The following is a 72089-nucleotide window of genomic DNA, read 5'->3' on the forward strand; positions in this document are numbered from 1 at the left end:
GATGAAGGTCAAAATATACAGTGTCAACATTTGCAAAGTCAGATCCAACTGTCAAAGACATCAGAGGAGCAGACGAAAAGAGAGCTGCTGAAATGTCTTTGTATTTAGGATTTTCTTTGTAGAGAAGATTCAGTATAGTAACCAGTCGGATTTCATGCTTTATTCTCATTTTAGTCTCTGCTCACATTCCCCCCCCCCCCCACACACACACACACAAGTGTTTTGCATCGGCAGTATTATGTTGGAGGAGGTTCCATTTCTACATTTATCTTCAAACCCTGAGCAGCTCTTAGTATAAGTGAGGACCAGCACAACGTCCTCACATTTGAGGCTTGTCCTCATTTTATCTAACCTTGTGAAGGTGTCTGAGCTTTATAAGGACAGGGAGAGAGCCGCTCTAGTCCCCAAACTTTCCCTGCCTGCATCACATGGCACTACAATGACCAGACCAGTGGCCCAGTTGATATTTCAATTCTTAATAAACAAGCAGGCTACTGTATAGTGGGTCAACATGTTTCCATGCATGTAAATTATCTTTGTTGTTCTCCTTTAAAAAGTGGACAACAATAAGTAGTCTGCAATGCAGGCCAGAAAATGATTTTGAAACTCTGGTAAGTGAGGACAGGGAGTTCCTTTAGTTTGGGCCAATTCTGTAATCCAAAACACCGGAAGGATTAGAAAATCCCTGATTAAGGAACTGATAGCGTGTGTATGGTATTCATTTCTCCACTGTTTAGTCAGTGCATCGCAGCATGTCAGACCACTGAAAGTATCACAACAGGAAACAAGGGAAAAGAGAGACAAAGAAGGGACATGTCAACAAAGGTTCCCAGCTGGAATTGACCCCATGTCACGATCGTACCCCCAAAAAAGTATACAATTGATTGAGAGCATAGCAAATTAAGCCAATAAACAAATTTTTCTGAACACTATTTAAGTTAGGTTAGGTTAGGTAGTTACTCTATTAATCCCCGAGGGGAATTTTTTTTTTCGCTACAGCAGCATACAGAAGCAATAAGATAATAATAGAACAATAGAAAAGCAATAAAATAGCAGTAAATTTACCTACAATGGCAAAGCTGGCAAAAGGCACTCAAATCAAAATGTAAATAAAAAACAGTAACTGCATTGACTTTTTTGAGTAATTTATGACTAGCCTTGCAAAGTACCTATAGATTTCAGATGTCAGCTAGCAGCTATTCCAGACTTCGTTCTTTTGTTTTTGTGGTGCTATGGCCCCATTAAGCTTGCTTTAACTAAAGATTCTGTTTCTGCCCGCAATCAAGATCTACCTCAGAGATAGTTGCGTAAAAAAACCTCTTGGTCCTTGGTCACGTTTTATCCATTTCAGGACCTTGGACAGCAACCCTCCATGAGGCATCAATTCAGGAAATCCCTTCAACTTAATGTCACTGCACAGTGAAATGTCCAACCAAACTGATGGAGCAATCAGAGGAGACAACTGGGGAAATAACTAGAAGCTATTTTGTGGTTAATGTATGAATTGAGACTTAATTGTGCCAACATACACTAGCCAAAAAACATTTTGATGATAGATGTGAGGTCTCTTAATTGCCTACAATTCCAAAAGTGGTCTATGTTATGCCTGAATATGACATTCAACAAAATAAAATAGTTGTAAAGTAGGTTAAACATCACTGGTGAGAGCAGTGGAGCTGAGAATCTGTGGGTGTAAAAAAATGATCAAGTTTCAAGTGAGAAAGGGGGATTGCTCTCTCTCTCTCTCTCTCTCTCTCTCTCTCTCTCTCTCTCTCTCTTCTAGTGTGATTATATTTAATGAAATCTGCCACAGGACAGACAATGCTGCCTAAAAGTAGTTGTAGCTGTTGACACTCACCATATTAACTAAATATTATCTGAGGTTAGGGTGCATGTAGCAGGATAGTATCGTGATCAGTAGGACTTGGTACTTTTTTTTTTTTTATGTGTATACATATTTGGCTTTTTTTTTTTTTTAATGCTACGATTATTAAACAAATCAAGTTTCTTACACTGACCTGTCTTATCTCCCTCCTCACTTCCTGCCCTCGCTGTTTGCTCCTCTTTACTTTAACATGTACCATCGCCAGTTTGGGACGCAGACAACAATTATACTTCAGATTTCAGATGGGATGTCAATGGTTAACCATATTTTTGATCACTAAAGAACTATCGACGACAGAATGGGCTTCAATAATTCATTTCCGAATGCTTTTTTTTTTTTTTTTTTTTTTTTACCATGGAACACCCACATTTTTTTCTTGGTTGAATAAAATAGGTAACCAAAGGTATACGCGTAATGGTGGTGCATTTTTTTTTAGATTGTCCTGGAAAACGAGGCTCTAATATATTTAAGAGTAGCCTCCTTGAAAATGTCCTATCTGTGGGCAATGACCTTGTGTAAAAAGGAGACTGTTCATACTGGCCAAGTAAGTGTGTATGTGCCACAAGACGGGGAGAGGGGCAGAGGGAGGCGGGCACGCCCAACAATGGTGTTGAATGACGCCCGTCTGTTGCTTCCTCTGTATATCGGTGCGTCCTGCGATTGGCCGAGGACAGTGGAAGGTACCCAGCGCTGGCGCGCCGTGGGCGGGTGGAAGGCCTGTTTATAAACCCAGATCTTTCCCTGTGGGCGGGAACAGCAACAGTAGGGAGTGAACGTGAAGCGAAGGAATAGAGTGAGAGGAACGTGGAGGAGAAGAGGCTGTGGCGGCGGCTGTGGTTGACCGGGGTTCGCAGAAGGGGCGAGGCGGCCGCCCCTGTATGCCTCTTCAACCGCGCATGGACGACCATCTCAGCCTCCTGCAATCACCCCCGCCGAGCGTAACCAAAACCCGGGGCGACAACCTGGTGAACCACGGATACACCGAGACAGAGGCTGACGTGATGACGGTTGTGGCGTGTGACAACATGCTGGAAGAGTCGGCAGCTCTCCCCGGCCACCACTCTCTGGACCGATATGAACCGGATCACGAATGCTGTGAGAGGGTCGTCATCAACATCTCAGGGTTACGCTTCGAGACGCAACTCAAGACTCTCTCACAGTTTCCAGAGACACTGCTGGGGGACCCAAAGAAGAGAATGAGGTACTTTGATCCTCTCAGGAACGAATACTTTTTCGATCGGAACCGACCCAGCTTTGATGCCATCCTGTATTACTACCAGTCTGGCGGGCGCATCAGAAGACCCGTTAATGTGCCCATTGACATTTTCTCTGAGGAGATACGCTTCTATGAGTTGGGTGAGGAGGCTATGGAGAAGTTCAGGGAGGATGAGGGCTTCATAAAGGAGGAGGAGCGACCGTTGCCCGAGAATGAATTTCAAAGACAGGTGTGGCTGCTTTTTGAATACCCAGAGAGCTCCGGTCCCGCACGGGGAATAGCAATAGTGTCTGTCCTAGTCATTCTCATCTCCATTGTCATCTTCTGCTTAGAGACACTGCCAGAGTTCAGGGACGACAACAGGGATCCTATCACCATTACACCTGTGATAAATGGCACACTTCCATATTTCATCAGCCCCTTTTCAGACCCGTTCTTTGTGATTGAAACGTTGTGTATTATCTGGTTCTCCTTCGAGCTGCTGGTGCGCTTCTTTGCATGCCCGAGCAAAGCCACGTTCTCCAAAAATATCATGAACATTATTGACATTGTGGCCATCATTCCCTATTTCATCACCCTGGGCACGGAGCTGGCAGAGAGGCAAGGAAACGGTCAGCAGGCCATGTCATTAGCAATTCTGCGCGTAATTAGGCTTGTTCGGGTGTTTCGCATCTTCAAACTCTCACGTCACTCCAAGGGGCTTCAGATTTTAGGACAGACTTTAAAGGCCAGTATGCGTGAACTTGGCCTGCTCATCTTCTTCTTGTTCATCGGTGTCATACTCTTCTCCAGTGCCGTCTACTTTGCCGAGGCAGACGACCCAGATTCGGGATTCAACAGCATCCCGGACGCATTCTGGTGGGCTGTCGTCACCATGACTACCGTGGGCTATGGGGACATGCACCCCGTTACAATCGGAGGGAAGATTGTAGGGTCTTTGTGCGCAATCGCTGGTGTGCTGACTATTGCTCTGCCTGTACCTGTTATCGTCTCCAACTTCAACTACTTCTACCACAGAGAAACGGAGGGCGAGGAGCAGGCACAGTACCTGCACGTGGGCAGCTGTCAGCCTCTGGCCGACACAGAGGAGCTGAGGAAGACTCGCTCGTCTTCCTCACTCAGCAAGAGCGAATATATGGTGATAGAGGAACATGGGATTAACAGCGCGTTCAAACAGCAGCCCAACTTCCCCACCACCCTGCAAAACAACTCGCAGAATTGTGTGAATATAAACAAAAAGATTTTCACCGACGTGTAGCTAGATTTAGAGTCACGACCCTGAACACAGGACGTGGTGCTGTGTCAACACACAGCCGGTTCTGTCGTTGCGCACCAGCGTGTGGAGAGGGTAGATCAGTTAAAGAAAGAAAGGGACAAAGAAAGAGAGAGAAGGAGCAAACCCTGTCTGTACAGAGATGCTGCTTTGTGCTCCATTCAAAGAATCAGGATTTTTCATTTAGGTGATATGAATTCATAATTCTGTACGGTTCCATTCCCGCTTGCATGGAAAGAAAGAGCTCCTTAAAGTATTAAGCCCACTATTTCTCTCTAAGTGAGAGGATTGACCTGTTGTGCGTTGTGCAATAGCAAGTATATAATCACAACAGGTAGAAATAGAGTCTTTATAACTGTGAAAGATGAGTACAAATGTTTGCTATTCGAAGGACACTCACGTTGTATTAACATGCGTTATGTCGTGATCCGTCAGTCATAGCCTACGTATAATATTCTGAATCATTTAAATATGTGTGTGTGTTCAAACACATGTAATGTCTGGAAAACACAGTTCAGCATATATTATCTCAATTAGACCGTTTTGTGCTATGCCTTTCTTGTGCGTTAAAGTCTAGTCCAATGCTACTGTCTTTAAACCATAATTCCCTCCTTGATATGGGCTGTTGCGGCAGGGTATTTAATGCGTAAACGGCGCCATGTAAACACAGGGGCCAGCCGACTGTCAGTGTCTCATTATCGGTGCATCACGCACGTGAGAGAGGAGAAACGCCAAGCTCCTTCACGCACACAAACAGTGATCAAAGATGGAGTGTATATTTCTTTGGATGCCTCAAATATAGCCCGCTGTGATGCAGTCTCCATGGCGACGGTCGTTTCCTCGGTAACCCCAGTTACCGTTGCCATAGCACCCTTGTTTCCACAGTAACCTCCCAGATGGCTTGGAAGCTATATTGAAGATTATCATCTGTCTAAATAGCTTGTCTTCAGAGTCTAATAAGACTTTCTAGCCATCACGCCTTGCGTGCGTAAAATACAAACCCAAACATGCCCAGCGCCGCCACAGCCAATCAGCAAGCTCACTCAGTGACTTCATTATCGACACACAAAGAAATTGGAGTAAAGAGGTCTGTTCATGAATTGCCATCATGAACTGCCACACACAAACAAAAAAAAAAAAAAAAAACGGCACAACTCAGAAAGGTGCTAAACTGCGAGAAGCGAGAGGAGAGGCAGCGCGTGAGGAATTATGAATGGACTGGGAGCACATTGTCTGGCTGTCCTGAGTGCACTACTGTGGGCGCTCAGCAGAGGCTGCTGTTCTCCCACTGACCAAACTGGTAAGTTCAGAGCACTGTCATACACCTCTGTCTGCGTTTAAATGATTTCTCTGCATTTAGTTATAAGGCCAGTGTTTGAAATGTTTGTATAGTATTTTACGGTTAGATGTCAATTCAGGTAGGTCACTTCAGTCTACAGAATTATCATCATGATGAGGACACCTTATTGACATTACATGAGCTCCCCTCACAGGTTAAGTTCAAAACATTTGTTTGCAATTCTCACAATGTTTTATGGTAAATATCACAACATAATGTGAGAGGAGTATGGTATTTGTCTTTCATTTTAAACCACAGTCACCAGTTACAGGTGTGTACATGTTTTACATGTGCAGACCTCCATCGGTATGAGTGTGTTGAATTTCCTATTTCGTGAAAAGGGCGTGATCCTCATGCAGTGTGCCCAGGGTGTCTTTCACCTTCAGCTGACTTTGTCCCTGAAATGAATACGAGCAACAACAACATGCCCACCCAGCTTGTGTAAGTGCTGCCCCCTGGTGGCCATCATCTCCTAATAACAGAACAGGTGGCTCATACCTGCTACATGTGACATGTCTCCCTTCGCCATTGATATCAGAGGTCAAATACCCATGAGATACCAGACAGCAAAAGGAAAAAGAGAGTTGATTCTTTGACACCGGTATAAGTGAATAAAAGTTGTATGATACAAGGTGTTAATTCATTATATATATAAAATTAAACTCCTTTGATTATATTGTCCTTTTATATAAGTGTGTGAGTTGGGTTTAAAAGCCTATTGAAAAAGGTATTGCTTCTTGCACTTTTACCATATTCCTGTTTGAAACTGCTGCACTGCTATTCCTGCAGATTTATGTCGAGATTTATGTTCAGTGTGTACCCTCAATGTGGTTAAACTGAAACAGTGAGGAGAGCGAGAAGGAAACAACATTTTCAAAAAGCAGGATGGGAAATGTATCCATGCTCTGTGGCTGTGTGTGTGTGTGTGTGTGTGTGTGTGTGTGTGTGTGTGTGTGTGTGTGTGTGTGTGTGTGTGTGTGTGTGTGTGTGTGTGTGTGTGTGTGTGTGTGTGTGTGTGTGTGTGTGTGTGTGTGTGTGTGTGTGTGTGTGTGTGTGTGTGTGTGTGTGTGTGTGTGTGTGTGTGTGTGTGTGTGTGTGTGCCCTTGAAAATGTGATTGTGATCACATGTGAGTAATAATACACTTATTCCTCTCCAGTCAGGACTGGGTGATAATTAGGGCAGTCTCATTTGCTGGCATGCCCTAAAGGCAAAATGGGAGGTCCCGCAGAATGACCACTGATTGATTATTCCTTTCCAATTTGACCCCTGACACTGGCTTGATATTTCTTTCTATGAAAACCTCCATATCAGTCATCGGTTAAATGGTCTGCTCATTTCTCAGGTCTCCTAAAATCTCCAGTGAGGAGAAACACGGGTGTATTGATCAGTAAGTGAGATATATTATAGAGGAGATGGGAGCTGCTTGTTTATCATCTAACTAGATTGAGCAGTCTGGGAGACACTCTGCTGGGCACACGCAGGATGGATTGTTAGAGACAAAAACACAGACATCACACACTATTGTGAACTAATCTTTTTAATTCGTATTCAGTCCCCCTCTGCTGATGTGAATCCCAGTTGTTTATGTCAGAATGTAATTACCTCCCCTTAACTCTGCTTGTCTCTCTATAGGTTTGCCACATTGTAGATGGCTTAGTTGATGCTCTTACACAGGATAACTTACAGTAAGCCGGCAGTTCCCATGACCACCAGCTTCACTCTCAGGCAGCTTAACGGGAAATGCAGTTGTCAGTGGGAACAGAATATAGTAAATTTTGACCTTCTTGTTACAGGACAGTCTTTCTTGTCGCAAAGCTGCTCCTCTCCTCTATTCTTATTCTGAACTGACATTTAACAGTTAGATTTTTGCATTAGTGGTAATGAGGCAGCAGGGAGGAGAGGACCAGCCTTGTATTTCTAATAAGATCACCGATGGCCATGCTGTGTGGCTCTAACAATTCTGCTTTTTCTTTCCCCCCTCTCTCTCTCTCTCTTTCTCTTTCTCTTTCTCTCTCTCTCTCTCTCTCTCTCTCTCTCTCTCTCTCTCTCTCTCTCTCTCTCTCTCTCTCTCTCTCTCCCCCACCCCCGCCCCCTTCCTCTCTCTCTCAGGTGAACGTCGTTCCATTTTTTCTTCTCAAACCTCCTGGAACCCCGACAACCCCAATTAGACTGCCTCCCATTGAGGTAAATAGATTATATTTAATTAGGAGAGTGGATACGACATGGATGGCCTTCGAATAACACGCACCAATAATTACATGGAAAGGTTTTCTCAATTCAAGCCTTATAGATCAGCCATTAACCTGCACTGACCCTTTTTTCCTAATGCAGTGCAGTGACTCTGGTCTTCCTGTTGGGTCAGATTGGCCAAAGTTAGGGATTGATACAGATCTTCCTCTGGATCAATTCTTCTTCCCCAACCCTCTTGCTCTTGACTGGTACCCTCTAACCAGGACTAAAAAAATGCAACAAAATACAATCACAGCAGATGTATGAAATATTCCACATACAATTTTGTAGCTGCAGTTTTATGACTGCTTCTGTTCTGGACTTTAAGACACTGTGAATGGAACCATCATAGGATCAAAAGTGATTCAGACAGTGACAGAATTCAGCTGGAACTGTTACGGACCCTGACATGTCTCCACACTGCTTTCTGTGTAGAATTCAAAAAGACAGATTCAGGAAACAGCCAGCAATTTTGCAAAGCACATTTCACATTACTGGATTGTACAAGGATTTCTACATTCTGTATTCATATCTCTGGGAAGTGAGATTCATCATGGACAATAACTGACAAACAATTTCAAGTCAAAAGTGGCAAAAACTAAGACCGTTCATGATTTACTGATATTAAACTGTGATACAAATCAAAGACTGTTAGCCATATGCCTTTGTTAGCTCTGTGTGCTCTGTATTGCTAATATGTGAAACACACACATTATGTCTGTGTGCTGGTTGCTGCTATTCCCTTGACGAATACATGGAGAACAATACAGAGGCATTTACGCAAACACACACACATAAACATGCACACACATGTATACACACGCCTGGATGGATGGCTCTCTTCTATCCCAGAGTGCACTCTTAATTTTTTGGGGTAGGGCAGAATGTCGTCAGGGGAAGGCTGTGTATGTCAGTATTTGTTCTGTGTTATTTTGTGCTGTCTTAAACATGACCCACATAAAGAGATTATGAGTTGTACTGTCTTTATTTGAGAGGAGCTGCAGTCTGCTTTCACTCAATTACTGAGGGAATGGTACTCATTTATTTCTAGGAGAGTATCTAGGTCTAGTTTCAGGCCTTATTACACATTGGAGACATACTCTAGTTTTAATGTCGCTAAATTTATAACTGGATTTGTTACAGCAGAACACTAGAGATCCCTGTTCTGTTACAGCAGAACACTCGATCCAGTGATTACAGTGCCTTTTAAAAAAAATAAAAAATAAATTCTGAATGGTAAAAAACAGAGACAGTTTTAGAACAGTTTAACGGTTCAATGTTGCTCTAATTTTCTGAGTTAATCTGGCCACTGCTGTCTATAAAGATGTTGTTGACACAGAAAATATCACTGTTTAATAAGTGTTTCCCTTGCAGAGCTTCACAGTGACAGTCTTTTAGTAGTTAACAACCATGCTTGGCTCACAGCCCTTTGGTTACAGAAAAACACACTAACACAACAAAAGACTGAACAAGGCAACCTCTCTAACAAGGAGACCAGGCCAGTCCCGCATGAGGGAATACTCCATCTACTAACATCAAAGAAGGAAAATATAATCTAATATCAAATAATATAATATAATAAGGTACTATTTGTCAGAGAGATTTCAGAATCACAACAGCACAATCATTAAGGATTTATATTTGGCTTGGAAAAGAGATGGTGATTTCCAAATTACATTTTCTGAGAGCAGCATCTCATGTTGCCACATATTTGGCAGCTCCCTGAGCTGCAGGGTTAGAGCTGAACTGTGTAAGGGCACAGTGGAAACATCTCCGTGCCGAAGAGATAAATATTAACATTGTAACAGAGGCTTACAGCGATCATACTGTCATGCTGTATATGAAAAAGTGTACTTTATTGCTTCAGTAAGCCTGCCAGTTCATTAATAACTTTGCCATCTCCCCTGGTTTATGTGTGGCCAAGAGTATCAAAGCACCTTTTTGTAAGGGCGTACTGGAAAAGTGGTGCTTCCCATGTTAATCAGTGCAGCACAAGTATAGACAAATCCCCCCTATAGTCTATTTGTGTATTTGTTAGACTGGCATTGTCTTTCTCTATCCCTTAGCTTTACTCTTGAATAGGTTAGTGAAAGGTAACTATCACCAGAAACCCTATGATGTCATCAAGGCTCACCACCAGCCATGGCACTATAGTAGGAAATCTCCATAGTAACAAAGGGGGGGTTGCTGGTAAGATAAAGAGAATGGCAGATTCAGCCCTCTGCAGGTGCACTGGAGGAATCACTACTTAAGCTGTGTGTGTTAGCGTCAACTGTTGCGATGTGTACAGCTTCTGAGAAAAGAAGAGGCTGGCAGTGTGTCACTTTGTGAGTCTGTGTTTATGAGAATTGCATACTTTGTGTTTGGGTCTCTGGCAGAAGATCAGTGCATTATCCCATGGGCAGATTGGGTCTCGCCATGCAGGGACTCCATTTGGACAGCAAATGTAATTTGAGTTAAGACAATGCCAACACTTTGAACCAACATCGCATTGCATGTGCACACAAATAACATAAGCTGTTATAAATTGAACTGCCAACAGTTGATGAAAGGAAATTCCAACATTTCCAGGAAGATTGAATGACTATAAATTACTGTGAAGCTGCAATAGCAGATTCTTTGGTTACCTGGTGGCAAAGGAAACAAGTTGTGGACACAAAATTGACAGTTCATTACCTTTTAAATTAGAGGTTGCAAATTTGTTTGCAAAGAGTTGCTCATTTACGTGCACATAAAGCAGTTATGGAGCAACATTATCAATTGGCAATGTGTTTTTAACCATCTAGTGAATGAGGTAAATTCAATATCCACTCTCTTTAAGCTCGTTTGGTCTCTACCAACTACTCAGGCAAAATCTATCTCTTTAGCAGTTAAATACTCCTATAACTGAAAACAGTTGCCTGCTGTGGTTGAAAACAACGCAATTAGATTCGTGAGACACAAATCAAAACAGAACAGGTGAGGCGCAGACAGCTACATAATGAGCTCAAACTCACTATAACAAGCTCTGTAAAACATAATTGCTGCAAATTTGGATTACAATTCTCCACAGAATCATCACTACGAACAAGCCTTTTCATATTGTCAATGCTCATTTTATTTTTTTCATCTGTATCCATATTTTTAAGTAGTTGGTCTACCTAGGAGCAAAAGGTGAGAACCAGACACAGCACAGTCGCACAAATCAGAAAAATAAAGAAAAAATAAATAAAGTTTTGCCCATGGTGGAAGGATACATACATAATCACGCCTTATTGTGTACACAAAGATATTTTCACCAATTTTCTTCAAATACATCTATTTGAGTTCTTATTTTGAATGTTATTCTGTGATTCTGTTATTCAGTAAATTAACTGTAAATTGTAGACTGGGTCAGTCTATTCCAAATTCCTTAAACCTTTTCCTGGTCACTGGCTAACAGCACTCTCAATAAGTCTTATTCACATTTTTCACAATGAAGCTCTTCCAGATCACCAAAGCACGTTATTTCAAAAGTAAAACTAATATTCATCTTTAAGAATGCCTCCAGAATATTGTTAATATTTGAAATCAGTTATAACCGCTTTAAAGGGACGCTCATTATTATCCGCTGATATCATGACAGGATGTCAGGGTGAGACCATTTTCAAATTTATGAAAGGGAAATTGATTTAACTTGAGCTGTTGTTATAAAGGTTCTTTAAAATTCTTAGATATCTACAAACCTTTTAGGGCCTTAAATATTCCCTGACAATCAACATGACATACATTAAAATAAAACTTCTTTTTTTTTTTTTTAACCTGCATGGCTCTTTTTTGAATCTCTGTGTGACTTTCAGTGTGATATTTCCACCTTCACCCAGCAGAGCCACACCATTGGCAGTGAGGGGAAGGATGGTTGCTAAGGGTAATGATTCTGTTGCTAGTGCTTCCACAAAAATCTGATTATTTCTGGATGCTGTTTGGCTGATCGGCACCAGTTTTCAGCCACAGGCACAGCAGACAAGGCCACGCAACCTATCCAGACATATGCCATGCAAAGGCACAAACCAAAACTGTCTAAGAAATACACATATACGCACTCTCAGAGACACACTAACACACGCAGGCCCTCACAAACATAAACACGATGTGCAGCATATTCAGATCCAGATGTTAAGACACATTCGATTGTGTTCTAGGTGTTGGAAGAAGTGATCTGCTGCCAGTCATCTCAGTTTTTGGCTGTCAAAACAAAAAGACAGATGGTGGAGAGGGTGACAGTGTAACAGAGAAAGACATTTGGCTGTGCTCTACTGGGTGACTCATCACTGTCATGATGACCTTTATCTACTCCCCTCTCCACCTTTATTGTTCCGTCCCTCCCTTTCATTTTCTGCACACCTTTAAGGGCATTTCCTGCTGACTATGTTACTATCGTCACTGCCTTCTTTGATTGACTCTCTCTTCTCTGTCATACAGATCAGCTCTTCCTTACTGAATTTCAATCATTTCCCTCCTTTTCTTTCCTGTCATGTCCCCTCTGGTGTACTCACTATCGTTGGTCTGGGGAGAGGTGTTGTCTTTCCCCAGGGATGTATGCTGTCTCTGACAGTGTTTCTACATGTTGCAGGCAAATAAAACACGTACACACTACAGACAGACAGAATGGTAGCTGATGCTTGTGGATTTCCACTGCGAGCTATATACATTAACATTTGACTTAACTGTCCAGTCACGCAGCATGCAGCACTTAGCCGCTGCTTGCAGTGGCAGAAGACAACATTCACCAGGGGAGTTTTCTTTCATGGCAAACAAGCCAAGCCTCTAGTGAAGTTGATCTCTGCATATAGCGTATGGTGTATATTTGACAATAAATACCTACTAATGCAAAATAGATATCATTTATAAAATCTTCACTTAGCAAAGCCACACTTCCAGATCAACTGGATCATTGATTTTTCCTTGTTTTTCTAAGCTTGAGAAAACAACAGAAAGTGAAACCCCATCCACAATCAATACTGGAGTACTCTATTCTGAAAGTAAGGACATATCTCATCATGAAAGCAGTGCTCATGATCAGCCTGGCTGCTTTCATCAACAGGCAGGTAGAGAACTTACCAGGTCAGTCAATAAATATAGAGGAATCCCAGAGAGAGGCATACAGGTCAAGTGAGGAGAAAAAAAAAGTGATGAAGAGTCAAAATAAATTGAGGCGGTCAATTTAGTTGTTTGGTTTTAAAGAGCCTACATGCCATAATGAATCAGGAATTGGAGGATGTTAATATGTTCAAAGATTATAATGACATCTGTTATTCAATCATTTAAGAGTATGCAGGGACAAATTTGTGAATTGTGTGTATATATCAAAATTAATGACATACCGTGAACGTGTGTGCAGTTCAACAAGAGATAAATGAGGAAGCACTTGCAGCGAGAGTTACACTGTCCAAAACGTATATGTAAGTGTGTTTGTGTATATTTGCAAATGGATTTTAAACGTACATGAGGGGTTGTATTCGTGTGGGAAGTCAGATTTGTGGTGCTGAACCTAATAATGAACAGGGACTTTATCTAAATGTGGTTTTCAGTGCGTGTGTTCCACTCTGTTCATGCACACATCAATACAGTAGCTTATTGCTGTGTGTAAGTGTGTCATGTAGCTTGTCAGTAAGTGATCACCTGCTGCAGCACCAGCAGCGGTCACCCAGGACAAAAGCTCCTCCCCTGCAGTCTGCTGTCATAAGTTGAATCAACACCCTTCACTCTCTTTCTCACTTTCCCTCTCTTACTTCCACATGTTCTGCTGCACAGGAAACGGTGGGGATTGGAAGTGTGCACATCTGCTGAGTCACACACCCGATCATCACTGTGTGTGTGTGGGATTGCAGTGAAATGTATTCTCGGAGTAAATTAATTGAATGTTCTTATATTGTTGAAATAGATTCATATTCAGGAGTTCTAGGCAGCCCCTGCTGTTGTCCTGACCCACATTATGTCATCCACAAGATTTGGTTTTCTATCCACAAACTTTGAAAAAGCCCGTAAAAATACGCTCCAATGTACCGTGTTAATATGGAGGAACTATATGTACACATTTTTCACAGATTTGTATCTGTTCTTTATGAATACATAATGCATTGCGGGAGTGAGAACCCAGTAATTTACGTTTTGCCATTACTTACACTTGACTTTAGTGGATGTCGGGCAGAGTTATGCTCGCCCCAGTTTTAGCCAGAGGCTGTCTGTCCAGTGACTATTAGTACAAATGCTAAAGTTAGCCTTCTGTTTTGGGTTTCCAAAGTTGGGCTTGCTAGTCATCTAACTGGTGAACACCAGTTTATGACATGACAGGCTACCGTGGCAAGTTCTTGTAAAACACAACCCATTCCTACCAAGTTAACATAAAGTTTGGCACTGTTTTGACCAACTGTAAATCTGTACTGGGCTTTTCTGATCCCGAAGACACTGCACAAAACGATTAGTTGATATTCGCTTAAGGGAAATGCGACTGTGTCCTCACTTTGGTAAACATGACTCTTGGCAATGCGGTTTACAGAAAGGTGAGCAGATAGTTTCAAGCAGGCGGCGTATGGCTGAAGTGGCGTTGTTGAACATTTGTGATCAAATATATAAAGTGCAGTGCTGGTGTTTCTAGGTCAGTTTTATGCCTTCAACAGTCAACAGCAGCGGTGGTGCTGACACATTATTCTTATGGGATGATCTCAACCGAGAAATTGCTCGGTCAGGTGAGGCTGTGGTTGACTAGTGTTGACCTAGCTTAGGTGTTAGCCTCGCCAACTCGGGTGTAAGTAAGAGAGGGAACTGGAACCATGTGTCTGTCAGCACTCTAGTTTAACATTTTAATAATTATACATTTTCAATAAAACATATGAACTCTCAGTTCTTTTCATAGACACTTTCAAATGTCCACGCAGAGGGATATAACGGTAATTTTCCATTATGGGATGAACAGAAGTGTCCTTGAATGCTGCAGAGGATATAATGTAAATCTTTCCAGAATTTTTCCATTTTCGGGTTGAGGAAAATGTCCTCAAACTTTATGGAAAAGGGACTCTTCATTTTCTGTCAGGACATTACTCGTATTTCCATGGGTTGTTTTCTTACAGTATACCTCAAACGAAACAAGACAGCAGGAATGTCTTCACTACACAAAGATTTACAATCCAAAAAATGCCAGATTAAAACATGTTTCATATGGTGAAAAAAGCTCTGACATGGTTATTGCAATCATGTGGGGTCAATAATTGAAACGCCTTTCTCTGTGAGGGTCCACTGGGTCTGCTCGGCTGAACACAAAACAGAATCAATGGTCCTATTCTGTTCACACTTGGCACAACCTGAAGGTGAGAGGGAACTGGAGAAAAGACTGACTATTTAAAATGTGGAAGGGCTTTGGGCTGTCAAAACTCTTGTGTAAACCGTGTGGCAGTAATATACAAGCATTTATACCATGTGTATTAAGTATATACTGGATATGAAGTCAGACAGTCATGAATGATGATCATTTATTTGGGAGGTTACAGTATCATTTAGGTTAGTAAAGTAAAATCAGTTGCTTATATTTGGTTAAAGAAAATATTGTGATTGTGGTTTACAAAACTGAATTCTTACAATAAACATTGCCAGTGTATTAAAAATGTAAACGTGAAATAGTTTAAACATTACAATCAATAAAGGACATGACTCAACCCTTTCTCATTCCCAACCAACTGAATCCCATTTCCCATGACCTTCTTTAAGTGCCCTCGTCCCCATCCTGCAAGTAAAACTGTTAAAGATAATTGCTGTGAATGTGGTAGTGGATGATAAATCATTAGGCTACTGACATCCAGCACTGGTTATTGGTAACTGGACTCTCAACTGCACTGCTTTTAGAAATGGACCCTCTTCATGTACATTCACAGACAAAGAGGATTTAATAGTTCCTGCGCATCAATCAGACTGCTTATGTAAAAGTGTCAATAGCTCCTCATTGAGACCTTCAACCAGAGCCACAAACTTGTTATCAGCTCTGTGCAGAATGTGCTACTGCTTTAGTCCCTGTGGCCCCATGTCATCATCTTAATCAGTATTTTGACACTTTGATTGGAGTAGGATTACACATCCCGTTGAACCTGTCCTTGGGTGGAATAGAGAATGGCAGAGCAAAGAGAAAACATGCATGGATGGAGGAAATATAGTATTTCTTATGTGTTCCCTCGGGAGTTGTGGAGTTGTCTCTTCTTCTTTTATGTGCAGTTCCTGCTCTCTACCTGAAGACAAATCTGGGTTTTCACCTGGCCCACTTTCAAGCAGCTAAGGAAAGAAGGCAGGGGAAGACTGTCTGAAGGAAAGCCTCCCCAGTTAATTTGACTGTATCATAATCGTTGGAATGGTATGAATTTCATCCACTTTGTGAGTGCATTAAAAGCTTTTAGCGTCGGTCCTCTGTGTGTGTGTGAGTGTGTTTCTGCATGTGCTTGGTAGTCCAGGGCAGTAATTAGTGGACGGTGATGTAATATGCTGCTCTGTAAATGATTGGGGCGTAATGAAGAACTTAGCAAACTATTCTTGCACCTGCCACTGTTACCTCTGGTGGCACAGACATTTTACTCACACTGCTCAAACCTACTAGGGCACATAGTATAAACAAACAATGTATGAAAACAAACAAATAAATTATTCTCACACACGCACAGGGGCACTGCCAACAGCAATTCAAGACTGTACACACCCAGTAAAGTGCTCAAACCATAAGATGGAAAATGATGATAACAAGGAGTCATTGGGTTACTAGAGTGGCTCCGGCATACTGATTCTAGTGCTCTGTTAACAGGGGTCACAGATATTGCAGTTGATAGCTCTTAATCCTTCATTCCCTACATTTATAGCCTTTTTTTTTTTTAGTTTGGAAGATGTTCCCAGCTGTTCATATTTTTGTAGTTTTTCCATGATATGCTCTCAGACCAAAGGAAAAACATATGATTGAATTCTTAAGGCTATATTTATTTTCTCTATATCTTTGTGTCAGACCTAATTTGCTTAATTTGTGGGCATGTATGTCAAGTTACATCTAGTGCAGCTAAGTTAAAACATTTTAAGAAAATGTATTCCTTATTTTTCCTTAAATTTTTTTGTCAGTTTCTACCCCTAAATGCTGTTTTGTCTCGCTATTCTGGCGCTCGTTTTGTTGAAAGACGTTTTCTCCCTGTGGTGGGCGATGCTTCCTCTTTAATGTGAAACAGTGAGGACAGGAGTGTCGGGGAAGGGGGAGAGCAGAGGGATGGGGCGAGGCGCACAAGAAGCTTTTAGTATGCGCTGCAATGCCCAACTGCAGCCCACGCATCTCAACTATGGTGAATTATGGTGAAATATGACAGACACGGCGAGAGCCGGCAGCTCAAAAACAGTTAGTCGTGATGAGATGACAGCCGCTGGACAGATTAAGGGGAAGAAGGACAGATATTAAGGAATAGACGAACGACCTCACGGCACCTTTTAAGAAGAGACAAACTGGATAAAAAAAAATACGCGCGTCTGCGCACCAAGAGAATCGCGGTGAATTCCTGCATGCCACGAGCCTTTCTGAAATAATGCTGTAGTCCGACAGATAATGCTATGCTGCTTTGTTTAGTGCATGGAGTCTGTTGTGGTTATCTATGATCCACGCAGGATAGGGCTGCTAATTGCTTGAGCATGTCTGGCACCTGCCCCTCCAAACTCACTCGCGCTTGCCAATCAGCTACAACATTTCCATTTAATGTTTGAATATCCCAATGCATGAACTTCGCTGCTTTGTCTCAAATTCATGACCAACAGCTTTTCACCTGTTAGAAACGCCATCAGAGGACTGCGTTATTCCATGGAATGGGTTTTGAATATCAGCCTCCGTTTGTTACTATTGTGCATCATTGGTGTATTCGTATGGATATTCCCTATCAGGAAAAGACGATGGTTGAATTTACGTTGTTATGCATTTGAAAAATAACAATCAACGGGATAAAACACTCAGATGCCGAATCCTTAAGGCGGAACCTGTTTATGGATCAAACAGGTGATTTCGCCTGAGATGAGATCTGCTGAAGCATGGGTGCCTCCGTGTAGAAATGCTGTCAGGAGCGCCCCCAGCCCCCTCCCCTGCTCAATAAGTGTATCTGCAGACACCAGGCTAGAAGGATTACCTTTGCTGTTGTTGTTGTTGTTGTTGCCGCCGGCGGCATATTGTTCTTAAGAATGGGTGTCAAATTTTACTGACGTCAGCATTGTAAGATTAGCCTTAACGAAAATCACTTTCCCACCCACCATCGCCGCCCTCAGCCAGCCTCAACCTGTAGCTATACGTAGCTGCATCACAACATGTAGCCTATCTGCCGGTCACTGAGGCGAGGGAGGTCACTCTTGCATCCTCACGCGTTGTCCCCTCTACCACTCCCACTGCCGCCTTTGCTGCAGAGCCGGAGCTTCGGGTGATATATGACTGACAGAAAGGAGCTGTTCTGACCGAGGGCACTGACTTTGGACCGGACACCTCTGCTTCTGTGGGCCCGTTACGCATCACCACCAGAGGACACAGCCTCTAAACAAGCCTTAAGTGCCAGAGCACATAGGTAGGAGCGTTTGATTTTTATTCAGATGCTGCTGCTTTTACTACCCGAGTCTCTAAACTAAAATAGTGCGACCTGAAATGGGCTCAGTGTAATATATTTTGCAGTGGACTATGAAGTTCACTAAATACTTATCAAATTGGCACTTAATGACAAATATCCTTAAAAATAGTCTACTGGTAAACTATTAATTTGATGAGTGACTTGATGAAGTTTTGTCACAGCTTTAGGATGGAATGTTGGTCACATCACACAGAAAAAAAAAAATCATCTCAGAGATGTATGGAGCACTCAGCTTATAATAAGATTTGTTGGTTGTAATTGCACCCTGTGAGAGTGGATACAGTATTACTGGCTGGCATATTGATCCTGCACTGTGCTCATATGAGAGAGAACTCATAACCTAATACACATAGACACAATGGAGCCAATGAGCTCAGATGGTTCAGCCCCCCCCCCCCCCCCCCCCCCATCAATCCCACTTGTCATTTTCAACAGCTCTGCTCTTGTCTGTTTGCTGGAAGGCCTTGAAATAACACATACGTTTTGGAAAATACTGATAATTTTAATGAGATATTACGTGTAATAAAAAATAAATGGATCAGATATATGCCAGAGAATACAAGTACATGCATGCTTCAAATCCAAATGAATGAATCAGCTTGAAAGTGGAAGTTTTCTTACTCATACAAAGTGCAATATGGAGAATAATGGTAATCACATTAATGTTGCAGCCTCGTTCTGCTTTCTGTCCCTGTCCTCCAGGTTTAGCAGGCAGATCGCCTGTACCAGAACCCACAAGGGTGTGGACCCTTTACCTCCTCGTGGCCCAACGTGGCCCCACCCTGTCTGAAAGCTGCAGGTCCCGTCTCCCTCCACTATGACGGTTGCTACCAGCGACCCCGCCGATGAGGCAGCAGCACATCCAGGTCAGCCTCATGACCAGTACGACCCAGAGCCGGACCACGAGTGCTGCGAAAGGGTCGTCATTAACATCTCAGGCCTGCGCTTTGAAACGCAGCTGAAGACACTCTCCCAGTTTCCAGAGACGCTTCTTGGCGATCCGAAAAAACGGATGAGGTATTTTGATCCTCTGCGGAATGAGTACTTTTTCGACCGGAATCGACCGAGTTTTGATGCTATTCTGTATTATTACCAGTCTGGAGGGAGACTGCGACGGCCTGTTAACGTGACCCTGGACATTTTTTCTGAGGAGATCCGGTTTTATGAATTGGGTGAGGAGGCTATGGAGATCTTCAGGGAGGACGAAGGTTTCATAAAGGAAGAGGAGCGGCCACTGCCAGAGAATGAGTTTCAGAGACAAGTGTGGCTTCTGTTTGAGTACCCAGAGAGCTCAGGTCCAGCTCGCGTCATTGCCATCATCTCTGTCATGGTAATTCTTATATCTATTGTAAGCTTCTGTCTGGAGACACTGCCAGTTTTCCGAAATGAAGATGAGGAGATGTACAATTATCCATTCCAGCCCACGTCGAACACCACCTCTACCTATCACACCTCACCATATTTTACTGATCCTTTCTTCATTGTAGAGACACTCTGCATCATCTGGTTCTCTTTTGAGTTCCTGGTAAGGTTCTTTGCCTGCCCAAGCAAAGCTGGATTTTTTGGAAACATCATGAACATCATTGATATTGTGGCGATCATCCCTTACTTCATCACCCTGGGCACAGAGCTAGCAGAGAGGCCAGAGGACAGCCAGGCAGGCCAACAGGCCATGTCTTTGGCCATTCTCCGCGTCATTCGTCTAGTTCGGGTGTTTCGTATCTTCAAACTCTCACGTCACTCTAAGGGGCTCCAGATCTTAGGGCAGACTCTGAAGGCCAGTATGCGGGAGCTGGGCCTCCTCATCTTCTTCCTGTTTATCGGTGTTATCCTCTTCTCTAGCGCTGTCTATTTCGCTGAAGCAGACGAGCCACATTCCCAGTTCAGCAGCATCCCTGAGGCCTTTTGGTGGGCAGTAGTTTCCATGACCACTGTTGGCTACGGAGACATGGTCCCGACAACTATTGGAGGCAAGATTGTGGGGTCTCTCTGTGCGATTGCTGGTGTGCTGACTATTGCCTTGCCTGTACCTGTCATTGTGTCAAACTTCAACTACTTCTACCACAGAGAGACAGAGGGTGAGGAACAGGCACAGTACTTGAATATCCCAAGTGTGCCTAAAGCCAGCTCAGGCGATGACCTGAAGAAGAGCGGTCGAAGCGGCAGTGGATCCACTCTCAGCAAGTCTGACTATGTAGAGATCCAGGAGGCTGTGAACCACAGCACTGAGGACTTCAGACCAGAGGGTGTGAAAACCGGAAACTGCACCCTGGCCAACACTAACTATGTTAACATCACTAAGATGCGTACAGATGTATAATGTGAGCTACTGTAGACGGTGAACGTCTGCTGGGATCAAAAAGACCGTAGCGGGAGGATGAAGGTCACTCCCTGTGACCAACGTATGGCACCCAGTATGGGAGTACAGAGCAGAGGAGTGAGATTAACATGGAGAGGATCTCATGTCCTCCCAATATGGACCTATCAGTGCATATCATAGAACTGCCATCTGTCTTATTTAGGGCATTGTTATTGTCTGCATGGAGTTAGTCTTACCTTTGTGACAGTAGTTGTCCTGCTTGCAACAGTAGCCAAATAGTAGCCTTAATGGTAATAATCAATATTAACAACATAATGGGACCACTAGTTTCTACCTTCTTGCTCAAACTTAAAAATGTAACTTACTAACGTGATTACAACGGGCCATATTATCAGCATTCGTGAACAACTTCATAATCTGCTGCTGTAACTGCCAAGGTCCTGACTCAGAGAAACACAAAATGACCAAGATCACAGCTCTTCTGTCAGGGGAACACTGAACTGAGCAACAGACAGAAGGACAGAGAGCGAGTGATGCTAATATGCTTTTGACCAAATGGTAATTTGTTGCTTTCTCTGCCACGAGAAAGAGCCTGAGTGCTCTGGCGTTCGCCCCTCTGCCCTCACTAGCTCTTGTCTAGCACAAGCTCGTGGGCTCTGTAGAGACCGACTGTGCTGTGCTGTAATTTTGGACCACAACAGCAAACCACGTTCTTTTCCTGCCATTTCTTCTTGATGAAGCTCAAGTGGATTTACAGTCTGTATGCAGACACTTGCCAAGACTCTGCCTTTTTTGTCTCTAACCAATGCAGACGGGCAGGTGAACAAAGGAAATGTCTATCGAAACAGAGTGAATGTCTTGTTTGTTTATTTTTATGTGTTCCTTTGATTTGTTGTAATGGATGTTTATTTTAGTAATATGATTAATGTATGATGATTGTGTGCTTCTCACATATTTTTTATGGTTTAAACGCCAAATGTAGAAGGAAGGAAAGAGGGAATGGTTTTTTTTGTAGTATCTTGAATGAGTGCCTATTTCTCCGTCTTCTTAAGTGTACTTTTAAGTGTCTTCAGCTGCCGCTCGGGTCTGACACAGACATACAATTAGAAGTGTTCAGTTTGACACCACTGCCCAGCATACAAGTTGCTGTTCTTGACTTCATAGCATTCCATGTTTGTAGAAGTAGATAACATGAGATTAAAGGGCAAATAGGTGAGATTTTGTTTCTAGTTTTGTTTCAAGTGAACGTCCACTCAGTTTAGGACTTGCGGCAGCAAAGTTAGCTCGTCTGATGTACAGGTAATGTCTGTTTTGGTATTAACCCTGAAAGCTCAAAATTACAGATTTAAAAAAAAAAATGATTTAACCAAAGAAAGAGCTCAGTGATAAACCATGACTTTTAAGGTCCTTCTATTGTCATACCAGCAATGTGAGCTGTGTATTCTTAAGGCTTGCTGGTGAAGTGATACGTAGCCATGTCAAACTTTAAGCCTACGATAAGCTTGTTTGTGACAACCAGGAGTTCATTAGCAATAGTGGTAAATATGATGAATTTGATCCAACTGCTACATCATTTAAGCCTACTTCCCCTTATATCTCCTCCTCTTAAACAATATAACAAAAATAGGAAACTTTGCTTGCCACTTAAACAAGTTCAAAACAACAAAATATTCTCCGGTCATTTTGCTTTGTGCCACCACATATTATAATGTTTTCTTTTCTAAAGACATTCATTTTGTCTCAGTAATATTTGAAGCTTTTGTACTGAAGCAATTTCAGCTGTCATTTCAACAATCCATTTGACCTTTATAAAGCGGTTCCTCGGCTACGTGTCCTTGGAATCAAACAGATGCTATTCCGCTTTTGTAGAGCTGCATGTCCTTTAAAGTAATCATCGTAGCATGGTATGAATAACATTTTAAGAAGCAAACTGAACTATATGGCATGTGTTGCAAACAATGTGGTATTACCAAGAGAGGGTTGTGTGTCCATGAGATTTGTTAGCAGGTCCCACCAGGAAAACGCGATCTTGCGATCGCAATAATTAGCGCAGATTCAAGCAAACGCTGCAATATTTGCAGGAGCAATTTTTTTTTAATTCCCGCGTTTTCTCCACAAAAAATGTCGTCAGCACAAGGTGTGCTGAAAGTATTACGGCATAAAATAGGTCTTTTCAGACAAAACGTCCATTATTAACACAAATAACTCCTCACAAAACACTGCGCACCAGAGCAAACCGGAAAAAAAGGAACTAGCCGGGTTTGCGGAAAGTGTGGCCTTCACAATAAAATTTTTGAATTAAGTGATTACATATTACTGTATGCTACAAAAAATTATAAACACATCAAGTTGTAAGAGACTGCACTTTGTTTTTGTGCACTCAGTAGGCCTATGTGTTGAATTAACATTTATTTAACAGCATCTAAAGCTCTTATTTTGACACCTGATGCAGTCCTTGTATTCTATATTACAGTCACAGACTAAAGCTTTGGCACTTTTAGGAGGGTTTTTTTGTAACTTTGAGCCCCATGGTTCTCTAAGTTCAATAAATGTGATTTGCAGCAAAATTATTATCAAAGGAAGTGAATACATATGTATTCCTCTATCAGGTAGTTAAAAATAAAATACAAATGTTTCTAATTCCCGCAATTTTATGAAAAAAAAAAAAGAAAATGCCACAAATTCCAGCACAATTTTTGTGAAAATCCGCCACAAAATCGAGCATTTTCGACTGCAACAATCACAAAAGAACTCAGCGAAATCCTGGAGGGGCTGGTTAGCCATCATTAGAGTAAGGAAGAGTAAGCAGGTTAAACATGAGAGAACACAGGGAAGGTATAGAAAACATAGCGTGGTGAGATGCGAGTTAAAAGTCATGCTTGCTCCAGATCAGGGATTCCTAAACCTACCAACCACAGTTCAGATGTTAACTTGTCCCGCTCCCTTGATTTTTATAGTCTTTACAGTTTTTTGGAGTCACAACCCAGTAACTGTATCTCATAATGAAAGCACAACAACAGCCACTATCTGCTGCCAGCCCAACGGATGCAGAGACTTATGGTTGGTCAGTCAGCTTGGCTGAGTTTTTGCTCAGCCAAGTGCATCATAATGCTCCAAGGAACTGTCTGAGTACCGCTATCTCTGATATACAGGTCCATCACGCTCAATGTGTAGTGTTGTCTGTACAAGTGTGTGTCTGAGAGAGAGAGAGAGAGAGAGAGAGAGAGAGAGAGAGAGAGTAAAAATGAGAAAGTTTGTAAAAGAAATGGAGAGCTTTTAGATGCACACAGGCTGAGTGTGTAGCTTTTAGACATAAAGGTGGTAGCGGTTTTCTCAAACACTGCTCTTCTTGAATCCAGGCCAGACGGACAATGGTGCTCTGTGTTTCTAACTCATCTTAGCACACTGTTTACAGCCTGTGCACTGTGTATAAGATTCAACACAATCATATAGTATACCAAACAAAGAAAAATGAAAGGAATGTCGTGCCACACTCTTTTGTGATGAAAGATACGAGCATGTGTTGACTTCAGAGCAGTTACCGGAAATCAAAGGGAGGAAATAGAAGGAAGGAGAGAAAAGGTTGTGAAGGAAAAAGTGATCATGAAAGTAAGATAACACTGCCCACACCCATCTATGCTTTTTACTCCGATGTGTACTTGTATTTCTCTCAAATGTTCTCGTGTACTGGAACACCTATGTCACTGTAAGTTTGGCCTGGACTGACGTCTTTTCTGCTCTCGTTACCAAGCACATAATTGAAGTGACACTCTGTCTAGATAAAAACACTCTCCAGGAGAAACCAACAGGATGCCGCATCAGGATCTGAACCATGGAAACCACATCTTTGCCATATTCAGCAACACAAACACGCCAGGCATTTGAACACATACAGCATGTGTACGAACACGTGTACACGTACACTGCCTGGGAACAGTAATCTTTATGGACACGTCTGCTGTCAGGACAGACAGCTTACCTGTGGCTTTATCAAACATCAAGGCCGCAATGGACTTAAACCTGCTGCTGCTGGGTTTATACACCTGTCGTCATGTAAATGTATTTAAGAGTTTGAGCTGCTTTCAATGATGTCTTAAAATGCCTAAAGCTTCAGCTTTAAAACAAGCTTCTGCCATGTACAGATTCCTTTGTAGTAGGGAATTGTGGTGTATGCTTGCTGAACTAACCCATGCATCTAACATTGCATAGTAGATGAATTATCTCTTATGGTTTATAAGATGTGTGAATTAAGAAAGGAAGCATATTAAGAATTCAATATATATATATAGATATATATCTATAGATATATAATTTCTATGAGAACTTTAACTTATTTGTGTCATCAGACACTGTAAAATAGATCTGTTGTTTGTTTTTTTTCACTATGTTTTTATATTTGAATGTCATCATTGGCTCGTGTTTGAGCCTCGCTGTGCAGGAACTGAGGTTTGATGAAAACACACATGCAGGCCTTGGTCAGATTGACTCTGTCATAAATGTCTTATTTACCCCCACAACAACATTTGACTATTTGCCAATCGCAAATATGAGTTCATTAAAACTAAAATCATCCTCAGGTCCTTGACTGTCTTGCTGTCCCTACTTAAGGTAGTCTATTTTCAGCTATATGTATGATGATTGTTATTCTCGACCATTGTACGGAAAAGTCTGAACCAAGAAGCAAACTGTGTATTACACAAAGGAAATATGGATCTGAATGCCTGCCATGCCCTTCACAATAATGTCCAATCAATATAAACTAACCAGTAAATAAAAAACTATATGGTGAGTTACTTTAATTAATTAAAATGACTGTAAATTATAAAGCTGTTATGAATAATAATGGTCTGATAATATCAATAATAACGTCTTTATGATAACCTCCAGCTGGTAGTCTATTTTTGATGTTTTTCACCATAACAATATACTTTATATTGATTGCTCAAATACGAAGTCTGTGACTGTTTACATGAATTCCAACAACTCACTCTGTTAAAACCTAGCGCAGTCAAGCATACAGTATACAACAGGTTACGTCCTTCTTTGGTGCTCTTAATGCAACAAGAATAAAGCTACGAGAAAGAAAACAAATACGATTAATATGCAGTTTAAACTGATGAAAGCACCACTGGAACGGCTGCTCTCATGTCCATTACAGAAGGTATATTAGAATCAACTATCAACCCTCACCTCCTAAATGGTTTTGTGTCCCACTTCTCCCCTTAAGTGAATCTTATGCTCTCTCTGGATTACTGGGAAAGCAAAGTGACCTATTTATAAAACCAGCCAGGACGGAAGTGAGGCAAAGAGAGCGAGGAAGAGAGCGTGGAGAGCAAAAGGCTCTTGACTCCTGGTTCAACACATAGTGGGGACAAGAACAAACATTTCTCTGTATCATTGCCATTTAGTATAGTGTGACACTGGTTTGTCTCTCCTTGTGTTGTCTTACCCTTCTGCTCTCATAACTGAGTCTTTTTTTTTTTTTCTTTTTTTTTTTTTCGCGCTTTCCCTCTCTATCACTTCCCCCTCTCACATTTCATTTCCCACACATCTTCCCTTGTGTTCGTCTCTCTCCCTCTCCAGCAGCTCTAAGCACCAAAGTAATGCGCATTGGGTGATCTGATTCTCCTCCCAGACATATATTGGGAGGAGTATAATGCTCCCTCTGCACGTGTCAGTTGTCTGGGTTCCCGTATGTCAGCAAAGGACAGCAAGCTGCCTTCTAGAAAACTGATGGGTATTGTTCCACATATCATTTTTTGGTCAGCTCTGTACAACAACAAAAAAAGAGCTTTTATCAAGTTAACTTTGAGCCCAATATTCTAATCACATCACACATCTGTGGTTTATCTCATCGAACAATGTGTGTGAGGTTGTTCTCTCTTAAGTCCAATTTGATTAACATTTGATTTAGTCCCCGCTAGAAAAATAATAACATTTATACACTATATTCCTGATAAGTTTTCCCGTTTGCTCTTTCCATTAGGTTGTCATTCTAATGGACACAAGTGCACTTGTGTTTGTATGTTGTATGAGGCAATATACAACATGCCATGGGAATGCCTTACATGCTGGGAACATTTACCCATTGCAGTATGAGCTGATTTATAACCTAATACACAGCTCACTTAATAAACTGTCAACTTGAACTTTCTTTATAGCACATCGGCTTCCAAAGAGAAAGCCTGTGTACGTACTCTGGGCTCAGGTGTACATTTGTGTGTGTGTGTGTGTGTGTGTGTGTGTGTGTGTGTGTGTGTGTGTGTGTGTGTGTGTGTGTGTGTGTGTGTGTGTGTGTGTGTGTGTGTGTGTGTGTGTGTGTGTGTGTGTTTGTGTAGGAGGGGAAGCCCTTTTTTCATCACTCTGGTCCCAGTAGTGTAAGCCCCCTATATTTACCTCCCCTATTAATAGCAGTAGGTTTCAGGGGTGTCAAACATACGGCCCGCGGGCCGGATCCGGCCCGCCAGGAGGTCCAGCTCGGCCCGCCGGATGACTTTGCTAAGTGTGAAAATTACAGAAAGACATAAATTGCATTTCTATGAGAATATGGAGGTTTATGAGTACAAACATTTTGTAATTTTTTTTAATCGATCCAGTAATTGCTTCAAAAACAGCGTAAATGTGATGTCTGCTCTGGAGGCAGAAGCGCTCATTGCCACAGGCAGCAGTGCTTGCTGTTAGGGAATCTGCAGAGGAGAGCCCAGGTAGATAAACAGGGGGCTGATGTCTGAGTTTTTGGTCTTTATGTTTCTAGTTTATTGTAGAAAGACCTTAAAATAGGGTTTATCATCCAAAAACATTCACCAATGATTTAAACATAGAGAAATATTGTCGTTATTATGCTATGAATTTAGTGGTCTGGCCCACTTGAGATGAAAGTGGGTAGTATGTGGCCCCTTAACTAAAATGAGTTTGACACCCCTGCTCTAGTTAAACAGTCAGAGCACTGAACTGTGCATTTTATATTCATAATAGGAAGGACCAAGATGTTTTTGTTGGACACTCAGAACAAATTTAAATTGATAATATTATTTCAACAATGGAGGGTAAAAAAGACATATATATTTAAACATGTCAAAAAAGTTACAAGATCAGATGCAGGGATGATGAAGGGTTGAAATAAGGAGTGAATAATGGAGGGGGGGGGGAATGAGAGAAGGGTTCGATTTTGAGAGAGGAGAAGGTGGACATGAGAAGAAAAAAAAGAGCGCCACTGGGGAGCTTCAGCCTGTCAATGTGTTTAATGAGCTGAATAGATTTATGAATTTGGCCTACATTCTAAAGGCTGCGCTCCATCATTTACCTACACTTATAGTCTAACACAGCAAGGCGCTGATCTTCAATATTGTCTGTTAAAATGCATTTTATTTACGATACATTTATATCCTATACTGTATATATTGTATATAGTACTCCATATCTATAGTAATTACTAGCATTTTTTTTTATTTTTTTTAAAATAATTTATTTATTATTTACTAGCTTTTCTATTATATTATTCTATTCTATTATTATTTTATTCTATTGTTTCTATTATTGCTCCTGTATGTATGCTGCTGTGGCGAAAAAATTTCCCCTCGGGGATTAATAAAGTATATACCTACCTACCTACCTACCTACCTTATAGCAAGTTGATTTTTAGATTACTTAATGTGTTAATATTCACTATTTAAAATGACTGACCTTTCACATTATTTGAAGATGTACACATAAAGTATACATTTATTTGAGAAGAGTGAGTAATTTCAAGACTTATGTAGAATTTTTGTATTGAATTCTTTATTGAATCTCATTTCTGCAGTTGGCTTTCATGAAATAGTAATTAGCTCCATTTATGACATAGAGTTGTATATGGAGAAGGACATATTCCCTATGAGCATAAATTAAACATTATACTAATATTTTCAGCCATGATGTCTCTTTCTGCATTCCATCTGCCTTTATATCAGCCACAAACAAAATTACATTTGTGGATGCAAAACAAACATGAAGCACTAAGTACACAATGAGAGTTGTAAAGGAGTAAAGGAATACATCTAATACACACTACTGCATAAACAGGCAACCAGCACTGTCGAAAATACAGAAACAATACTTGAGACAACTTCTGCGAAGACGGCAGAATAAAATCCCTCTCTGTCACCTACGAGTGAGAGTTTGACAAAAGAAGACACTCGTATCTTAGTAAAAAGAGAAATAAATAAAGGTTTAACAGAACTCCACTATGTGTCAGATAGCTCCACATCTGGAAACCTTACTGCTTCCATAATAACCTGAAGAAGTAAAACCGAGTGGGGGTCGTGACTGTACTTCAAAGTAAGAACACACTCATCAGGACTTTTTCTGCTTAACACTAGTTTTGAAAGGTTTGAACTAAGTCTGACTGCAGGACACTTCAATAATCACTTAAATGTGGATTTCTATTGGCAGAATGGACAGACAATAGTTTACAAAGCCTCACTCTCAGTCATTCTGTACTTTAAGATTATCCTTTCTGCCCCCTGCTGTCCATATGGACGCTTAACAATCTCTTCACATACTGACCTCATAATTCTGTTTATTTGTGAACTACTGAAGAGCTGTATAGAAAGCTTGGCACCTTTGCTACAATGCATCTGTGTTTCCTTACAAAAACAAATCAATGAAATTATATTTACTTTCAATGTATTCGCAGTATTACATACAGTAGGTACGGAAAGTATTCAGACCCCTTTACATTTTTCACTCTTTGTTTCATTGCAGCCATTTGCTAAAATCAAAAAAGTTCATTTGATTTCTCATTAATGTACACTAAGCACCCCATGTTGACAGAAAAAAACAGAAATGTAGAAATTTGTGCAAATTTATTAAAAAAGAAAAACTGAAATATCACATGGTCATAAGTATTCAGACCCTTTGCTGTGACACTCATATTTAACTCACATGCTGTCCATTTCTTCTGATCCTCCTTGAGATGGTTCTACTCCTTCATTGGAGTCCAGCTGTGTTTAATTAAACTGATTGGACTTGATTAGGAAAGGCACACACCTGTCTATATAAGACCTTACAGCTCACAGTGCATGTCAGAGCAAATGAGAATCATGAGGTCGAAGGAACTGTCCAAGGAGCTCAGAGACAGAATTGTGGCAAGGCACAGATCTGGCCACGGTTACAAAATAATTTCTGCAGCACTCAAGGTTCCTAAGAGCACAGTGGCCTCCATAATCCTTAAATGGAAGAAGTTTGGGACGGCCAGAACTCTTCCTAGACCTGGTCGTCCAGCCAAACTGAGCAATCGTGGAAGAAGAGCCTTAGTGAGAGAGGTAAAGAAGAACCCAAAGATCACTGTGGCTGAGCTCCAGAGATGCAGTAGGGAGATGGAAGAAAGTTCCACAAAGTCAACTATCACTGCAGCCCTCCACCAGTCTGGGCTTTATGGCAGAGTGGCCCGACGGAAGCCTCTCCTCAGTGCAAGACATATGAAAGCCCACATAGAGTTTGCCAAAAAACACATGAAGGACTCCCAGACTATGAGAAATAAGATTCTCTGGTCTGATGAGACCAAGATTGAACTTTTGGCATTAATTCTAAGCGGTATGTGTGGAGAAAACCAGGCACTGCTCATCACCTGCCCAATACAATCCCAACAGTGAAACATGGTGGTGGCAGCATCATGCTATGGGGGTGTTTTTCAGCTGCAGAGACAGGACGACTGGTTGCAATTGAAGGAAAGATGAATGCGGCCAAGTACAGAGATATCCTGGAAGAAAACCTCTTCCAGAGTGCTCTGGACCTCAGACTGGGCCGAAGGTTCACCTTCCAACAAGACAATGACCCTAAGCACACAGCTAAAATAACAAAGGAGTGGCTTCGGAACAACTCTGTGACCATTCTTGACTGGCCCAGCCAGAGCCCTGACCTAAACCCAATTGAGCATTTCTGGAGAGACCTGAAAATGGCTGTCCACCAATGTTCACCATCCAACCTGACAGAACTGGAGAGTATCTGCAAGGAAGAATGGCAGAGGATCCCCAAATCCAGGTGTGAAAAGCTTGTTGCATCATTCCCAAGAAGACTCATGGCTGTACTAGCTCAAAAGGGTGCTTCTACTCAATACTGAGCAAAGGGTCTGAATACTTATGACCATGTGATATTTCAGTTTTTCTTTTTTAATAAATTTGCACAAATTTCTACATTTCTGTTTTTTTCTTTCGAGATAGGGTGCTGAGTGTACATTAATGAGAAATAAAATGAACTTTTTTGATTTTAGCAAATGGCTGCAATGAAACAAAGAGTGAAAAATGTAAAGGGGTCTGAATACTTTCCGTACCCACTGTACAAACTAATTGTTTCACATTTTAAATGTTTATGCATCAAACTGCATTAAATACTGTTAAAACAAAGGATGATATAACATCCAAAACACATTATCTTTCTGAGGAAAGCCGGCCATTAAAAATATGATTATATTGAATGAAGACTGAAAAAAATAACAAAAGACAAAGGAATTAAATGAGACATATTTCTTATTTTGCTTGCATTTTAGTAAAAGCAATTTCACGAATACTTTTCTTGCTGGTTGTATTGCTGAAAGAAGCCAACAGTTCAGCAACAGAAAGTAAGATTGTAAAAACCACTGACAGATTGGACACATCACTCCCCAAAAAATCTCACTTCCCACATGCCGAAACAAACCCATTCACAAGAGGGCTGAGATATGTTCTCTGATGTTAAAATGTGTTGACGTGGGGAAGTAGAGTTGTGTATGTGTGTGCTTTTGAGAGTGTTGCAAAGTACAATAATAGTCACCACTGAGAAAAAACACAAATGATTTCCACTTCCTCTCATTCTCCTAGTACCTCCACCCACTCATGGTTCACAGACATGATATGGGGGCTTAAAATATCCCACCTGCATAAATAATTCATAAGCTCAAAAGCCATCCTTTGCAATCCCTCCTGGTCCTCTGTCCCCATTCATTTTACATTAATGCGTTACATTTTCATCCAGAAGACTTAGCAGACATAAATAAAGTTTTCCTTTCCTTTCTTTCCCCTCATCCTGTCTACAGTTTTGTCTTAATAGTTGGCTACCCCGACTCCCTTTAAGCTATTTTTGTTATTCTAATGGAAAGCAGAACAGAAACAGAGCACTGGTAGTAGCAGCTTATGAATAGGGAAAACAAAGCAGGGTGAATAAGTGAGAGAGGAGCAGTAGACCAACCTGTTGAAACATGCAGTCCTGAAGACAGCACTGCTCGTGAATATGGATAGATATGGATGAAATAAATAATCACAAATATTCAGACTTCTGCAGCTGTGCCTGGATAGTAAGAGAACGGCAAGATACATGTTGTGGACTATGTCTGATAAATTTGAGGGCATATCCCAAATATTTACAGATTTAAAAGTTGAATAAACTATACATAACACTCAAAGTAGAAAAAAAATAACATCATGCTTCTCGAGTGGTGGAAACAATCAAAAAGGGTATTAACTATGCTCTCCAAAAAAACATTAGAAAACAGGGGCCGCCATAGCAGTGGGGAAACACACAGGGTTTATCTTTTAGAAGCGGATCAGGAAAAATTCGTTTGGTCAAAATTATAGGGATTACATTGGTGACATTTACAAAGGAATGCAATTACTTTGCACTCGTGCGTTTGCCAAAGAGCAGTCCCACCAGCAGCCTGCAGAGGGTAGCCGAGTACTCCCTATGTGACTGTCGGCCAGACAGTAGCTTCCCCTCCCCAGCCCGAGGCAGTGTGCAGGTCCAGGAGTCAGCCTGTGGGTGTGTCTGAGGCGGACGCATCTATTTAGTGATGACAGGCGAGCAACATTAAAGACACGGTGGTGAATCAATCGAATTCAACCACGGGGAGCACTCGTTTGACCCGCTCAAATAAAATGCTTTATTGAATGAATATGCAACTGGTGCAAGTGGAATTAAAAGGAAAGCAAAAGGGATGCATGACTATAAAGCACTAAAGGAAGCGTTGCTACAGAGCAGCAGAGACACACAGAGCGCTTAGAAATCACGAGTCCAGTAATAGGAGTACAATGGTAAATTTGGACGTATTTTCCATTTTGTGTTACAGCTCCAAATGCGTCTCAGCAAGTAAACCCTTTTCAAGATGCTAACTGAACTTGTCCAAGTGCGACTGAAGCCGCATATTAACTTCTGCATGGTTTTGAGGCCAAGGCGGAGGCATGAGAGAAACCAGAAACACTTTCTATGTACATATGGGTATGTCAGTATTGTTTTTAGACAGACTGCAGCCAAGAGAGCATAAAGCAGACTGACAATCTTTTTTTAATCTCGCTCTCTCTCTCTCTCTCTCTCTCTCTCTTTCTCTCTCTCTCTCCTCCCCTCCCTTCGAGATAAAGATACAGGTTTGGTTGGAGTACGAAGAAAAACGGGGATTTTGTACTGGTTAGGGAATTGGCCAAATTAAACGGAATCATGTGCTCGTTATATCACTCTCACATCTGGCCCCTGGGTGATTGGCCGGGACACCTCAGCCGTGCCAGCTGTCGGTGCGGTCAACCAGGGGGTAACAGGAAGCGCGTTGTGGTCAGTCGACCCAGTGCGCACTAACCATGCCTCCGGCACGGCCCGGAGTGCCAAACTTTCACCAACGGCGCCCGGACGTTTGTAGGATCGTCACGGTACTGAAGGTAAGGCAACTTTCCGCTCTTCCAGCAGCGTGTTACATCAAGCTCTACAGGTTTTCTACGTCTTTTTTCATTCAACATACATGCGCGGCGCTCCTGCCGTCGCCTTAACAACAGACAAATCTCTGCTTACTCGGACCAGCTGCACAACATCCGACACCCTCTATCATCAGTCCCTCGATTCGCATTAAGGAACAACTCTCATAAAAACTTTACTTGGGAGGAACTACAACAACAACAACAAAAAAATGTCAGGAAGAGAAGCAGAGAGGGGAGGTATCTTCACTTGTTGACAGGCGTGCAGTAGATGTGTGTAGGCGACACAGTAGGACTACTATTTTGTATCTAACTCACATTACTTTCGGACTGAACGTTGCATTAGCTTCCCTCCTTCCCATCCAATTATTGTCAGAGATGTTTAGGATTTGTCATCATAACTTTTGGATATACATAGTGCTAAATGAGTCTGTAGTGTCTTAAAATCCTGATCTACAAAGTGAGCAGTAAGCTTTCAAAGAGAGAATGTTTAACTTGGAAATGTATGAAATAGAAGGTGGAGCACTTCACTCATTACTGCGTGGGGCCTGAGGAGATTGCTGCCCTCTGCAGAGGAGTGTTAGTCTACAGTCAGTGTGTAAGTGCTCCAGCACACTTGTTTAAAAATGTGAACTATAGATAAATAATTCCAACCACATCTAATCCCCTGTTGTATTTTCTATTTGCATTAACCTCATTCTCGTGCTGGCTTTCATACATTGCTTCACATAGGCTTTAGTTTCTGAGTAAAGGCATTTATGTGTAAGGGAAGTTTCAGCTAGTGGCTAAACACTGGAGACAGAATATAATGACCACCAGCCAGAAGCAAAAATTTACCTTATTGTGTAAATTCCACATTAGCTGTCATATTTGTTTAAGCAGGTATGCATACAGTATACTAGTGGACAGTGAGTCCATATTTGGTTGCAAAGAAGTCTTAAAGGATCAAAAGTGGAGTGTCATATGGTAATTTTTTTAAGCAGATGTGGAATTCACTCAATACGCATGGTGTATTTTAGAATCTGTCTGTGTGTGTGTGTGTGTGTGTGTGTGTGTGTGTGTGTGTGTGTGTGTGTGTGTGTGTGTGTGTGTGTGTGTGTGTGTGTGTGTCTGTGTTTGGATGCCACTTGAGATTAGTGGTATGTAATAGAGAGTCAGACCAGATGGCCATATTTTCCCCGTCTGGATTTGGCACATAAAAGGCTTCTAAAAAATAACGTAATATTTCTGTAAATGAGACAGGCTTAATCCCTACTGTGGAGGAAGAATGCCAGGGGGTGGAGGAGGTGGGTGACCTGGGTGGATGGTGGGAGGATTGAAAGTGAACTGTTGTTAGGTCAACAACAAAGAACGTGTTGCAGTTGGGAGATAGGAAATAGTCAAGAAGATTTCAACGAACGTATCTACAAATACTGAGCGTCAAAGAAGACATTTGTGAGGTAAAGCAGGTGTGGCCCAACATTGCTCGCGGAACAGGGTTCACACAGAGGACTACTGAGGACATTTCACACGGTTTAGAGTTTTCCATTGGTTTTATGTCTGAGATACTGACATAATCCAATGAAAGCTGTTAAATGACACGTGGGCCATCATTTACTTCATAGAATAAACTCTGGAAATGACGAGAGATAATAACACTGGTTCTTGTTTCAGAAATGGTCTGATATCTCTTCAGAGGTCCTTAAGATGTAGGCAGACAATGCACATAAAATATACAATGAAAAAACAGCTTAAGATTTTGTTGTTTGTTTGAGACTGTCCTCCTCCAAAAAAACAAACTCACACAGTAGGTCTTTGTGAATGCATTCTCATACCACCCAAAATGACATTTAAAAGTTAAGCAACCTCGGGCGCTCATAAATAACAACAATCTGGTACTCCCAAGAACTAGAGATGACATCTAAAAAGTTTGAATTTTTTTTCCTTGATAGGAGCAGGCAAGTTGAGTGAATGGTTTGATGCGGCAGCGATCGTTTTTTAAAACCAAGTTTACTGTTGCCATGACGACAAAGGGTTGCATAACTTTCAGGAAGCAGTAACTTCGATGCACAACATGGGTCAAGTCATAATTTTAAACCAAACAATTATCTTTCCCTCACCATAACCAAGTGGTTATTGTGCATAAACCTAATCAAGATCATGATTTTAGAAAACACTCCTGTGGTCATATTTAAAGAGTGAGAACAAACAACCTACATGGTCATATGAGTTGGAGGACATGTTGGTTGTTTCTTTTTGTCAGTGCCCTAAATTTATTCTGGCTCTGTCGTGGAGATTGTAGTTATGACATGTCTGATTTTGTTTTGATAGTGGTTGGCCCCTGGTCGAGTGTCCGCATGTGGGGAGGGTGTGTAACAGACAGATCCATGCTGGCACATCAGTCTCTTTTGTCAACCTCTGTGCCAGTAATTGAGGATGTTCTGTCAAAGAGTTAACTTGGCTGATTTTTTTTTTCTTTTTTCTTCTTTTCACCGAGACACATCAACTAGCGGTTGTCAGTATTTAAAAGTAATGAAATGCAATGTACCTGCAGTTGACTTATGCTGTGTAAAGTAAATTGCTTAATGACATAATTTTGCATTTTCCTAAAACAAGGACACTAGGTTTAAGGCTGTAACTCTCTCCAACAGCAACATTAAATGTTATTGTTAAAAAATGTTTTACTGTTTGAGAGGCAGGAATAAATATGAAATATAGTTAATACTGTATTTTAGGGATGCTCCAAGTTTTCACATACTGTATAAACCATAATAACTACTAGTATCAAATGAATCAATATATGTGTTTGTTTAATTGAGTGAATGACAGCGGTCTGCTCTCTACCTGTTGAAAAGCCTGCAAGCCCCCAGAGATACTTTATCTACTATCTCCTATTTTAAATGCTCCACAGGAAGTTTTTAATTTATAAGGAAGTGATTTTTTTTTTTTCTTTCTGTGCTCGGCTGTTGTTTTGAGTATGCCTGTGTATTTGTGTGTGTGTGTCTTGTCAAAAAGCCAAATGAGGATTTTGGTCCCAGCTGCTGTGCACTGAGACTTGGCCTGCAGACACATCCATGTCAGCATCAGCAGCTTACATCTTATGAATGCCTTGCGGACACTACACATAAACTACCAATCTGCTCCGCACAGACATAAGGAGTAGGGATGGGAAAAATTCCTATTTGGATGTTTTCTAGCTGTTTGTCGGAGTATTTTGTTTTAGATTTCTTTAATTTAATGGGATGTCCAAAATTGCATGTCGGTAAACAATCAATAGTCAAAGCTATAGTTTCTTTTGGAATAATCTTCTTTAATCAGTGACCACATGGCACGACACACAACACAAGACACATAAGCTCTATCTCTCAGTGATCACATCACACTCCGTTTAAGACACACATCTGACAGAATACACAACATCATAAGTAAAAGTGTACCATTTACCACAGTATTCCTATACTGTTGCCATCATTAATGAAAAAAAGTAATTCTGATGGCTATTTCACTGTGCATTTATTCAAACCTTCACGTTTGTCGCTTATTAACCTATTAAACCGTGCTGAACATGGTTTCCTACACTGTGTGGTTTGATATAGAACTTGGCATATGTTTTATCTTTTGCTGACTCTTCTCTTGGGATGACCCTCAAGTCAAAAGAGTGTGTTTGCAGTTTGATCATCAGTAATCCAATTGGCAAACAATAGCACATCACACCCATTTTCAGAATGCTGAAGCGCACACAGAAACACACACACATGCCCATGCTTATACAGTAGATACAGTGTAGCCAAAAGTTCACTGAGGGTCCAGTTTGCATCTATTTTTGACTCAGTTAATGAGAGGCAGTGTTTGGCTATGGTTATGAGAACTGCATTACCAAATGGACATTTGTAATTCATATTTCAGTAAGTGATTTAAAAGCTCAAGAGAGGGATGAGGGTTTAAAAAAAAAAAATCTATTTAGATAATAGATGTTTGATAATTACTAATATATACTCAGTTGCCATCTGTGTTACTGTCTGATTTTTTTATTTGTATAAACCTTGTTTGTATTGAATAGAAAAAAAACTCACATTGTGTACAGTAGGTGTGTTTTTGTACTTGTACACATCTGCACGATAGTGTGTGTGCTTGTAAATTCATTCTTTTTCAGTAAATTTAAGATTTATGATGTTATTGGAGAAAAAGACCTATGCCTCTTATGAATTATGTTCATAAACAAATTAGTCTCCACTCAAGAGAAACAGCATGAGTGCACAAAGCAGAGTAACATTTAAACGCAGCACAAGGTCAGGGAGTGAAACGAGAGACATTTGTAATGGCGCTGCAGTTAATGGTGATTTTAATAATTTAGTATTATCCTCAGTATTTACACAATTAATTGATAGTTTTGTTATAAAATTTAAAATATTATACGTTTTAAGTTTCTTCTGTCTAACTGTATTCAAATATTCCAAAACCAAATATATTCAGTTTACTTACATATGTGACTATTCATATATGACAGACCGATACAAAGACGTGAGGTTAACAGACCACTGTAACCTGCGTTTCATCTCTGCTTGACGATAGTGGGTTGAGGCTACTAATAATGTAATCTCCCACTAAACTGTCAGGTCTCAATTTACATAGTAGGTAATATAGGTGTCAAGCTTTGACAAGGACGAAAGCCTAGAATAAGAGTCAAATATCGCTGGTTTAGCTGCATTGAGTTGGAGCATTTTTTCTTTGAATTGTCCATTGTGAGCCTGGCCGTGTTACAGGAGTGCAGTGCTAAATCGGATTACTCTTTTAACAAACCTAAAATACACTTTAGTTTCCGCACATAGATTCCGAGGAAATATTAGTTTTACCATGAAATATAGGGACTGGAATATGTGACTCGGGCAACATTACATTTCTCTACTGTGTGCATATTTGTGTGTGTATTTTGTGATTGTGTGTTGATCTGTCATGACTCGCTGGTATCTGTGTTGATCTGACAGAAGAGATCCCCCGGCTTATATCACTGAGCTGCCCAGCCTGCATTAATCTGTTTAATAGGGTCAAATCTTGGATCCAAAAATACCATCTATACCAAGCAATGCACTCACACAGCAGGAGACCCCGTCGCTGCATCACAAAAAGTCCAACAATCCAGTCGACAATACAGCGCTTCGTGCACCTAGCACGGAAAATGCCTACAATGTAGTTCTTTACGCAGAGTGAAAAGTTAACTCTAACAGCTGCACACTTGTCTGAGCAGACCCCAACTGAGCTCAGCCTTATATATATTCTTGTAATCATGAATATTATTCAGTAAAGTAAGGTTTGACTAATTTGATGAATTCATTCAATTAAAAATACAAATTATTAGGTTACCTTTATAACCTCTTGTTTGTGTCCCATTTAAGAAAAAGTTATACACACTGTCCAACTTCTATCAGTGGGCATGTTGTTGTAGTGTTTATATGCACAAATTACAGCATAATTCATTTTATTAATGGCTAAAACGACTTTTGCAGATGGTACTGGAACATGGTCAACTCAGGTTTGACGTTAATGGGATGCAGCATGAACCACATTTTCCTAAACCTAACCTGTAACCTAAAGGATCAAAAAGTAAAACAATGTTTTCTCTCGATACATTTTTTTTTTTTTTTTTTTTAAATACTTAATTAATAATACTGTAAAATACTTGGCCCCAGTCAGCCTAAGTTGGATGTACCCAGTGTTACTCTGCTGGAGTCACTACTCTCCCAGGAAAACCATAAGAAAGAACAACAGCCACACTGGAGACCACGTGACCTCCAGGGTTTAGGTCTGCGATCTAGTCTGCACCTAAGTCCCTCTCAGAGATGTAGCTTCAGGTCGCAAATACTTTATACAGTATATTGGACACTACATTAGGATGATATGAATATAGTCTGATGCTATGTGCCACAGTACAGTGTAGTACAACAGTATATAATGGGATAGTAAGTTAGATATTTTAGAAAAATGAAAAGGATTAAATTCATAAAAACTGAAGAAGTAAAGAAATAAGAAGCAGAGCTGAGGTCCATTTAGATTAAAATGTGAAATATTCACCTTTTAGCTGCAAAGCAAAATATCACTTGAACCTTCAACAAAGCCTCGAAAGGCTGAAGCCACACAACGACATAAACACAAGAAATAAGCCATAAAAACCTAGTAGCTAATGTCAGAGCTAAAGGTTTAGGAAACATAATAACTATAAATTGTAATTATCATTGTCAACAAATAATTTTTAAGTCAACTAACACATAATGTGTTGTTTCCTAAAGGGGTGGAGGCAGAAATGGGACTTCGGCCCAAAAAAAGGATTCTGTGTCTGTGTTTTTCGTGTTTGTGATTATGTGTTTTCACTTTTTAGTAGTTCACAATATGCTGTTTTACTGAAGAAGAATTTATCTATTGCCTTACTTTTTCTACATAAGTTCATATTGTGATGTGGAAATGTTGCACGTACATGATGCATGTTTAGACAGCGGCAGCGGTGTTACGGTGACTATTACACCATCCTCTGTGGTAATGACAACAGAAAAGGTTCATTTTCACTAAAAGTGGTGCAACAAATTATTGAACTCTCTGAGTTGAGTTATGGACATACAGTATATACGCAAGTCTTACCACCCAGCTAGCTAAATATTGGCTTGTAGTTACGCCAGATCAGCCTGAAAATCTGTTTATATTTATAAATAGCCGATCAAAGGGGATGGCTTACTGAAATATACAGCTCAGCACAGCATGCTTTACCATGTGTCTGATGCAGATCCCTATATTAAGGCATGCATACAGGATTTTTTCCCCCTGCTGTGTGCTGTGCTTGCCAGTGTTAGAGCATCACATGTAGCAGGCTTTGTTATCTCATGGGGTTCTCTCACCATGGCTCCCTGTGTATTAATAGGTTTGTAAGAATAGTTACAGCACTGTAGGTTGGCATGGGCCCCATATGACACCTCCGTTTTACGCTGTCCCACCATAAGTCAAGGTCACACTGCATTTTATCCTCACTCCTGTGTATCATTTTGAGACATATGTGTTGATTCACATATATACAGTTTGTTCATATTTTGGTCATTGTCATTCCCCAGTGTTTATCATCCAGTGTCAAACACTGGAAATCGGCGCCTTTGTTGATCAAGCAATGAAACTTGGAATACTCACTCACAAAGGTAATAGCTTCTCTCTGCTCCGTGTACGACTCATAGTGTGGCAGTAACAACACTACTATGGTTTTCTTCCTGCAAGGTTGACTGCGTCAATCATTTTGTGATGTGGCACTCTACCTTAAAAATAAATATTAATCATCCTTTGAAAAGAAACTAAAGAGCGCTAAAGTCCTTATTTATAACCCGGAGTAGCTACTTTAAATGCAGTTACAAGTCAAGGTAAAGGGTATAAAACAATATTTATTCTGTCGCACAATTACACAAACATGAATGAAAGCAGAACAAAACATGCTAATAAAACACCGTTGACAAGACTCTCCACAGTAGTTGTTGACACACACTCGTGGATTTGTGAAAGTAGACCGACCGCTTCCCGAAATGCCTATGTGCGCAAATATATTTTACAATGTGTTGACAGAGAGGTATGCCGAGTGCGTGTGAGTGTCGCTTAGTGGAATGTGACATAAGATCATCTATAACCTCTTTCGTTGGAAAATAAATACCTTGGGGGGCCTTAAATATCCTCTTTTTTCTGCTCTGATAATTGAATATATTTGACAGTAATCTAAACTCACAGTCATTAAAGATTCATGTTCCAAAGGTGTGCAGCTAAGACAGAGCTTCCAGTTAAAGAAGGGGCTAAACTAAGCGATAATAAAGGAGCTCTGCTGAGTTGAAAGTGAAAGGTGAATGTCTGTGTTGACTGTGGAAGGCTTTGGCTCCTCTGCCCATGTTGCTCACTCATTCCTTCTAACCCCACAGTGTTAAACATGGTAATAGAGTTGTTGAATATCAATTATTTATTATGATACTGTAAATAAGTCAGATATGGATACGGCCAGTGTGTGTGTGTGTGTGTGTGTGTGTGTGTGTGTGTGTGTGTGTGTGTGTGTGTGTGTGTGTGTGTGTGTGTGTGTGTGTGTGTGTGTGTGTGTGTGTGTGTGTGTGTGTGTGTGTTTGCGTGTGTGTTTGTAGGCTAAGTGAGTCAAGCATGGAGAAATCTGAGGATCTAATCACACCGTTCCAGTCTAGAAGGTATTGAGTACCCTACTTAGATCACTGAGAGTTATTGACACACATACTTAGACACACACAAATATGCACGCCCACACATTTGTATACAAAATGAAGAATCTTTAATATTAGATAGCCTGCCATTGTTTTACTCTGCTTTTGTGTGGCCTGTGTGCATGCTTGTTTGCATGTGTTAATGGGTGTGCATGTTTGCGCATGTGGCCTTTGCCACAGCTCTGGTTTCTACTCCAGCATAAGGTTACCCAATGTAGTCCATGAAAGATAAGTCATTGTGATCCCAAATGAGAAGGCAGCAGGAAGTTGCAGCAGTGGCAGAACTTGCAGAGGACCCTTTTCTCCTTCTCCGGTGTTTGCTTTTTACTACATATTTTACACACACGGTCTGAAAACCTCTAGCAAAAGAAGGTAAGGTGTGTATTGTGTGCTTATTCTGTCTGTAACTCTGTTTGGGAAGTTTGTATTGCCTTTAACACGAATGTCCCAGAGAGTAAATTTGACACTGCAGTTTTAGAAATTAAAGTATGAAGCAAGAGGCTTCATTTCATGTCTTTAGTCAGATTTCACTGTTTTAAGAGTAAGTAGGATGTTAATCTAAGTACATCACTCTCAATAGATCTTGGGCACTAATGTAATTAAAGATAAGAAGCTGAAGCAGCGCAACAATCTCCACCTGTTTTTGAAACCATTTGTCTTTTTGGAGTCAGAGCAGTCGTATGTCTTTCCAATACTTTCAGAGACAAACCATTAACACCTGGCTGTTCCTTCTCTTGCATTAAGCAAAACCAAATATTCACAGTACATTGACTTATTGAAAAACCATTAGGAATTAGTTAAGCAGAGCAATATCAATGATTTCCAGCCACTGATCAAAGCGCAAGTGTCTTGACAGTGGACTCTAGTTTCTTTAGGATCATTAGAAAGTTCTGATTGGGTCAAATGACCTTGTTCTAGTCATGCGGTGTAAGAGGGGAGGGGACCTTAGATTTGACTTTTCATGCAGATGTTTTTTTAGGATTTTAGCATATATGAAAGTGTTGCCATCCTTTTTCAAAGCTGTTTATGAGTCTGTTCTGTTTTTCAAGTTCCTCTCATTAAATATTATTTTTTTGTAATGAACCTACTTCCTGTATAGACACTATGTCTCATTTCCTTTTATCTTCTAATCATCACATGTTCCTTCTGCTCTTGATAAATCACCCCTCTTCACTTGTCAGGGGTCCTTGCTCATTATCCTGTCTATCTATCCACCCACCTATCAACTCCCATTCTGTCTCAGTGTCACTTTCCTTCTTCTGCAACGCTGTCCTCATCCCACCCAGTACTTCCACCCACATCCGTCTTCCCAACAATTTTCATGTCATCCTCCCTATTCACTCTTTCCCTCTTCCTTTGCTCTCTCCCAGCAGGATTGGTATCACTGGCACTGGTTTTAGGTGGTGACTCATCTCTGGAGTCTTTAATTAAACATCTGCAGACGTCAGCACTCGGTCACACACGTACAGTATAAGCACACACACAGAGGCACATTCAGACAAATACGCACACACTAACGCACGCGCACCTCACAGTTCAGTTTACTATATCCTACGATCTTTACGCCGATGAAAAGTCACGCAAGATCAGGGCAATTAAAATGCAAGCACAAATGGCAAAAGAGGAACCGAGAAGTTGCTCAGCTCAGTGCTAATACAAGTAATGTGGCACAGTGCAGTTTAAATGTGAGCCCTGGTGTCTGGAAGAAGCTAGTCCCATGCTATCACTGCACAGTCAGTTAATTATGCACTAATGTATGCACAGCCCCAGTTACCCAGCACGTTCCTCCCCTCCTGAATTATAGGGTCATTACAGAGTGTGCATCTTGATTCCTTTTTTTTTTTTTTTTTTTTTTTTTTTATAGCAAGTTTGTGAATAAGTGTTGAAAATAAATCATCTTTGTTCTCATGTAAACTAGTGGGTGTTTGAACTAAGAGACTGTATGTAAATCAAGAGTAGAGTATGCGTCATTGTTTGGGCAAACGTGTTTATGATAAACTGACAAAGTGATTTGATCGATTGGAAATATTTTAATAAGTAACAGATAAACTGTAGCTAGTTATAACACAATACTAAGTTGCTGTTTGTTTTGATGTCTTCTGTTTTCCTGTTTCACAGTTACATGACTCATAATAACAGACAGTGGAAACAAAGTAGCAACAACTTGACCACATTTGTTTTCGGTCAAAAAGAGTAAAAGTTTCTCCTATAACAAAAAAAATAAAAAATAAATAAAAATTTGAATTTCTTTCTCTCCTTCTTCAGCTATGCTCATTTCCTTCTATTTCTTCCCTCATCTCTGTTTCTCTCACATGAATCTCTCTTACTGTCTGTTTCCAAAGATGGGTATCTAAGAAACAAACAGTCATGATAAAATATGTGCTTTTAGACGTCATATTCTTGTCACCTGATGGCAGTTAACACAGAACAAGCTTAGAAGCACACTGACTCTCTTTCTCTGTCTGGCTCTACCTCTATAGGTTTTGGAGGGAAATAAGTGTAGAGGGGACTTTCAGCTTGCCCTGTGAGTCTTGCTGGAAACTGGATGTTCTGGTACGCTGCGGCTGATTCTGGTGACTGAGCCCTCCATCTGTCAGTCTGTGTGTGCGATTATCTTATCCTGGTGTGCAAAGGCTTTGCACTGGCTGAACCGCAGCCATGGAGGTGGCCCTGGTAGACTTTGAGAGCCTGGATGACCTTGATGGCAGCCTTGAGGATGAGGTGGACGCCTACACTGATGAGACCACAGCTCTCACGGTGGACATACCCCCAGAGCACAACAGCCCAGGCAGCAACTACCTTCTGCCGGCCCCTCACTTATCCGCTACCCCCTCCCACTGCAGCCCTGTGCCCTCCTGCATTCGGGAATCCACCTCATCTTCGCCTATTCCACAGACTCACACACTAGAAGTACCCCAGTCCCCAAAGATGCCAACTCCAAGCAGACAGGGGCGCAATAGCTGTGCCAGCATGATCTCTAACTGGAAACTGCTGCTAAACACTGAGGGCACCAAGGATAGTGAGATGATCTTCAACCGGCTTGCTAAGGAGTGCTGTGAGGATCTCTTTGTAGATAAAGGAGGGCTGGATGATGGAGACCAGAAAGTCATTATCAACATCGCAGGTCTTCGCTTTGAGACACAACTCAAAACATTGGACCAGTTTCCTGAGACACTTCTTGGAGACCCGTTGAAGAGGATGTACTACTTTGACCCGATGAGGAATGAGTATTTCTTTGATCGGAACCGACCGAGCTTTGACGGGATCTTGTATTACTATCAGTCAGGGGGCAAAATCAGACGACCAGCCAATGTTCCCCTTGATGTGTTTGCGGATGAAATTCTGTTCTATGAGCTTGGAAGCGAGGCACTGGAGCAATTCAGAGAAGATGAAGGATTCATAAAAGATGTGGAAATTCCTCTTCCAAATAATGATGTGTACAGGCAATTCTGGCTGCTGTTTGAGTACCCAGAGAGCTCTAATGCAGCACGAGGTGTAGCACTAGTGTCTGTTTTTGTCATTGTCATATCCATTATTATTTTCTGCGTGGAAACACTGCCAGAATTCAGAGATGACTCTGACCCAGTAGTGCCCACAGTAGGACAACCTTTCAACGTGTCCGCAGGTTCCAGTTCTGTGACTCCACCTCATGGAAAGCCTACAACTTTTTCTGATCCCTTCTTCATCATTGAGACTGCCTGCATTGCTTGGTTCTTCTTTGAGCTGTGTGTAAGATTTTTGGTCTGTCCGAGCAAAAGTGAGTTTTTCCACAACCTCATGAACATAATTGACATCATATCCATCATCCCCTATTTTGTTACTGTGGTTACAGAAATAGCCACGACACCACAGGAAAACTCAGGACAGAACATGTCTCTGGCCATCCTGCGCATCATCCGCTTAGTCAGGGTGTTTCGCATATTCAAACTCTCCCGTCACTCTAAGGGGCTGCAGATTCTTGGACAGACTCTGAAGGCCAGTATGCGCGAGCTTGGTTTGCTCATCTTCTTCCTCTTCATCGGAGTCATCCTCTTCTCCAGTGCTATCTACTTTGCTGAGGTCGACGAGCCGAACACACAGTTTGTCAGCATACCGGATGGCTTCTGGTGGGCCGTGGTCACCATGACTACTGTAGGTTATGGGGACATGTGTCCAATTACCATGGGGGGTAAGATGGTGGGCACCCTGTGTGCCATTGCAGGTGTGCTGACTATTGCTTTGCCTGTTCCTGTCATTGTTTCCAACTTCAACTACTTCTACCACAGAGAGACAGAAGCAGAGGACAAGTTGCCGTTGACAGATGCTGTTGAACAAGCCGTAAAGGCCGATGCAAGTAACAAAGAAGGTAGCAACACCTCACTCAATAAAGCCAATGGCATCTGGCAGTAAGAAAGGAAAATAACTGTAGAAGAACACTTTTTAAGGGAAGGAGAAACTTTGCCACAAAGCATTAAGGAAATCTTAAAGACGAGAAGATAATATGGATGTTACTGCTATGATTTCCATCAAAGAGACATGTGATGGGACAATTAGATATTCACAGTACCTTGTGGAAAAAATGTTTTATAGTGATGAAATTGTTGTACCGCATTTACCTCTTTTGTGTCTAATTTGAAAATGACGATTTGACAATAACGGACAAGTGGAAGAATTCACCATATTTGTGTTCAGGAATTTATGTCAACGTTTTTCCAGTTTACTTTATGTCTGGAGTTTTAGTAGCGTAGACACAGAATCAAATCCTTCATTGTCATATTCAGCTGTGTGTATGTTTAACAGATTGTTTGGTATAACTTTGGTTTTACTTTCATTGCCATGGCCATTAATCCCATTGTTTATCACATTCTGCCCACCAGTTTTACTGTTGTGATTTTGGCCTTAAAAACCTTTAACCTTTATCACAACTCACTAAAAGTCTTTGAACAAGTCAAATTTAATCAGAGGCAAAGAGAATAGCTACATGTCCCAAGCAAAATTGTTTATAAGATTAAAAGTGCAACACGTAGCCAATTTCTGGTTCAGATTCAGTACATGAGCTTTCTGCTGCTGGAAAACTGTTAAATTATCTGATTTTGATGATGAGTTAAAGGTTGTGGAAAGGTGAGCAGCCTTAATTGGTAAAAAGAAAGGTATTGTGAAATAAATGATCATCTTAATATTGGTAATTAAGTCCATTCAAAGTCAAAACATCATAGCATGTGCAGCACACATTTATTCAACAAGGAAACACTGGAACTATTATATTGGACCGTTACATATCGGTAAAATCGTATTTCATCGTTTTTAAAAACATTGCTCAAGTTGAATGTTCTGTGGTTCCAACAGATGCTGCAGATAGTTCTGCAAAACTGATAAGAAACTAAAAGTAATAATGGCCACTTCTTGACAATTAAGATCAAGGTTATAAAAAAATATCTATAACAATCACAATTTTCCTGTAATTGTCTTGAAAGAGTATCTTGTACATAGTGTCTAGATTATAGCCCTTCTGTATTTATTTATTTTAAAATGTATCATGATTCTAATGTATTTATTCAGTTTCCTTGATGAGTAGCGCAGGGAAGAATTTTCCACTAAGTCTAACCTACTCCACATTATTATAGTAGAGAGTATAGTAGTATTATAATGGAGTGCCTTAATTTATGTATGAATGTATGTTGAGATACTGTTGAATTTGCCATATCTAATCTGTGTTTATCATACATATATGTTCAGTATTTTTGATTTCAGCTCAGTTGATGATGCTAAGTTGTAACCATTCTGTCCCCAGTGGGAAGTTTGTTAACAAGAGTTATTTTCAAAAAATCATTCTGACCTGAAATACAATATCCCATCTATTCAAGGTAGATGCAATCCTTTAAAATTGGGTTTCATATAAACATCATCATATTTGCCAGTTAGTGGATAACTTTTTTGCGGAAATAGATGCTTCAAAATAAAAATGAAACATTGAAAAAGTAAAAGAGAGAAGGAAGAAGCCAAAAATAATTGCTTAATAAGGGGAGTAGCCTGCTAAAAGGCCAAGGAACATTAGGCCAAAATGTCCCATGATCCATCGTATTTTGCAGGAGTAAGTGTAAATTATGCTGTATCAGTGTAACATACTAGTGGTCTGCTTTATGAGTATTTCTTTTATAAGATGTTTTCCTATCATAAAAGACATTTTGGACTGTAAATGGTGTGTTAATCTGAGTCCAGGAGTATACTATGTTTAAATAGCTTTAGGCTTGTGTAATGTCTGCATATATGGTTGAGCATATGATCAAAGTAAAATCATTTACTGGCAAGAATAAATATATCAAACCTTTGAAATTACCCCCATTTTATGCATGTAATTGACCATACAATGTGATCTGCTCCTCATCTAAGGTACGAGTACAGACTCTAACACGAAGTGCTTAAGCTAATAACACACAAACACTTCTGATATTTTGTGTCTCTATTGAGCATACCCCAGGTCTGCTGGAAAAAAAAGTTACTGAACCTCCCTTGGAAGCAATAACCTCAAACGAGCGCTTCCACAGTATTCATTCCACAGTATGTCCTTTGGGTTAAAGTTTGGACTCCGAGTGAGTCACTCCAAAAGGCAGATTCTCCTTGATCGAAGTCTTTCTCTAATATATTTACTTAGATGTTAATAATTATTTTCCTCCTGCATTACCCAACATCAACTAAGCTTCAGCAGGCAGACAAGCCCACCTGACACTAAAATACAGTGATTTGTGTGTTACTAGTTAAAATTGATTTTCTTATAGGGTAATGGCTTCATGGCGATAATGACAATGACTAATCGATATGAGGTCAGTTTTTGATAAAGTCACTCCCTTGTTTGTAAAGTCACTGTTCATCTGTACAATAAGTTTTGAGGTAGTCTGGCCTGAAATGATTACCAGCGTTATGGCTACAGCTGGCCAGGGTTTGCTAAACCAACAAGACCAATACACTGTATTTGTATGTGTGACAACATTTCAGTATAGGATTTACTGTAATGTAGATGCAATACAATTTGAGATTTTACATTGTGTCTTCTCATGTTTTATGTGCCATTATGTGTTTATAGAGTGTGTGTGTGTGTGTGTGTGTGTGTGTGTGTGTGTGTGTGCGTGCGTGAGACAGATCGAGAGAGAGAGAGGAGTCAGCGTTCTTGTATTCCATCGGTGTTCCCCTTCAGGTAAGAAAATCCCCCATGTTATATAAGATGTCATCATTACTTTCATTAACCTATCTCTGCTTTCACAGTAATGTTAGTGCCATACAGACACACACACAAAGCTAGAGGTCACATCATCAAAGCAAGTGTGGCACCGTATCACTGGAAGTCTTTCAGACACCAACAGGATGCCAGCCTCTGGTTGACATGGAGTAGTCTGCTATCGGTTAATGTTAGCTGGCTTCACTTGATACCCTTCTCTCTGGACTCAACACAACACCTCATCTCAGACTGAGGAAGGCCTCTCAGCTAAATGGATGGATACATTATATGTGCTACATCTCTCTCTCTTGAACTCTATATGCTTCTGTAAAATTGAAGTTCCCAATTTTATACAAACGAAACAATTCTTATTTTAGGATTCTAAAATGAGAATCGGCTTACTTCAAGTTATGATGTAAAAACTGGAGTAAAATGTGTAATGTTTTTGTTATTTGCAAATACATAATATGTATATTTTACTATCATTTTTTAACGTTTCTATTAATAACCAATTAAACATCTCTTTTTGTTGAAATTACTGGAAATATAGATGCTACTTCCGCATTAAGAAATCTCCCGATTATATTCAGACTTACAATATCTCACGCAACAAAGTTTTCCCCTGTAGGACTTAGGTCATATGGTAGTGGTGGTGGGCAGTTATTTTGACAAAAAATAACCATTTCCATATAACTTTAGATAATTATAATGACAAAATTGATTTCACAAAATTACCTGTCGGCCATAAAAGATTATCACAAAACATTGACTGTACAGTGCTTATAAGGAATGGACTTGAACTGTGATTTCTCATTCTCCCATGGTGAACCATTTTAAAGTAATAAATTCAGAATGCGATTAGAAAATATTTACATTTTAAATATGACAAAATATTGCTTATAAAGCATCTAAAGCGTAAACCTTGAGAAAAATGATATCACTAAGTATCTAAAATGAAGTTAATGTTTTGAAATAGCCAAGTCAAAGTACTGACCATTCAATAGAAATGTAGTGGGAGGACTTAAAGTCAAGCAGTTTATGTTGGACCACCTACCAACCGTGTTCTCCAAGCTGATGTGCAGGACTAATTGACAATTACCACAAACGTTTAGTTACAGTTATATAGCTGCAAACAGAAGTCAAAACAGTTACTGAGAGCAAGTTTAATATTTTTGCATGTAGCATTGGATCATTTTCCGCAATAAATAAATGACAAAGTGTAATATTGTGGTGTCGTTTGTTTTAAATTGGTTGCATTTATATACTTTTAAAACATGGGCAAAAATCTGATGATGTTTTAGGTCATATTTATGCAGAAATATCGGAAATATAAGTAATCGGAGATACTTAATGCTTGTGCAGTAGTGACTGATTAACATGTAGCTCTGAGAGACATATGCAAAACTAATCCTAAACACAGATAATACAGTAAATTTGCCACGTTCCTGATACATCATAAGTGATTGTGTGTCTTTCCTTCTTTCTGCAGTAAATTAGAGGGTGTTTGGTGATGTACAATAAAATGATTATACCAAATTTTGATTTGCAAGTAAAGTCTAATTAGCAATGCAGATGAAACGATTTTCACAGGCAACTTTAGAGCTGAATTTAATTGTATGTTACATCACGACTATTGTGTTAGCATGCAGGGCTGGCAGTATTAACAAAATCACTATTTCAAATGGATATTGCTGCAGATAACAGACAAGTATTGTTTGACAGTTCTTGCTCTTTAAATTATTTTGTAGTTGCAGTAGTAAAATAGTTTTTTCCTGCTATACAATCTAATAGGAACCCAATTATGACTGTGAGGGACATCCAAGGACAATGAACGAAAACAGAGCTGCAAATGAAAAGAGAGAAAGGGGAGATGAATGACACTTGGGAGGAGACAGGAGCGTTCACACGCTACCTGGTTGTTGGTAATGGACTGTCAGCCACATAGATAGGTTACAAGCAGGTGCGGAAACAGGTTACAAGTGAAATAGATCTGTGGCAGACACAAAGAGTGGAAAGCAGACTCGTGTAGGGCTCTGATTGCAATTTGTGTTCTCTAATGTACAAGAAGAAATATCATGCTCGAATCAATAGAAGTATGAATTTAGATACACTGTCCACTTCACGTGCTATTATGATAAAGTATTTTTGTCAGTATAGAGAGTTTTGGCCTCACACCACTTCCCTCTCATCTGCCATAGAAGCAAAACGTGTTCTTCTGTCATGTTTTCAAGCATCAGTGGTCAGTAATTGTGGTTTTCTTAGAGCAAAATACCGTCACTAAAATTCACAACACGAACATATGAAAATCTCAGTGTCACCTTGACTCTCAAACACAGGTGTAACTGAAAGCTTGTTAATTGCAATCATAGGTGTCAGTATTGCTTTGCTTGGAGTTCAAATGGTTGAGTCATGAAGACAACGCTGCTAGGCAACGGCAACAGGCATCTAGAAGCCAGCAGGCGAGTAATGTAATGCAGAAAATACAAAGGACAGAGAGAATACATGAGGCTGTTGGGAACATCAACATTTTCTTAAAATATATTACAAAATTGTAAAAAAAAAAGCTCCATGAATAAAGATGACAATATATTAGTGTCCTATCTAACAACAAATAAACTTCCATGGCCTCCGCCATCCTGAAAATATCAGCAAACATGTCACTCAAACCTTTCAGAAAATTCCCTCCAAATCCAAAAGTATTCAAAAATAGCAAAGCTTAATTTGCGTATTTTTATCTATTCCAAACCCCTTCTCTCTCTGCCTTTGTACTCATCTTTATCCTTTACCCTCATAAAAAATGGCTTTTATGGTCTTCATCGTTATGCATTCATAAATGTCAGACTACTCAACGGTTTATTTAATCCTTACTGTTTCAACAGGATCTTCTTTCCTTCACAGGATGTTTATCTATGAGGATATTTGAGGTTTCTAAGCTTCTAATAACAGCTGTATTTTCACTAAACACACAGTTGAGCCTTATTATTTAACATGGATTCAAAGTCGAATTTGAAAAGGACATACTCATCCAAAAATGCTAAATCACAATATCAGCCATCAAATCTGCCAGGAGTAAATCCCACTAATCCTTCCGTTTATTCATTGAGAATATGTGTGTGTGTGTGTGTGTGTGTGTGTGTGTGTGTGTGTGTGTGTGTGTGTGTGTGTGTGTGTGTGTGTGTGTGTGTGTGTGTGTGTGTGTGTGTGTGTGTGTGTGTGTGTGTGTGTGTGTGTGGACACATGTATTTGTGTGTCCCATATTCTCATGGCAGTGAGGAGTTTTAAATACAATCCAGTCAATCCGACCTTATCCTTGGCAAGGTTGGGTGGATCACTAAAATTGTATTCCATTACAGTCACTAGATACTAGAGATCGACCAATATGGCTTCTTCAGGGATGATACAGATTATTGGTAATCAAGGACACCGATAAACCGATGTGAAACCGATATACATTTGCAGTAAAAATTAAAATCTTTGTCAAAATTTTGAATAACAGTCTAACACAAAACTTAATTCAAATTACTTTAAATTAAAAAAAAATAAATAAAAAAAAGGCTGCCACTACGTAATATTATTAAGGTATATTGCAATTTGGGCTTTATATTGTCTCCTCTCTGTTCTGGTGTGTGTGTGTGTGTGTGTGTGTGTGTGTGTGCGTGTGTGCGTGTGTGACAGCTCCGCCCTTCATGATACACAGAGCGCAAACAGAAGAGCAGCGGCACAGAAATAAGCGCGACTTTAAGTGACAGAAAAGTGCATGAGCGACCCGTTTGCAGGGCTGCTCTCCCCAGACAGTGGTGGGGGAAACACGGGATAACGAGTCGCTCCGGTGTGAGACGTACTTTTATGAAACACGTGTGTCGTTAAACTATAAATAAAAAAATTAAAAAAAAAATAAAACAAATTAAAAAAAGAGAAAGCAAATAAGACATGATTGTGGTGTTTTTGCAACTTAAGCATAGAGGACTGTGTTTTTTTTTTTTTTTTACTTCTGCCGTGTCTACTGTCTTACCTTAGAAACACAGTCCTCTGGGCTGAAGACTTCTGCCACTGAAACGAAGTGCGCTTCTTCTGTAGCAGAGAAATTCCCATCGTTGATTGGCTATTAGTCATGAGATGCAACCAATCACATAAAGTTGTGGGCGGGACATTGCTCAACACTGAGTGGTGACTACAGACTGAAAAGACGCGGCATCACAGCCCAAGCAGCGCCTTTTTTTTTTTTTTATAAATATATATTTTTATCTGCGATTGAATAAAAGAAAAAAACAAAAAACAAACACAGATACCGATAATCGGAAAAATGCTAAATATCGGCTCCGATAATCGACCATGCCAATAATCGGTCGATCCCTACTAGATACCTCATCAAAATTGTAATTGGTAATGTAATCCAAGGGATTACCCAAACTCGGTAACAAATACTTCTAGATACTTTCAGTATTTCTGATATAAACAAATCGTGTACAATATATTGAGTTATATCTGCAATTACAAATTCATAAACATATTCTAAATCTGGGAAAACCAAAAAGTATATTGTAAATTTTGGCATTTTACAAAGACATAATGGTCCCCCCCCTAAAACTATTCCCCAAAGTATCTCTTCTATAATGATCTTTATAACCTGACTATAATTTTATCTGTTGTAGGCAACATAATCTCCATCGCCCTTACCTTACCTGGATATGAGGTTTGTCTTTTACTTAACTTTAAAGGGACTATTCATCTTTTTTCATAAATACTCCACCGAGCTACACACACACATATATATATATATACACACACACACACACACATGTATATATATATATATATATTTTATATACACATATATATAATAAAGAAAATAAAGAAAAGATTGGAATTTAAACATTTAAACAAAGATTTAGAGCCACGGGTATCAATATAAACCGGTGCACGTGCAAACATTTAGTGTGATTGGCCCAGGACGGTTCCAGGTTTCAATTTTTTTTTGTCTAAACACTTATGATCATGTCTGTGGAGGTGACGGAAGAAGTGTTATCTTTTGCACGCAGTATGTGAAGTTAATCTGCTGGGAGACATGAGTTTAAACTGTTTGGCCTCCCAAAAAGGCCCACATGTACAGGAAGTACCACACAAAAATGTAGACTTTCTCACATTTAAACATTACATAAAGGCAGATAATGGCCAAAAATGGTGTGCTGTTGCTTATACAGCCTACCGACAATATAAGTCAAAGTAAATTCTCTTTTTGGTTCTTTTTTTTAAAATTTTTTATATCATTCACAAGGAATTGAACTCGCTACCCTGTTGCCTTTTAAAAAAAAAAAAAAAAAAAAAAGTGTGTGAGTTTGTGTGATCAACGGGCTGAGACTGCACAGTGGAAGATCCCTGTCAAGTGCTTAAAGATGCATGAGACTACTCCATCATTAACGAGATGCTTTGATGGAAAGTTCCACAACTGAGGGAGATATATGGGGAGCAAGTGAGATGACAGAAGACCGTGGAGGGCAAAATAAGCGTGGGTTGGAGACAGTTTGTGTGACACAGAGGAAAGAACTGGCAAACTGTTTATTTCTGTTCCAGCTGGGGCCTCCCTCCTCTGAGCGTCATGCTGTGTGCGTGTGTGATCATCTATAATTAAACGTGTCTGGTGATAATAGGGTTCCGTCATAGGGGAAATACCAGGATAGATTTAAATGGCCTATTGAGAAAAATACCCCCCCCAAAAAAGTTTTGTTTTATAAATACTTCTTCTTCTACCAAGTCTTCACAGCTTTGGTTTGAATTTAGTGTTTTCAGTGTGAAAAGCAAAGAGTAGAAAGAAATACATTTAATACTGCACTCAAAGTGCAATTCGTCCACGATGCCATGACAATAAATTGCCTTATTTTACGTAATTGTATTATTATAATTATTTGCATATCTTTGGTCACAATGACTGCCTGGCTCCGAAAGTTCTACCATGAAGGATGATCAAACAGCAACGGAATTAAAGTGATATTGATCGATTCAGATAGACTTACACTATAGTTGAAACAAGTAAAAATATATTCCCGATGTTAATGGACCTCTTATTTAATGAGATGAATGACTATCAAACGTGAAACATTAAATCACCTCATCTGAAAAAGAGCATTATACTGAAATAAATCGTGCGTTCAGGGAGATGAGGAAAGTTCCTGTTTGAAAATGTTCCACTTCCAAGGTTCAGAATGTTCACGAGGAATACAAACAGGCAATGTGGCTGCCCTCAGGAAATCTGCTCTATTAGTGCTGCTGTCAGAATACAGAAAAGAGACAAACAACTTGTCATCATCCATATACACCAACACAGGTGCAAAATGGTGCTCAGGAGGTCAATTATTGAACATTATTTCAACACTACAGTCGTACACATTTTGATGTACTGCCGTTTTTAACATTCAACACAGCTAGAAAAAAGGTTAACTAGGCAAACCAAGTCTCGCTTATTTCAACAGGAAATAAGGTGAAATAGCCACAACACTGCCATGTCAAGTTGACTTCGACCCACTTCTCGTAGCTCTCTAAAACCTCCCACTTTGCTAATGGGATATTCCTGGTCTGATAGGTGTATTCTCACACTCCCAGTTAGGGTCGCCCGATTTAAGAACAAAAAACAGAAATTGTGATTCTCGGTCACAATTTTTTTTTTTTTCAAGTGTATTGAAGTGTTTATGATAGTGCCTGATTACAGGAGCAGCACGGAAAGTTTTGTTTTTTTCAATTTAAATGCAAATCTGACACCGAATATAAAAAGAACTTCAGTCTCGTCTATTCCTTACGCGACCTTGTTTTTTTTTTCTGGTGTCTCTCCGTCACCCTCACTGTCTGTTGTCCTTCCAGGCGGTGTCATACCAAAAAGTGATTGCCTGCCAGAAACTGATTGCTGTCCGAGGGAGCGCACGCAGCCGTTTCCCCCAGTTTACATATGTCTCCAGCTGCTTTTGTCTGGGTCAAACGGTAATAACGTGCAAATACAGGTAACTGTGTTCATGACAATAGCAAAGAAATGTCTTGGTGAAACTGTAAGGCTTCTTTTAACCAAATTTTCACAATTGTGGCCAAAAAGGTGTTTGCAATACAGTGTAATGCGGCATACATTACAGACAATATGATAGTATTGTTTATAATGTTTATGTGTATTTGGTATGCTGTATTCTTTTTTTTTTTAAACGTAAAAAGTTAAGACTGTTATTGACAGGATTTGCAGGTGGGTTACAAATACAATGACGAAGTAATCTTTTTCCGAATTCTCCTTACGACTCTGCATTATTTGACCTGCTCTGGGTCCTAGATTATAACCAATTCAATCCTTTTTACTAGTTTATAAATCTCTATAGCAAAAATAGACCAAAAATTGATTGAATGCAGTTCATCCCCTACCAAAAAATGATTCCGGCTCCTCCCAGTTGACTGGAAGGTTGTCTCAGCCTCCAGATGCTTTGATTTTATTCATGAGGGTTATATGTGAAAGATTGTATATAATCTGGCATGCTTTACAAATAAATCTGTCCTCTCTTCTTTTGCAAGATGGGGAGACCGGGGGCAGCTATTGGCCCCGTTCCTGTGGCACCACCGTATCACAGCCAATCTAAATTATAGCCCATTCAGAGTTATAATTAAATGACCATAATGATGTACCAGTAGCTCTGTTGTTCTTCTGCAGCTATAATGCAACCCTGATTACACTATATTGCAAACACTTCTTCTGCTACCATGGTAATTATTCAGTGAAAAGAAGCCTTACAGTTTCACAAAAACCCACTGTTGCTGTCATCACAGACATAAAGTTACCTGTATTTGCATGTTATAACCATTTGATCCAGATAAAAGCAGCTCTAGACATATATAACTGGGCAATACAGCTTCAACAGGCTGCACACGCTCTTACGGATGGCAGACGGTCACTTTTTGGTACGACAGTTTTCCACTGCGCTGCATCACAAGGTGTAACGCAAAGTTGGTATTTGTTGAGAGCGTAAATAGGAGCGCTTGTTTTGTTCGCAGCTTATAGCTCTACTGAAAATGAGATATAGAAATGAGAACGCATAGAGGTATGAATCGTTAGTGTTTTAATTACGACTAATCGTGCAGCCCTATTCCCAGCTGCAACATAGATTTATTAAAACTAAAAGTACATTGAAAGGCTCAGTATGAATATTTAGTTACTCGTAATGGCTCATATATGGCTTGAGTCAAAGTATTAAACACAAAGTTGTGACTGAGAAGTGGCAGGGGGCACTTAAAGGACCAACAGAATACATCTGCAAGTGGAACCCAACCCAAAAAACACCACTGGATCGTCTGAGAACAGGTGGGAGGCAAGCAGGTGTGAAAACAACAAAGTTTCCTCTTTACGAAACTTTTCACCCTGGGTAAAAAAGATTTAAAGTAAAAAAATAGAATGGATACAATCATCTCAACTGAGCACGGGAACAGTTTCCTCCCGTATCTGCCAGTCATGAGAGGATACCATAGCAGTGGTGATTAAACCATCTTCTTGTGAGACTAATTCAGAACAAAACTGTGTTTCATTGCAACTAATAATGAGATTCATTCTCTTTTTATTTATATTTCACACATAAGGGCACACTAGACTAGAGATGACTAGCTGTGTTCTTTGCTCCAGAGATTGGACAAACATTGATGAGTCATTATTGATACAATTCTTGTATTTTTCTTACTGAGAAACAGCTATACCCAGAAAAGGTTATGTTTCATTGGATTCTTCTTTGTGATAAGTCTCAACAGGGTTGATACAGATTTTGAGTGGTTAAATAACTTAATTTGTTTTGATGCAATAAACAGATATGATCAGAAAATGTTCTGCTCGCGAATATAAACAATTGCATACATTGTAAAATAAAAGAAAAAAAAAAGATTTTGACTATGAAAGTTAAAACGATTTTAATATGGAACCTGTACGTGTCTCTCACACACACACACTCTCTCACACACACACACACACACACACACACACACACACACACACACACACACACACACACACACACGAGGAAAAACCTGAATTAAAAGCATGATTAGATTAATAAAAATGTCAACTGAGGAGCGACGCAAAGGGTGAAACAGTCACAACCAAGACAAATGGAGCGCTGCCAGCCTGTTTTACCACAAACAGACACTCCTTAGCGCAAGGCATCGGAAAATAGCTCTTCTCAATATAAAAAAAACTGATCTAAATTTATACAACGCTGGAAGAGACAGAAGAAAAGATTAGAAACCCAAAAAAAAAACCTATCAATCTGTTGCTGTTTATCGCTCTGTTGCAACACAGAGGCAGCCACACACAAACAGACTGTCATTAAACCACGCGAGTTCTCCCTAGTGGAAACCTGACAACATCTGTTTAGGTCTGTTGATTGAGTGAACTGAATTAATCTAAATTATCCCTTGCAGATCCCCCAGATTACCCATCTTCAAGACAAGACAAAGCGTGGTACTCGCATACCTCCCTGGCATCTAAAGACGAAGAATTATTCTCCAGTTGATATACTGATGTTAAGTAAATGTAATATTTACCATCCTCACCATCTTAGTTTTGTAAATTGCATAACAGTGGCAAATTAGCACTAAGTGAAGAGAACATCGGAAGATAATGAGAATAATTTAGTCAATTTTTCTTAATAAATAACAAATTATCAAATTCACCTGCTGATGGAGCTACAGGAAAAATGATGTGATTGGTTTCCTCCTGTGAGTGTTTGAACCAAATGTAATGGTAATCTACCCATCTGTCAGAAGGATAACAAGAAAGACATATGTAAAAAAAAAAAAAAATTGAAAATTCATGAATCCCCCACAAGATAAAAATAAAATAACCTTTTCAGATGTTTCACTTGGATTGTCTAAATAAATGAAAATATAAAGACCCCTTAAATAAAAACATATAACTTCAAATTGCCCCTTTCATTCAATGCTTAAACTCGGATGCCAATCCAAAATAAACTGAAATTAAATTGTCTACTAAATATTGTCTTAATATTTGGGTCGTGTTACATTCCGAGTTCAATGTATTTTAATTAGTCGACGTTAATTCCCTCTTCACGTGCAAGGTTGTTTGTTTTGTTGTTGTTGTTGTTTTTTGGGGGGGGGGGGGTTTCCCTTGAAGAAGTTTAGTGCAGCTCAGTAAAGTCAAAACGTTTTGTCCAGTCAACTGTGTATTTCTGTGAGAGTTTATCTGTAATCCAAGCGGAGAATCTGGCTCCTCTGGTCCTCCACAGGCAGCAGCAGCAGCAGCAATCGTGCAACAAAACCAACCTGCAGGTACAGTTCAAATTTGAATTAATGTCCAGCCTCTCTCTCTCTTTATATATATATATATATATATATATATATATATATATATATATATATATACACACACACACACACACGCACGCAGAGAGCTTTCAGTTCTTTCGCAGTCTCCCATTTCACGCTCTCATTTCTAATTTAAATGCTCGCCAAAAAAAAAAAAAAAAAGATGTCATCAGCAACAATGAATAAAAAAAAAAGATCACGTGACAAACATTTCCGCAAAATCTTTAGCGCTCGTACTGAAGGCAAAGCCAAACTACGTTCAGTTTAAGCGAGCAAAGAAAAAAGCATTTACTCGCCAGATTAACCCTCAAATTCCGATCCTCCGCGATCTTCGTGTGAACAATAAAACCCCGAAACACGCCACTTCCGTCTTCAATAACTTCTACATCAACTTTTAAGCAGTAAAGTAACTTCTTTGCGTCTATGCGCGGTCAGCAGCGTCCCTGCTCATTTTCCTTCAGTGTTTCTGTCGCCCTCGTATTTTTCCCCTTTGACCCCCCGAGTAGGCTACTGACTATTGTTTCAGGCGCTCAGCGCCACCTATGGGCGTGTCTTTAAAACTGCAATATTAACCCGACAATTGAATTTGACCGTTTTCTGTACAAATTTATGGGGGTTAAAAGCTGTTGCGATGTTTCAGTCTGGTTTTCAGCTTCCATTTTTTACTCCAACTTACCCGTGTCCTAAATCGTCTCACCACATACCTTCTTTTTAATCAGGCTTGCCCAAAACAATGCACTTATCACAGGAAATGAAAGTAAAAGTCATTCAAATACTTTATTTATTGGAAATCTAAGGTGTGTTTTTTTTTTTTTTTTTTTTTAATTGAGGGCCCTGATTGGCCAGACTGGAGTCTGAGGCAACTAATCAATAAGCATAACTAGAACTTCACAGGTGAAGCCCAATCATCTCACTGATTCCTGAAGCCCCATTCACTAACCTGTTAAACATTTCTTAGCTGTCAACCAAGTCAGGATAATGTAGGGGGAGAACCCACTCTAGGCAACAATGAAAAGGCGTGGTAAAGTTGCACACGCACACAGAGACATGATTACACCAAAAAAAATAATGTGCAAAGTGAAAACAGACCAAATAACACTTGCTATAGGCCCTGGACTGAAACAACCACCCTTTCTAGAACACAGAAAGGGGATAGAAAATTAAAAACACTTTTATTAAAAAAATAAGAAAAAATAAACTTTGGAACTCTTACCATACAAAAATACTTAAAGATAAAAACCACGTCAAAACTGCAGTCAGCACTGCAAAAGAAAAACGATCACCAAAAATCACTACATAGTTATTTTAAAAAGAGGTTCAATAGACCATGATCTCAATAAAACAAAATAAATCAGCTCTCACTTGGGGCAGGAACAGGCAGTCCCCTCTGAATCTGTCATAAAAACCCAGGGTGTCAGTGGCAGTCTACTGAAAACCTGGCCTACAACATTAAAACAATCTGTCAATCTTTAAATCAATTTTTTTTTTTTTTTTTTTTTTAAAGAACCTCATTGCACACAACAATGCACAAACGCAGCTCAAATCAAATCATTACAGGGATGAAATGTCTAACTGATCTGAGGGTTTTCTAAAGGAGCCTAAATGAACTGCACTTGGTGCCTATTAAGAATTGATCAGACTCACTTATGGTGGACTGGCCTGGACCAGCTAGTGAGGAGGTGTGGTTGACCTTGTGTTGTTGTTGGGTGATACATTCCTTTAAAAGGTGACCAGTGGATCAAAGATGCACTCTTTTTCCTGTTTGCAGCTTGCATCAATGCATCCTGGTGTGATCAGATCACAAGTGGCCAGCAAAGGCACTTTGACACCCATGACACATTGAGATCTGATCTGCCCAGGCCACATTCGGGGGTGGTCTGAGACGCATGTGGTCACATTCTCTTTGCCCTGTGGCCACATTGGAAGACAGCCTATGCAGCTGACATCCTCTGAATAAATTAAAATAAGTGCAGCTCCACATTCCTGTGTTTGTATCTGACCTGGAGCTTTCACGTGTTACCATCAGGGTCGTTAGTTTTGGAGGTTTATTTTCCTCCACTCAGCTGTTCCCCTGAAGATCTTTGCCCGCTCTTTTTGGTATTTTTATTTTTATCTCCAGTGTGATTCTGCCAAGCAGAGTTAAACTGTACAGAAAGTGAAAGATATCTATTGCAAACTCACAGCTATGAAGCAGCTTATTAGTAAATTAAAACACAGGCTAAACGAGACGCTCGTTTCACCATAGTTTTAGGTTTATCTTTTTCTTTTCTTTTTGTTTATTTTGTGTAGTTTCCAACACAGATCAGACAGCGCCCCCTCACGCAGTTCACTAATCCACATCAGTGGAGACACGCTGGAACATATGAATTAATCAGACACAACCAATTTAGGCCCTCAGGTTTCAGGCTGTGAATTAGACTTACAAACTCGAGTGTACAGACATTTACAAACATGAAATTCGTTGTATATTTCTAAATGACAAAGCATGAAAATGAGGAACAGTGAGCGTCTGTTTTGTTAAATGCCTGTTCCTTAAACTCTTCTCTGTTCATGTTCTTGTGCCTATTTACTTGTATACTTCTGTGGCGTAGAACTTGTTCATTTGCATAAAGAGCAGGGAAGTGAGATCTGAACACAAGTGGTCACTCAAGACATCTTTTGATCCGATCATGCCAGGAAGCATGAGTCCAGATTGATATTCTCACATGAAAACAGCCTCTTTGTGATAATGGGCAGAAAATGGGCCGTGACATCCAGAAGAATGGCTGTGAAGGAGCTGTAATTTGCTCAACTGGTAGAAAGTTGCGACAGATCTGAGTCATCACTGCTGTCCTGTTGCATTTTTTTTCAGTTGCCAAATATGTTTGTGCTGTGATTTTGTGTTATTGCATTGATTGATATGTGAGCAAGTTTTTGATGAAATAGACCACAAACATCACCACTGCATGGTCTAATCTGTAGCATGAATTTACTGTCATTCAACATTTGAGGAATATTTCATGTACGTCTTTGTCTTTACACCATTTTCTCCTGTTAAGAAATCCTTAAACCTCCTAAAAGTCGTCCTCCTCCCAACAGTTTTTGGGGCTATGATGGTTCTATCTTTACTTCACTACTTTACTAGTCTTGACTTTAACAAGAAATTTATAGATAGCATCATAATTCTAAGAATTTTTCCCCAAGAAGCAGCTCTTTGTATAGCAGGCATAATGAATACGGCCCCTGAAACACAGGAGATGGAAAAGAGACAAAAAAGCAGGAGAAAGAAAACACAAACACTACAAGGACTTTGCCCCTGCTGGACACAAAACAATCTCTAATACCTTGAACCCTCTCTCAAGTGTAAATCAGTCACCATTTGTACAGAAACACACTAGAATGGGCATGATGGAGGCCAGCAACCAAACATTTTTGTGATATGAAGTTGCAATAATGACTTTGAACCAGTCTCAATCAACAACAAATTTTATGACAAACTGAAGAAAACAAAATACCATAATGTGCATTTCCTGAAGAAAATGCAGTGTGAATGTTTCAAGAGCAGGCCAGAAGCTTACTAGAGCTTGCCTGAAGTGACAAACTGATGTGAAGAAACTCTAAAGCTGCTGTTCCCTGCTCCAGGGTCAATTCCTGTAAAACTCAAGTGTAAAGAGTCTTCACTGTGTATGTAGCTCAACATAATTTATAGAGATGCTTCAATTGAATTTACAGCACCGAAGGTTTGAAAAATAGAAAAACAAAAAAATCTATATTTTCCAAAAAGTAACAGGGGATTGGTAAAAGAAAAAAACAAAAACAAAACTGAAAGCACTCTTAACAGTCAAAATGTTGTCGCAAAGAATATATCACACGCTATTCTGCTGAGGAATAGTTATTGTTTGGGGTTGGTTAAGTCTCCATGGCATGACAGTGACAAGACAGAGGAAGCAGAGTGGAGGTAATTGGTAAACTTGCTTCAGCTGTGTGGTCGCCCGGGTTGTTGTACCTGCATGGCAGCGCCAGAGTAATATACTGCAGCAGATTCAAACTACTATCTACTGCTGCAGCAGCAGCATTCACACTCATAATAAGATAATGTTCCACCAGAACACCTTCACGAGACATTCTCTCACTGTGGTCATTTGGGGTGAGACTCAATGACTTCAAAGACTACATGCCTCACCCTCTGTACAGAAGCATTTCTGCTTTTTCTTCAGTGAATCAGTTTTCCTTCTTAACTTGTGAAAGTGCTGTAAAATGAGCTGCATTCATCCAAAGGAACAAGCAGTCCTCCGTCTTGCTGCTTTATCATTTTGTGAAAAAAAAATTTAAAAAACGTTTCTTCTTTTTTATTGTGTTTCATTAATTTTGAACTGATTGCCATTCAGATATAAACTCTCACACACAGACACACAATATCAAATCTTACCGTGGGAGAATTTTTTTTTCCTTGTTTTTGTTGGTTAGTTTTGCTTTAACCTTATATTTTATTCATTTATATGTGGGTGGGGTTTAAGAGCATGACAGAGATGGAGACAATCTCAGTTTGTCAGGCAGTGTGTGCCACAGCCCATTTGCATCATCTCAAGGAGCAGTTCCGCAATGACACCATTGATAAGAAAACCAGCAACCCCCTTATCTGTTCTCCTCTGCTCTCTTTCACGCAAAACAAGCCATTCCTTTTTATCTGAAACCACAAAAAAAAGATTGTCCATCTGCCATTACAAATATTCACTGTGTTGCCAGACAGATTGGTGAAAAGGTTATGCACTTTTAGAGGTTTTGTCCCTAAAGAGATATAGAGAGCAGTCTGTGCTGCATCATTTTGTCGAATCAAAATTTGAAGGCTTTTGATAGTCAGGAGGAAAGGAGCTTTCATTTACATGTGTTTTTTTTAATAAGCACATCTTTTTCTGCATGTCCTGATTGTATGAATCCGAGTTTCAGTAAAACAGACACCACCATGTGTCTCAGCTCTGTATTTACAAAGCCATCTGGTTGCCGGCTGACTGGCTGGATCATTGGCTGATGTAGAACAGCAGCAGATGTGTGTGTTATCCTTATGATCCATCCACACTCATTATATAAGACCATTTCTCTGCAGGTAACAGGCCATCTGTAACAACAAAAAAAGGACATAGGGAACGGAGATCAAAATCATCTGTTCCAGGTCTGCGCCAACACATGTTAGTATTCAGACACGAGTGTGAAAGGTGGAAGAGCTGTTCAAGTGAGTGTGTGGTGTAAATCGGGGGTGAAGAAATTGACAGTGAACAGCTACATCCCTGGTAAAAGCCTGTCTAGGCACAGTCTAGCAGTTTCGTTTTGTCACCTCTGTGCTGTCTGTTATAGAATTATAAAAAGGCTTAAAAATACTTTGAAAATGTGTACCTGTAGTGGGACTGTAGTCAATAGATGAACTATTCTCTTTTCAATAAAGAAGAAGAAACACTTTATTTGTGTGTGTTAGGCTACACTCGGGTACAAACAGGAATTTGACCTCTGCATTTTACCCATCCAGGAACAGTGAACACACTAGGATTATAAACCCTGGTGGGTTCAACATGAGGTGTTGGAATTCCTCATAATCTCAAATAAATTGTTGCTTTTGTAAAATAAATGTTTTTCAATGTCAGTATTCCACATTTTATAAATCTGAAATGTATACTGCACTAACTGGAGACAGCAGGTACAGCATACAAAAAGTTAATATACACAAAAATGTAATTTAAATTAACACTGTTTTTTTTTTTTTAAACTAAGATTCTTCATCTAAAAGGCCTCATAGCCTTTGGTGAGTTTTAAAACTTGTGGGTACAACATGAATAACAATCTGTCCAAAAAAATCTGTGTTTTCATCCTAAAATCAGTTCATCCATTACAAGCACAAAATACAGGAAAGGGAAAATGAGTTTGTAAAAATGATATGGGAAGAAACAATATCACTGTTGTTTAAATTATCTAAACACTTCCCTTGTATTAAAAGCTGCTATATCACAGGTGACAGCTTCAAGGTCAGTACTCTTTTGGGCTGCTGATAATGCCTTATGTATTTGATCAGACTTTTATGATCAAACTAATATCATGGTCAACCCTTCTGTTTGTTGGCCAACATGGGTTGTGTGGAATGACTGAAAAAATATTGCAGTTGTAACTGCTGCAACTGAGGCTTGTTTGAACTACTTTATATCCAGTTTTGTAAACAGGGGCAGTTGTTGAATCTGAGGGGTCGTCAGATGGTTACTGGGACAGTTCTGATTCACAAATGTCAGCTTTTGGAGTTTTTTTCTCTGATCTTTAATTTTTTGGTGCGCTATTGGATCATTTGAACATTGTTGAAATTAAGTCAGAAGAGGAAAAAAGTATTTATTTTGTGGAGCTGCTAACAACTCATAGGCATTTGAAATGTGACCCGGACTACACACTGTTTTCTGTAAGATGTCACAAGACAAATAGGTTTGAAACCCCTGGTTTAATCTTTAACAATGTGTCGTACAATATTTCCCTCTGAAATGGAGTGGTGTAGACTGATATAAAGTAACATCAAATTAGAATACTCATGTAAAGTATAAGTACCTCGAAATTATACTTAAGTAAATACATAGATTCTTTACACTACTGTCATGTTTCTCAAATTTAAACAGTAACAGCTAGCATAGGCTAGAAGGTAATCAATGCTTTTATACTATAATAAAAATGCACTACACAAAACGACATAACAGCAGCACTATTTATTGATTCGCAGTCACAATCACGATTCCAAAAGTACATTGATTTCAAAAGTGTCATATGCATTGGAGTTATTTGTCAGAATTCCTACATCTTTTGGCAGCTACTTCTAAAATGGAAATAAGGAAATGCCAGAGGACAGTGAATTAGTGCACAGTCATAGTGAGGAATCAACTGATTGCACTGAGAGGGAGCAGAAGTGAAAGAGTGCAGTGTTGAAATAACACATCACAGGACTAGTTGTCACTTTCCTGTGAAAAGGAAATTAGGGACACGGTAGAAAAAATTACACGCAGCTAAGTTTTTGTCAAGAATGTTCCACTAAAACTCTGGCTAACTGATTAGTGTACAAAAATAAAAAAAATTAAAAAATGGATGCATACATGATAGTTGTTTTCTATCTATTCACAAGTCAGCTGAGGAACCACTGGCGTCCACATTTCTGTCAGCAGCCGCTTTTTGTTTTGGTAACAGCAATCACTGCAAACTACAAAACATCTGATTAATGTATTACAATAAAGTACTGTGTATTATTCTGTTCTTTGGGCATGATATAAAATAATTTTAAAGATTTCAAATAATATCAGGACTCGGCATATAATTACTCAGCATCCTAAGTAAGGCGTTAAATACATCAAGAATAAAAAAAATTATTTTAGAGGCCCAATTATCCAGTAGCACAAAACATCAAGCTTTCAATATGAATGATTTTTGCCATCTTTAGACTAAACACCAGTTATTTTTATAGGTCTAGTTTCACTTGCTAATTTTACTTTTCTGTCTGTCCGGTTGCATTCATAACTATTCTTTAACTATTTTATCATACATGCAGTACAATTTTAACTGTAAAAGAAACTTTACATGTAGAATAGGCTTTAGTGGAGGTCTGCAATCCACTGATACAGTAATACAGTTAAATAAGTGTGAAAAAATAGATACATTTGTACTAACTTACATAAAATTAAGCCCCCTTTGAATAGTCTTTGCAAGACTTTTCAGTGTGTTCAATGAAACTGTCACTTAAAACAGCTTTGTTTCAGAAAATGCATGTGACCAATGAGACAAAAGCCACAGTGTTCACATTTCTGCTTGGTAAACTCTCGTTTTCTTGTAATCCGGAGATGGAGACATTAGTTGTTTTTGCAGATTACCACACCTGACATCGTTTGAATGGAAAGAAAGGTCATCACAAGGTGGTGTGCGCATTTTTCTTTTGTGGAACCTCATACTTTGCCTGAACGTTCAGCCACTGCCACAGCAGGATCATGGGCATAAGCCTAAAAAACAGAGACGAGTCAAGTCCAGTCCAAACACATCAGATTGAAATGAGTATGAACAGGTTGAACTTAATTACAAAATGTGTAGGAAAATAGGAAAGTAGTGATCCTCAAAGCACCATACAGAAATAATTCATCTAAGGATGTCATCGTACCGGTTCGTTGTGTTCCTCTTGAGGCTACAGAAATATATGTTGAAAAAAAAAAGGTTAAAAATTCTCAGGCTGTGCCAAGTCCAGAAAAAAATCTCAGGCAACTGCTTGAACCACAGCTCCAGTCTGAGGGAAACAGAGAAGATGCACTAAAACACAACATTTCAATAAACATATACTTATACTTTTATATATATATATATATAGCATACAATAACATACTTATTAGTGTCTCTGTTACCACGGACTTAGAATACCATATCTCTAACCATATAACATAATGTTTAAAATAACAGAAAAAATACCAAAGTTGAAAGACTTGCCAAAGTTAAATGTGGTGTGGATTGGTTCGGCCAGGGAAATTTTGATAATTTGGGAAATAATCGTAGGCTTATTTGTTCTATTTTCTGCTGAGATTTAGGTGAGTTGAGGGCAATCATGCTCTAAAAAATGAAAAAATATGAGACAAGAAACTGCAGCCAGTGAGTCTAGTGCTGCATACAGATTAAAAACAGTGGGAAAAACGCTGGTGATAGCAGTAACTCTAAATCTTTTTAGACTCAATTAAAGCATTATGTTTTTTTCTTAACCTCAGGAATTTACTGCTAAATAGGGAGCTAAAGAGGCGCTAGTCAGTGGGTTTTCTTATTTTGTTTTGATAAACTGATAAGCTATTGGTTTAATCTGCATAATAAACGTACATACTCTAGCGTTGATCTTCTAAGCAAAGCTCTTCTTCTTTCTTATTTCTCTTGGCCTGTCTGTGTTGTTTTCAGTGTATTTATTTATTTGTGTTCGGTGCATGTATTTATTACCTCTGCCTTGTCTGGAGAACGGCATAATACAACAGCATTAGAGACAGGAGTAGGGTGAACAAGATTCTCGCAGGAAGTCCAAATATGTTCAGACAAGTCATCACATTTCCCAGCAGGACTGAAAGATATAAATGTGAACAAAGAGAGTTTTTGCAAAGTCTTACTGTAATCTCAATGATTTGTTTCTGAAATTTAGATCTATAAATATAAAGAAAGTAGAGAAGACTATGAAAAAACTGTTTAGTATTTGCATCTGTGCGTGTTTGTGTGTGCCACCCGTACCATTCTTGACAACGTCGAAATAAGGAAAAGTTTCTTTAACTGGTTGATTTCGAGTGGGTTCCTCCTCAGCAGATTTGCCTTGCATCTGCATGGATCTGTTGTCTGTAAAAGATGTCCTTGTGGTGGTCTCCTTTTCCACCTTCATCTCCTTTTTCTCTGTGGGGGCTTCCTGATGACTCCATGCTTTTATTTGGTTGTAGCTGAGTGGCCCTTGGGACACTGTGTTACTGAACAAATATGGAGTGAGATCTGCACATGAGGGAAAGACATTAAGGAGAAACTTTTTTTTAGTTCACATTAAGTTCATGTATATAACAAAAATTTAAAGTGTTTTGGTTTCTGCAACAAACCCACCGTTGCTCAGAAGGAAATCAGTGGCGTCTTTGTAGCCACTGTGAAATGCTTTTTCCAGAGTCTGAAGAGAAGAAGAACAGCACAAACAGAATTAAATGTTATGAAATGAAATGACTAAATTAGGTGTAGATGTAATTGTTGGACAGGTATTGGACAGTAAATGATAAAGATTGATTAGTATATTTATTGGTTATTGTATCATGTTATGTTGCACAAATACTATTAAATACTCTTCAAAATAAAAAATGACTTTCTTAATCAACTCAAGTTTTATTTACATATATACAGTGTTATATTTCTCAAAATATTAAATGATATTAACTTTTGTTTTACCCACTTAGGCAGCTACCATTACACCACAATAGCATGAGAACACAAATCTAGATAAGGACAGTTTGGCAGCAGGGGGCTGACCTCAAAAGTTCTTGGGTAAAGAGCATTGATGATCCTGAAGCTGTTGGCCGCGTTGCCCTTGAGAGTGCTCCCACTTACTACCATGTCCCACATGCTGGGTGTATCAGCAGGGCAGATGTCAGTCTCTCCCGAGAATGGAGACACCGTCAGTGTACAATTGGAGAATACAGGCTGCATGCCGCTGAAACCGCCATCCAAATAACGCTGTCAGATAAGATGACATATATTGCTACACAACCAAACAAGTTGCCTGAATCAAGTAAGTTTGTGATAAGGCCACCAAATACTCACAACTCCTTTGAAGGATGGAGGCAGAAAACCACAGTACCCAGGCACATAGCAGCTGCAGAGCAGAGCCTGAAAACAACATGCAACAGTTGTTAGTAATGAGGATGCATACAACGTACATTGCTCAGTCTTACAGAGGAATCAACCAGTAGAAGCAGTGATGCAAAAATACCTGCACTACATCTTCTTTGGACTGGAACTCAGATACCATAATGTGCTTGCCATCACTCAGCCGGGTCATTGCAACAGCAAGGCGACCACTGGCCAGTTGGTGCGCATTAGAAGGAACATGTTTTTGTAAAACAGACTCCAACCAGTGGAAGACATTGATTGAGGGGTTAAGTGGTCCCAGTGTAACGGCTTCCATCTGTTTAATAAAGTGTAATATCTCATCCAGAATGGCGACTGCAAAATAGAGAACTTAGAGTCAGAAAGGATAAGTGAAACCAACAAAAGTAAATTTAGGTTAAATGATAGAGTCACTTACTCAGGTTCATTTTACAGACCACAGCAGCTGCTACCAGAGATCCAGCAGAAGCTCCAAGGACACATGGTGCAGAGCGCAGTATCGCAGGTGAATAATTCAGGAAAGACTGGGCAACTCCCAACTGGTACGTGACCAGAAATCCAGATCCAGAGAAGGAGATAGACTGAGGAGGTTCAATGTAGGGACAACTGGAAACACCGGGGGCCATTTTCAAAAAGTGTTCAATGATCTGTTTGATCTTTAAATGGTAAATAGCATTGAAGCTGTGGCAAAAAATATTTTCAAAAGTATACCAAGTTAAGGCAGGCTCAGACGAACGATCCAGTGAAAACTGGATGAGGGTTTCACATTCAGTGTTTTTAAGTGCATCACAATTAGACATACCATATTGGTCATGCTCATGTGATGTAATATATAATAACCTCAATGGCTTCTTGTTTGTTTCTTAAAATGGACTATTGGAAGGCCAACTAAAGGCCTCAAGTTCTTAGGATAATTACAAAGAAAATATGAGTGTGACAAATAAATCATTGATTTATAAGTCCTGTTTGATATAACAGATCTTTTATCCCTCCAGCTTGATTATAGCATAATGGCTCCTGAGACACTTTCTGTATTGTCAAATATAGGGCAAGATGTGGGCATGAGAGAAAGAGATATTTTAAGTGTAAAAATACCAAAAATTGATAGTATCTAGAATTCTGCGATGTACCAACCGTCGGTCCGATGGAAATGAATGGCGTATTTGTTTTGACTCTCAGGCTTGTTCCAGAGTCCACAGAGAAAAAGAACAACAACAGAGAGAATTAAATGTTGCAAAATGATGCCAGTCCCTTTATTCACACTGATTCATAAACATGTGTAAAGCAAAGAGTGTCTATTTAAAATGACAGGTATGTTTGTTAGTTTTTTTTTTATTGTATCCCATTATGTGGCACAAAAACTTTGAGACACTTCAAAACACAAATGTTCCATTTTATGAATTATCTCAAGTCTAATTTACTTGTGTGTACTATGTGTGTTAAACTGTATTGGTCATACCCATGTGATATAGCACTCTAAATGGCTTTTTGACTGTTTCTGAAGTCAGCAACGGACAAATTATGAGGGTGACTAATGAAACACTGACTCATACATCCTAATAGTTTCAATAGATCTTTTCTCCCCAATTACCTCATCGAGGAATCAGACATGGAAACATCGTTATCTTCAACAGGCTCTGATGGCCTTCTTTTTTTTTTACTAAAACAAAATACAAATAGTTCTTCTACATTAATACACTTTCCCTTGTATAGATAGATAGATAGATAGATAGATAGATAGATAGATAGATAGATAGATAGATAGATAGATAGATAGATAGATAGATAGATAGACAGACAGACAGACAGACAGACAGACAGACAGACAGACAGACAGACAGACAGACAGATAGATAGATAGATAGATAGATAGATAGATAGATAGATAGATAGATAGATAGATAGATAGATAGATAGATAGATAGATAGATAGATAGATAGATAGATAGATAGATAGATAGATAGATACTTTATTAGGTTAGGTTAGGTTAGGTAGTTACTTTATTAATCCCCGAGGGGAATTTTTTTTCGCTACAGCAGCATACAGAAGCAATAAGATAATAATAGAACAATAGAAAAGCAATAAAATAGCAGTAAAGTAGCAGTAAAAATATAAAATGCACAGTATATACAGTACAGTATATATCTATATATATTATATACAAACAACCAAGAAACACAGTCAACAGTATTATTGTTATGTGATGTATTTTGCCAGAGGTGAGTTATTGTACAGTCTAATTGCGGTCGGCAGGAATGATCTCCTGTATCTGTCCTTGTGACGGCGGAGCTGGAGGAATCTTTTGGAGAAAGTGCTCCGCTGTCCCTGCAGCAGGTGGTGGAGAGGGTGGTCAGCATTATCCAATATGGATAATAGTTTGTTCAGCATCCTCCTCTCCACCACCTTTTC

General features: G+C 39.7%; 4 protein-coding genes across 5 annotated transcripts; 3 read left to right on the plus strand and 1 right to left on the minus strand.

Annotated features, from left to right (window-relative positions):
• Positions 1-2558: 2558 nt before the first annotated feature.
• LOC138637304 (potassium voltage-gated channel subfamily A member 3) lies at positions 2559-7904 on the plus strand. The gene is made up of 2 exons (XM_069725863.1): positions 2559-5674; positions 7824-7904. The coding sequence occupies exon 1, from the start codon at positions 2764-2766 to the stop codon at positions 4357-4359; it is 1596 nt and encodes a 531-aa protein (XP_069581964.1). The 5' UTR covers positions 2559-2763; the 3' UTR covers positions 4360-5674; positions 7824-7904.
• A 9290-nt stretch (positions 7905-17194) lies between these two features.
• Positions 17195-25777, plus strand: kcna2b (potassium voltage-gated channel, shaker-related subfamily, member 2b). Of its 2 annotated transcripts, XM_069687353.1 has the most exons (3): positions 17195-17462; positions 18357-18511; positions 19274-25777. In XM_069687353.1, the coding sequence occupies exon 3, from the start codon at positions 19389-19391 to the stop codon at positions 20889-20891; it is 1503 nt and encodes a 500-aa protein (XP_069543454.1). In that variant the 5' UTR covers positions 17195-17462; positions 18357-18511; positions 19274-19388; the 3' UTR covers positions 20892-25777. The 2 variants fall into 2 exon arrangements, with proteins under 2 accessions (XP_069543454.1, XP_069543463.1); XM_069687362.1 differs by lacking the exon at positions 18357-18511.
• A 7527-nt stretch (positions 25778-33304) lies between these two features.
• Positions 33305-46903, plus strand: kcna10a (potassium voltage-gated channel, shaker-related subfamily, member 10a). Its single transcript, XM_069687376.1, has 2 exons — positions 33305-33547; positions 44280-46903. Exon 2 carries the CDS (start codon positions 44458-44460, stop codon positions 46186-46188), a length of 1731 nt encoding a protein of 576 aa, XP_069543477.1. The 5' UTR covers positions 33305-33547; positions 44280-44457; the 3' UTR covers positions 46189-46903.
• A 20311-nt stretch (positions 46904-67214) lies between these two features.
• pnpla1 (patatin-like phospholipase domain containing 1) lies at positions 67215-70305 on the minus strand. Its single transcript, XM_069689167.1, has 8 exons — positions 70098-70305; positions 69783-70015; positions 69614-69679; positions 69323-69526; positions 68909-68969; positions 68555-68803; positions 68273-68390; positions 67215-67305 (listed from the first exon to the last, which is right to left on the minus strand). The coding sequence occupies exons 1-8, from the start codon at positions 70303-70305 to the stop codon at positions 67215-67217; spliced, it is 1230 nt and encodes a 409-aa protein (XP_069545268.1).
• Positions 70306-72089: the final 1784 nt, after the last annotated feature.

This window comes from Brachyistius frenatus, unplaced genomic scaffold (assembly GCF_029030835.1).
Source record: "Brachyistius frenatus isolate BFR_SWC_R1_liver_20210118 unplaced genomic scaffold, ASM2903083v1 Contig_6, whole genome shotgun sequence".
NCBI lineage: Eukaryota > Metazoa > Chordata > Actinopteri > Embiotocidae > Brachyistius > Brachyistius frenatus.

Excerpts from the sequence above, each read along its gene's own strand:
- LOC138637304 (XM_069725863.1), top strand. The coding sequence starts at position 2,764 with ATGCCTCTTCAACCGCGCATGGACGACCATCTCAGCCTCCTGCAATCA.
- kcna2b (XM_069687353.1), top strand. The coding sequence starts at position 19,389 with ATGACGGTTGCTACCAGCGACCCCGCCGATGAGGCAGCAGCACATCCA.
- kcna10a (XM_069687376.1), top strand. The coding sequence starts at position 44,458 with ATGGAGGTGGCCCTGGTAGACTTTGAGAGCCTGGATGACCTTGATGGC.
- pnpla1 (XM_069689167.1), bottom strand. The coding sequence starts at position 70,305 with ATGGCCCCCGGTGTTTCCAGTTGTCCCTACATTGAACCTCCTCAGTCT. Across the intron at positions 69,680-69,782 it reads CCAAAGAAGATGTAGTGCAG|GCTCTGCTCTGCAGCTGCTA; the intron begins GTATTTTTGCAT and ends TGTTGTTTTCAG. Across the intron at positions 67,306-68,272 it reads GTTCTCCAGACAAGGCAGAG|GCTTATGCCCATGATCCTGC; the intron begins GTAATAAATACA and ends TCTGTTTTTTAG.